Below are 72,089 nucleotides of genomic sequence, written 5' to 3'. Positions count from 1 at the left end.
AAATCATCTCCCAGAAGGTCTTAATCTTTGGGCATGTCCACCAAAGGTGAAAAAAGGTACCTTCACATTCTTTACATTTCCAACATTTATTATCGGGCAAGTGATAAATTTTTGCAAGCTTGACGGGAGTCATGTACCACCTGTAAATCATTTTCATAATATTCTCTCTTAGGGCATTACATGCCGTAAACTTAATACCTGTGGTCCATAACTGTTCCCAGTCAGCAAACATAATATTGTGTCCAACATCCTGTGCCCATTTAATCATAACAGATTTAACCGTTTCATCCTGTGTATTCCATTTCAACAGCAAGTTATACATTCTTGACAGGTTCTTAGTTTTAGGTTCTAACAATTCTGTTTCCAATTTTGATTTTTCCACCTGGAAACCATTTTTTTTGTCCAAATTATATATCTCCCTTATTTGGTAATAGTGAAGCCAGTCTCGTACTTTGTTTTTTAATTTATCAAAGCTCTGCAGTTTTAATCTATCTCCTTCTTGTTCCAGAATTTCCCAATACTTCGGCCAATTTGCCTCCATATTGAGTTTTTTCAGAGCCTTAGCTTCCATTGGTGACAACCACCTTGGGGTTTTGTTTTCAAGCAAATCTTTATATCTTATCCACACATTAAACAGTGCTTTCCTGACAATATGGTTTTTAAACGATTTATGCGCTTTGACCTTGTCATACCACAAGTATGCATGCCACCCAAAAACATTATTAAAACCTTCCAAATCCAAAATGTCCGTGTTCTCAAGAAGCAGCCATTCTCTCAGCCAGCAAAAAGCGGCTGATTCATAGGAAAGCTTCAGGTCTGGCAGGGCAAATCCACCTCTTTCTTTAGCATCAGTTAAAATCTTAAATTTTATTCGGGGTTTCTTGCCCTGCCAGACAAATCTAGAAATATCTCTCTGCCACTTCTTGAAACAGTCCATCTTGTCCAAAATTTGCAATGTTTGAAACAAGTACAACATCCTTGGCAATACATTCATCTTTATCGCAGCAATTCGGCCTAGCAATGGTAACTTCAGATTTGACCATATTTCTAAATCCCTTTTCACTTCCATCCAACATTTTTCATAATTATCTTTGAATAAATTCACATTCTTGGCAGTCATATTAACCCCCAGGTACTTCACTTTCTTAACCAATATTAAACCTGTCTCCTTCTGGAACCTCTCTTTCTCAATCACTGTTAGATTTTTCTCTAGCACCTTAGTTTTCAGCTTGTTCAACTTAAAACCTGCAACCTGACCAAATTCTTGAATTAATTGTAATACTCTTTTAGTACTGGATTCTGGCTCCTGTAATGTTAAGACCAAGTCATCAGCGAATGCTTTCAATTTATACTGTTTGGCTCCGACTTGTATACCCTTTACCAATTGATCCCTTCTAATCATATTGAGCAAAACCTCCAGTACCGATATAAAAAGCAATGGGGAAATTGGGCAGCCCTGTCGTGTTCCTTTCTCAATCTTAAATTCTTCTGAAATTACATTGTTCACAATTAATTTTGCTTTTTGTTCTGAATAAATTGCACCTATACCGTTTTCAAAACCTTGGCCTACCCCCATTCCCTGTAAATTTTTCTTCATAAAGCTCCAAGAAATATTATCAAAGGCTTTCTCCGCGTCCACAAATATCAAAACTACTTTAGTATTAATGTTCACTTGTAATTTTTCTAAAATATTAATTATATTCCTTGTATTGTCTGACAAGTGCCTCCCCGGGAGGAAGCCCTCTTGGTCTTTATGAATTTCTTCTACCAATACCTTTTTTAATCTTTTAGCCATAATTTCAGCAAAAATTTTGTAATCCACGTTAAGTAGAGATATGGGACGATAGTTCTTAAGCTGTGTCTTTTCAGACTCTGTTTTCGGTATAAGTGTAATATAAGCTTCTTTCCACGACTCTGGGGCCTTTTTCCCCTCCAACATTTCATTACAAACTTCCTTCAAAGGCTGTACTAACAAATCTTTCAAGGATCTATAATATCTTCAGGTCAAACCATCCGGCCCTGGGAATTTGCCCAATTTCATATTCTGAATGGCTCCTTCCACCTCTTGGTCTGTTATTTTATAGTTCAGCATTAACTTATTCTCTTGAGAGGACATTAGACTGATGATCAGGCAGTATAGACTAAGGGTATGAGTCTTATGCCTACTGATTGATTTCATGTAATACATAATTTATTTATTTTGATCCCATTATGGCTTTAGATACCTATTAGGTCCATAAATTACCATATATTCAACACACACAAAACAGTGACAATTTGTTGTTGACAAGGACAGCTGGACATATAAAGGGCCCCATTACCTTCAGTAGCTTAGGGCCTCATCAAACCTAAATCCAGCCCTGGTAATGCCCCTAATACTCTGTATTATGCTGGCCATAACTGTAACTATGGCTGCTAAACTCCTTCCACTTAGCTGGCTTGTAAATTATATTATGCAGAATGCACTTGCTACACGTATTTATGAAACTGCAGCAGAGGTTTGCAGACACTTTTTGTTTGTTTTCGTTCAAGGGAGGAAATATCCGACCAAAGCTGGTGACTTCAAAGACACTTTAATCACAGCTCACAGGAAGGGATATTCTGCAATACGAAACGCATCACATTTCAAAGCGCCGAAAGGTCAAGCACAGCCTCTGGCAATGCAAAACGAAGCTGATAAGGATGAGATCCTTCTGAAATAAGCCTTTCCAACACTCTGTCTCCAAAGAACTATCTGGAGAGGTCCGTGATTGATCAATGATTCCATCACGGATTCTAGTAATGGCCCCAAGGCTTAAGAGGGTTCCACTGTCCTCAGTCAACTGCACCACCACTTCTTGCCCTCCCTCCTGGAGCCCTGGGTGTACATTTCAGTGGGGAGCAGTCAGTGGTGCCACCTTAGAATGGGAGCAAAGCTGTGATGATACAATGGGCAAAAGATGTGGGACATTTTATACAAATAGTTACAGGTAGGTAGCCATGTTGGTCTGCTGTAGTTGAAGCAAAATTTTAAAAATAAAAAAATAATAATTTTGTATCTGAAGAAGTGTGCATGCACACAAAAGCTCATACCAATAACAAATCTAGTTGGTCTCTAAGGTGCTACTGGAAGGAATTTTTTTTATAATATACAAATGACAGACTGGGAGAGGCTATGGAAAATACTGAAATTTACGGCATGTTCTTTATTGAAAGAAAATTATATGAAAATGATGTACCAGTGGTATTTGACCCTGGTAAAACTAGCAAAAATGTATAGAATAAATACCAATATATGCTGGAAATGTAAGGGAAAAGATGGTACCTTTTATCATATGTGGTGGACCTGTAACGTAAGTTAAAAAATTATGGGAAATGATATATAATGAAATGAAAAAAATGTTCAAAATAACTTTTGTTAAAAAACCAGAAGCATTTTTATTAGGAATTATAGGTACCAAGATCCCAAAAGACCAGAGGAAATAGTTCATGTATGCTACATGATGTTACTAGTCCAACTGAACTGATTTAAATCCATGTATCTCAGGTTTGATGGACATGAACTGGGCTGGCATGTGACAATACTGTGAGAGAGAGAGAGAGAGAGAGAGAGAGAGAGAGAGAGGATGTGACTGTTCAGTCATGTGAGGTTATAGAAGTAGATTTTGCATAAGGCGCTCATGGCCATTGGAATACCTAATATGTGACGGTTTTCTGAGCAGTAAGTTACATACCACTCGGATGAACTGGTATGATGATGGCACCTTAGCAAACAATGCCTTTTAAATATTTTTCTCAGGAGGCGCCAAATCATTGCAAAGATGCATATTTTAACTCCAAATCCACAAGTGCAGCTTGACACCCATCAATCACATTGCCTCCATTAGTATCCTTTAAGGAAAGAAACAACCCCTAAATCCCATCAGCGTTTCAGTTTTACAGTACCTTACATCTGCATGTGGCAGGGCCATTATCCGTTTCCATACATAAAATAAAATAGGCAAAATATGCACAGCCAGTCATTTGGATCAATGGGAAATGGAGACAGCACTTCTCCTGCCCAAGCTCGTGGCATGGCCTTCACTACAAACAATATCAGAGCCATCACAGTCTCTTGCCACCACAGGGTGCCTTACAGATAGATGAGTAAGAAGCAGTGCTTTATAGCTACCACCTGCAAATTTCACAGCGCTGGCAAGTGTGCTGTACTGCTGTACTAGAACAGGATAATTGCTGGAGACAGAGTTGGCAAGAACAGTAGATGGGAGATATGTTCAATTGCACATGAGTATAGTAGGTGAACTGTTAAAATAAAGACCTGCCATTAAATGCTGAGCAGCTGGCAAATCTAGATAATATGTTTTGGTTGCTGCAGATAGGGTAAAAAGTCATCAACTAATACGTTTTTAAAATATGTTTCATTTGTATGATAATAGGCTCTCATTCTAACTCGTTCAAATACCCATAACAGAGGGGCTTGGACAGAGACCATAACAAAGTTATGCAGAAGCTTTTGCTGAGCAGTACACCAAACTTTTTGAAATCTTTTTTTTAAAAAAAAACCACCCTGAAATCGAGGCTTCTTATGAATGCATATACGGACAGTGACAATGTCCACCAAGAATGCAATGTTTCTACACTATAGCACCAGGGACAGCTCAGTACATGCAATAGGAAATTTGCTCTTAAATATGCAGGAGCTCTGTGCTGTTTTACTTTTAGAAACTGTATTTAAAACAGTGGTGCAATTGTCCAACGCTGCAATGCAGCCATAGGTGTAGAAAGCCTGATTCTGGTACCACCTAGGGCCAAGTCTACCATTAAGCAGAGTGAGGCGGCCACCTAAGCTGGCTGTTGCTGTAGAGCAGAGTTAGACCAAGTTATATGCCAGGCAGCCTACCCTTCGCTCCTTCTGCTAACCTGCTGCCTTCAGGTGTGCTGGAGAATTCTGTCCCTTTGCTGGTGGTGAAGTGAGGTTCAACCATTCAGCAGCTGTACATGGAAGGAAGGGAAACATAATCTTCTCCTTTGCCTCAAGCAACAAAATGTCCTGGGCCGGCCCTGATAACATCCCATTTAGATGTCTGCAGTGTCTGGTACTGCACATAGGGCTCTCTCTGGTGATTCCTGAGAAATGTCAGTTGGTCCCTTCTTTGTTTTCAAAGCAAGGTCTTGCTTTATTTCAGTACATATTTCTTTAGCAGGAGCCATCATATCACTATGTATCTTATGCTTGCTGGGCTTATATGGTATCTCAGGACTCGGCTAGATTAGAAAAAGGAAAATATAATAATAATAGTAGTAATAATAATAATAATAATAATAATAATAATAATAATAATAATTTTTTATTTATACCCCGCCCTTCCCGGTTCAAAAACCAGGCTCAGGGCGGCTAACAACAAATTTAAAACACTTAATTGTAAAAGCAGCATAAAATACAGTATAAAAACATGAATAACAATAAAATTCAAAAATTCAGAAATCAGTTTAGGGGAAATAAGCATTAGATAATCCCCAGGGCTAGCTGGCTGAATTGGTCCTACTTGGGCCAGCAAGGAGGCCAGGGGAGAATTAGCTGTGGGGTCTCAGAGCGGGTAATCTTCATAAAAGGGGAGGGGGAGGGAAGAGAAGGGAAATAAAGATCAGGCTGAATTCAAATTAAAGGCCAGGTAGAACAGCTCTGACTTACAGGCCCAACAGAAGGAGGTTAATCCTGAAGGGCCCTAGTCTCATGGGACAGAGCATTCCACCAGGTCGGAGCCATCACTGAAAAGGCCCTGGCCCTGGTGGAAGATAGTCTGACTTCCTTAGGGCCCGGGATCTCTAAACTATGGTTATTCATGGACCTTAAGGTCCTTTGTAGGGCATACCAGGAAAGGCGGTCCCGTAAATACGATAAAAGTGTTTTATATGTGTTGTGTATGCATTATAACACAGATGGCGCTGTGGAGTTCTGTTTTTCTCAACATTCACTAGAATTTGGACGTTCACTATAATGAACGAATTGTTGAGACGCCTGCCTCAAATCACTGCAATACCATTGCCCTAAGATTTTAATGAAGTACCTAGCTGAAGCAAAAATGGCCATGCTGAGAGGGTGATGCTAAAACAACACTGGCAGCTAGGAGTTCTGTTTTTCTCATACAAAGTTTACAACGTGTTTTCCTGAAACGTTTCTTTGACGCATCTAGATCCAGCCTCAGAGCTGTCATTCCTGCTACTGTTAACATGCTAAAATTGTTTTTTTAATTATTATCATTCTGCATGCCACCTTGAATATGCGTCACTGTAAAAAGATGGGATACAAATAAGATTGCAGCAGCTAACTGAACAATGTTCTTTTACTTGGTTATATATATATATATATATATATATATATATATATATATATATATAGTGTTGCTTTAAAAGCCTTACTACAAGCCAGTTCACAAGTCCCTGGGGGAAAGGAAGGTCTGATTACTGAGACTACAGTCCTATAACTACTTAGCTGGGAGTGAGCCCCATAACCTGTGCTGTATCAAGAGTAGATCCATTGCAAATAATGTTCATTCATTTCAGTGAGTTGGCTCTGAGCGGAGCTGATACTGGGTATAAACCCATTGGGTCTTACTTCTGAATTGACATGTAAAGGATTGCACTGTATATATCCTAAAGAAGAAACATCATTATACCTGTTGGGGGTGGAGTGGAGAACTGTGGATAGAGAGAAACACATCTGCACCATGCATTTAATGTACATTGTACTACTTTAATAGTTCTGGCTTGCCTCCTAAAGAATTCTGGGAACTGTAGTTCATTAAGGGTGCTGGGGGGTTTTAGCTCTTGGGGAGAACTGCACAGGATTATTTGAGGGGAAGCCATTGCTGTTAAAGTGGTATAAATATGCATTAAATGTATGGTGTTGATGAACAAGGGGGAAAGCAGAACAAAGAATAAGCCAAATAGTAGGTCACTGAAAAGAAAAAAAGTGGAAACAAATCCATTAGCACCAAGTAACTGTTTTAAATGCAAGCCCTTTTTTATTTTAAGGCTCTGCAAAAGCCCTTACAGCAAGATATATATTTTTTAAAAGGAAAGAAAAACAAGGGGGAAAGCACCCCTGCCTAACACACATGTACCCCCAGCCCACCCCGCAAAAATGTCATGTATAAAAGTCCCTGTCGTTGGCAGCTGCCACATTTTCATTTTGGCAGACGTCTGAAAATTGCTGGCAAGGCCATGGAGTAAGGGTAAAAGACAAATGGTTTGTCATGAAACCTTTAACTAAGCTGATATTTCAGCAGCAAGGATGCCAGCATTTTTCTTTTGTTCCTGCTTTGCAGAATGGACATGACAGTCTCATCAGCATTGTTAATACATTGGCATTACCTGGCAGATTATTCATCCCTGCATCAGTCACTCAAGTGAGTTTCAGAAAGAAATAAAAAATGACATGCCAAAATCTTCCTCGTGTCTAAGATGCCCTAAAAGAGGGAGGAATTAAGTTTTATTATTATGTAAACGCAAAAACAGATATTAGAGGCCTAATCTGATCTGTTTAACAGGACATTTGCAGTTGTGGTGAAACGCTTTTATAAGCCAATAGTCCATAAAGATCAACAGTTATCTCTGCAGAAACCTATTCAGCAGCAGAGATATTCCCCAGTTCTTTCTTACATAGGCTTTCAAGGTATCTGACAAAGTGCAGCAGTGAATGGGGAAGCAACTTGCGCATGTTTACAGATATTTCACCTTGACAGTATCAGAGTCACAATTTATAAAGGTGACTGGAACACCATGGGAGGAAAGCCATTTTTATTTCCTTGCCCCCTCCCCCTCCCCCGAAAAAAAAATCATGGAAAGTTTATTATTTATTTCCTCTGCAGGGGAAGAGGCATAAAGGTGTGATTTTACATTTTCCTGAAATCTGAAAAGACTTGCTTATCATGATGATCAAATATGATTGAGCCTGGATAGCTCAGCTGGCTAGAGCATGGCGCTGATAATGCCAAGGCTGCAGGTTCAGTTCATGAATTTGACAGCTGCATATTCCTGCATTGTAGGCGGTTGGACTAAAATAATCAGGAACGGCCAAACTTGGCACTCTGGCTGTTTTGGGACTACAAAGCCACTCCCGAATTTAGGAGGGGGGGGGGTGTTGCGGGCTCATGACCCCGCCCACACGCACTCTCGCGGGGCTGGTGCCAGCCCCGCGGGAACCAGGGATTCCCTTTTATTATTCATCTCCTGCAGCCTCAGCCAATCGGCTGGCAGCAGGGGCGGGCCGACCTAGGGGCACTTAAGGTCGGGGCAGCCCTTGGCTCGCCCCTTTTCCTCCTTCGCAGCAGCCAAACTTGGCACTCTGGCTGTTTTGGGACTACAACTCCCATCATCCTTAGCTAACAGGACCAGTGGTCATGGATGATGGGAATTGTAGTCTCAAAACAGCTGGAGGGCCAAGTTTGGCCATGCCTGGACTAGATGATCCCCTCAGGCTCCCTTCCAACTCTACAATTCTATAACAGCATAAAGCCTATTAGGCTGCAGTCTAAAGTCCACTCCAGCCCCTGACAAGTCTCCAACCCTCAGCTATGTAAGCCCTGGACTTTGTGCTGTGAAAAGATGCCTAATAATAATAATAATAGTAGTAGTAGTAGTAGTAGTAGTAGTAGTAGTAGTAGTAGAAACCCACCCCTGTCACTTCCAGTCCTGGCCTGAGCAAGCCAGCTGCAGGGTCTAGGATGTGGTGGAGGCTCTAGCATAGGATCTCACGACTGCAGGATGGTCTGTGAAATGCTGCCTGAATTTAAGATTCTCTTTGAATCTGAGAGAATGGCATTCAAATCTTAATTCCGCCATGGCAGAGTACTCTCTCTCCCAGCCTCAGTTCCACAGCTGTGAAATGAGAATACTAATAACCTCTTTTAAAATGATGATGAATATGCTAAGGGTGATAATCTGTAATTTAAAATGGAAAATTCAGCAATAACAAATAACCAGGTGGCTTTTCATCAGGACTGAACCCTTTAACTGATTCATTGGTTAGATTAATTGATTTTTTTAACTGTTGTTTGACCAAAAAAAGGTGATTAATAAGGCAACGGGCTTACTTTTCTTTCTTTTTTAAAAACTATTATTTTCAACACAAGCACTTATAAACATTGCAGATGAGAAGCACCAAATGGAATTCATCCTATTCTTTCTCACCAAAGGAAATATCTCTTCTGGTGATGTGCTGAAATATTCTTTGTCATTTATCTCCTTGGCCATCCTATGCCAAGAAAAGAAAATAAATTGCATTTGAAAATGCTCAAAGTACAAGTAAAATTATGGAGAAATTCTCATGGGTGGGATGTGGGTGGTTTTGCTTTTGATGTGTTTTTACTTAGGGTGTTTGTTTGTCCTTTTTGTGTTCTATCAAGAATCTCTCCAGTGGTCTGTACTCTTCAGGTTTCCCAGAGCGCAATATTTTTAATTTTAAAATAAATAGTGTTGAATTTTTTAAAATAAAAAAGTAGAAGAACCTATTTGAAACAAAACCAGCAAGTGTACTGATGATCTCACCATAGTTGTCAACGTTTCCCTTTTTTAAAGGGAAATTCCCTTATTCCAAATAGGATTCCTCGCAAGAAAAGGGAAAAGTGGACAGCTATGAATCTCACACATTGGGTAGCCAGTTTTCCATGCTTAAGTTATAACCCTGGGGGAAGACATGGGTAATTCCTCACATGGGACTTTTTCAGATGCGTAATCCTGGACAGCCAGGCAGAGCACCTCAGAGCACCGGAGAAAGGTTTAATGGAAAGAAAACCACGCATGCCACCCTCAGCCACCTTCCAATGATAAGTAAGTTCATTTCTGCACCCACCAAAATTCTAAAGAAAGTCTAAAGCACCCTGCGAATGAGGCAGAAAAACACCTGCATTTTTCACAGTGGGGAAAAAAAACTTTCAAAAAATTGTAGGACAAGCTCACAGCATTAGAGATGAGGGCTTCAATACCACATTCAAGAACCATTGAGCTCTATGCTGGGTTGTTTCCATTAATATCATAAATTTTAAGTTTGGTGCTTAATGAACATCAGTAACGTTAACATATTAATGAGAACATAACCACCATTTCCCAGCTCTAAGCAATAGATTTCCATAGAGAATTATCAGGCCAATTCAGCACTTCCAGGTTCCTTGAACGCTCTCATTGTTAACTGTTTCTCAGTTATTCTGTGTAATGAAAACCTCAAGTATTTGTACACTCACCCTGCTTCAGAGATGTTGTGAATTTTGTAAATTAGAAAAATCAGTGTCAAGTTGCCCTTGAAAGTTTGCATATATCAAAAGTTGTCTCCCTTTGTTTGTCTGATGCTGTCTTTTCTTTCCAGATCTGAATAAATACATAAAACGGCTCAATCTTAAAAGGAAAAACTATTCTTTGCTGTAGCACCTCCGTCAAAACATCCTATGAATATTATAGAGTCTGAATTTTTCACATGATCACAACTAAATTTCAAGTAGCAATTTCTTTATTATAATGACGACGATGTGATATACTTTGAGACCCAAGCGATCCTGTTATGTGACAAGGTTATTCAAATGGAGCATAGCCAGGAAGTTATTGCTCAGCTCTTGCAAAGGCATCAGCCGAGGGAGCAGCAATAAAATAAATAAATAAATAAATGAACAACAAACATTGCCACAGCAGTGTTTGGTGGAGTTTGCCATCTGGGTACTTCAACAATCAATCAGCCCTCTTATGAGACTCCAGCTGTTTACTCCATCCCTTCATGAAGGGGAAAGAGAAAAGAGATAGAAAAACACACACACGCACTGAAACATGGGGAGAAACTAGAACATCACTTCTGACATTCAATTAGATTGCTGTGACTTTGAGATGATTTTTAGGTACTGGGAGATGAATCCATTGGAACTGATGTAGAATTTGACTGAGGTGGAATTCTGTGTTGATCTGGGGGTTATATAGCCTCATCAAATTTATGATGAATTTTTCAGAAGACTTACTGGCATTTATGGTTCTGGGGCATAAATGAGGATGTTCAAATGATAAACAGGGCAAAGTTTCTGAAACTTTAATAGCTGTGTAGTAGAGGGAGTTTCAACAGGCGTAACTTGTGATCAAGTGGAACTGATCACAAGTTGTTACACCTGTTGGAACTGCTGGAACAGTGGAAGCTATGCAGGCAACACCACCAGCAACGTTCCAATGCTTTGACCCCCAAAGGAACACCCCTCCATTGTCTCCCGAGACAGACTAAGGCCAACAGATGTTATGTATTTTTGTGTTTTCATATTGTTTACCACTCTGTGATCCTCAGATGAAGAGCAGTATAGAAATTTAATAACTTATTACAGTTTTTGAGTGTCTCGGAAGCCAAACATTTCAGTTCTTGAAAGTTGAAAACCTGGAAGTAAATGCTTCCATTTTTTAACTTCCAAGGCAGCTTCCTGTTTGAGTTTTCCATATGGTTTGAGGCTTCCATATTGAATTTTCAGTTTTGAATGTTTTGGAAGTTCAACGGTCTTCCGGAACTTATTACATTTGAAAACCGATTATTATTATTATTATTATTATTATTATTATTATTATTATTAACAACAAGAAGAACAATATGATAGACGAGTCATGTTATGATAGTATCTTCTTCTTTTTTTTTATCGGCTCCAGCAGCCCTAGAAGCAGTCAGTCATTCAAGTTACTCAGAACTATTCTTGAAGATGGATGGCTGGTATTTTTGTCACTGTAAGTAAATTTTGACCTAATCCTAACAGTATAGCATTTCAGACCGATGTAACACTAGACAATGGGTGGCAGGTACTTACAGACTGTTGCAATTATCAAAAAATAAACCTTGCTGTTTTAATTATAGTTAACAATAGGAGTGTCAACATCTTTACACAACAGTGGAGTTGTACACTTGTTCAGTTATTCACATGCGATGCTCAACGAATCAACAGTCTGTGTACACAATAAATGCACACAATAAATTTGTAGAGACAGCTCATATTGTACCTGTATTCAGTATAATGCATGAACAAGCCTAGTATCTCTGGTGCCAGGAGAAAGCAGAGCAAGAACTGTAGTATATACTTCATCACTGGTGGAATCTTTTAAATATTAACTTCCAGGTGTAATTTAATAAATACAAACTGGCAACACCTAATAAAAATAATTAAAACAAGGCAGATTTCCATTTGCTAGTGAATCTTAGAAATGCTTTAATTGAGTGAGAGGAAAATGTAATTAACATGCTAATTGCCAGCACACTAAAGGCTGCTGAAAGTGGCTATAAAAGTCCTTGAGAACAGTTTGTTTGCCTTCACTCTTAAGCAGGCTAGACAGCACCCCCCAGTCCTGTTTATGTTATTAATTTGCTTAGCAAACTTCTCCGCTTTCATTCTGGCTAGTTAGTGCACACACAAGGAGTGAGAGCTCTTGTCAAGGGTGTTATTTGCTCTGGCTCTAGCAGATGAGCAAATCCAATCAGACTGAAATGTGAGGGGTTTCTCTCCCCCCCACCCTCCAGTCACATAATAGACCCTTGGCTTATCAAAGGCTCTTATCTGATTTGGGGGGGGGATTCAAAGGTAAACTTCAGAGCTCATGGAATTAAAAGACAAATGAGATGTCATAATTATCAAAGTGGCTAATTTAGAAAATTAAGCCATTCACATAGGTGACATAATTGCTTGTCACAATCACTCTTTTTCTCGTTAGCCTTCTTCCCGTCAGCACCAACAAGCACGGAAACATTCTTTAGCACCGAGAAGCAAGCTACAGGCTGCCGTCAAATGAATGAATGTGCTGGATTTCATGGATTTAATAAAATATTCTACTTTTGCATAGGACTGGGGTTGTTTTCTGATCACTATTATTTTTTAATAATGACCTTAAACCAGCAGCATTCAGCATATTGCTTTTGGACAAAATATTGTTAGGTTAAATGTGTGGTTCCAACAAACTGAAGCCTTGCAGCTTATTCAGAAGCCCTCTCAGTCTATGTCCAGGAGGATCTACTGGCCAAGCTGGATGGGTGAGGTTAGTCCAGGGCCTAAGGATACTAAACTGTGCCCAGTCAAAAGCCAGAACATGAAATTCAGCAACTCACCATACGAGGCAAATGCACACAAGCCCAGAAGCTCCCACATCAAGTCCCAGCATTTCCTTCTGCCTCTTTTTTTCTGTTTGTCATTACTTTATATTTATAGTCTTATGTTTCTGTGGATCAAACACTCAGCCTGCAATCCTCCATACTCTTCTTCAGAAAAATCCCTTTGAGGCCACCAGGACTTATATCTGCTTAGTATATGCTTGAAAGAATATTGCCACAGCCTCTATAATGATCAGATCTAGAGAGATTAAATTCTGAGTTACAGATAGTGTTTTCAGTACAAACAGATTTTTTTAAAACAACAACAACTACTTGTGGTTCTATTTTGGTGAATTTAAATAGTATTGTATGCGAGAAAGCTGTTAGTATGTGCTGTATCTAGACTATAACATTCTTTATGAGTCAGCAAGTACAAAAATTATTAAGGTCAATTTCCAAGAAAGGAAATGAGTCTGTATTGCTATGCGAGTTTCAAGGCATGACATTGTAAATGGGCAAGGTTAAACATTTTGGATTAAAAACATGACTGTGAGATTGATTAAGGTCTTACAGTCCTGTAAAGTTGGTGGAACCCAGCTGACATGACTTATAGTTTGCTGAATCCAGAGAGATTACATTGATGTCATTCATTTGAAGAGATAGTTCATCCTGAATGCATACACTGAAGCTGTCATCTGTATGTTTCACAAATATTCATGTGACTAACATGTTTTGATTAGAGTAACACCAGGCCACAGCATTCAGTAGGTCATATGTCTAAAGAGTTATTATGCGAAGTCAAAACCTGCCAGGGGTGGGGAATCCACCAACAATATTGAATCTAATAACACCATCGAAAACAGGAGTTCCAGAACATTTATGTTGGTATTTTATTCCACACCTCATAATGTCTGTGATTAGGTTAACCTTTAATAATATAAAACACCCAGCTAACATTCAACACTAATATTACACACTATCCTGCCTTAGTATGAGTTTTTCATTCCCTGATTGACAAAAAAAGGTGGAGGGCAAGAGCTCAAGGTGCATTGGCATTTCAGAATAAATATGATTTCTATAGCATAACTGGATTATCTTCTTTGTTTGGCACTGAACTGGTGATTCTCACTTGTTTTTGTGTTTTGTTGTTGTTGTTTAGTCATTTAGACGTGTCCGACTCTTCATGACCCCATGGACCAGAGCACGCCAGGCACTTCTGTCTTCCACTGCCTCCCGCAGTTTGGTCAAACTCATGTTAGTAGCTTCGAGAACACTGTCCAACCATCTTGTCCTCTGTTGTCCACTTCTCCTTGTGCCCCCAATCTTTCCCAGCATCAGGGTCTTATCCAGGGAGTCTTCTCTTCTCATGAGGTGGCCAAAGTATTGGAGCCTCAGCTTCAGGATCTGTCCTTCCAGTGAGCACTCAGGGCTGATTTCCTTCAGAATGGATAGGTTTGATCTTCTTGCAGTCCATTGGACTCTCAAGAGTCTCCTCCGGCACCATAATTCAAAGCATCAATTCTTCGGCGATCAGCCTTCTTTAGGGTCCAGTTCTCACTTCCATACATCACTACTGGGAAAACCATAGCTTTAACTATATGGACCTTGTCGGCAAGGTGCTTTTTAAGATGCTGTCTAGGTTTGTCATCGCTTTTCTCCCAAGAAGCAGGCATCTTTTAATTTCATGATTGCTGTCACCATTTGCAGTGATCATGGAGCCTAAGAAAGTAAAATCTCTCACTGCCTCCATTTCTTCCCCTTCTATTTGCCATGGACTAGTAGATACAGAAGGTTGAGGCAATGCTTCTGCACCAGGGATAAAGTATTAGGATTGGGTCATGCGACTGTATGTATCTTTCTCCCAGCCACTGACCTTTCAAGTACAAATTACCGTATCGTCTTTTCCGATTGCCTTGTCCATTGCTGCTTGGTATGACTGCAGACCAAGGTTAATGCCAACAAGGGTTTCCCCTAACCAGGATCTGAAGCAAGGATGGAGCTTGTTACAAATTTAGTATGAGCAGTTTTATGCTGTCTCAGTCATTAGAGCTTGCTTTGTCACTTCTTAGTATTTTGTTAGCATAAATATATTTAGAAGCCATCCTAGGTCTCTCATGTTTTCCTCTTATCATCAAGGTTTCCACTTAATCCATCAAGTTCCACTGGTTTCAAAAGGACTTAAATGTAACTTTCTCTGATTAACGTCCTATGTGTACAGTGGTGGCATTTTTTAAAGTCATGAATTGACCAAATGAACTCATTACTTGAAACAGAAGCGCCACAATCCACAAACTGTTTATTTCATCATCTGTTTACGATATCATTCCTGTGCTTCCTGAATAATTATTGCATCAGCAGAACTTGTTCTGCCCAAAACAAATAAATATGTGATATGCCTTACTTCGATTGCTTTCTTCAGAACATAGGGTCTCGGCACCTTTGTCAAGCAGGTCCAGATAAGGATCATCCACAGGAATTCTTGCAGGGATTCCTTCCTCCTGTTTAATTGGCTGTTTTATAACAATTTGATCTGATTCTGGATGAACACTGTCGCAAAGGGAGGCTTTCCAGTCGCCCTATTTGGAAACCCCCAGAAGTGTGATCAAATATATTTATGATGCCCTTTGGCTACGTGTTTGATTTTCATGACCAAAAAAACCCAAACAAACAGAAAGAAGAAAAGCTTCTGACTCTTTAAAGGTTTCTCTTTAGCTATTATTGCTGGCCTGCAGCCACACATTCTCTTATGTAGAGGATCAAAGACGCCATTAGTGTGAGAGTTGGTCGATGCAATGTAAGCTCTACTTAAGCACATTGCTCACAACATTCCTGCTTTTAAAAGGGTCGCATACAAGGGATGGATGTCTTATTCCTGAACAAAATGTATAACAATTTTACATTCCGCAGCATTCTTGAGTTGTGTGATTTGTGCCTATTTAGAGTTTTGGTTTAATTTGTTTTCTAATGTCTTAGACGGCTCAAGCCAGTTTAAAACCCAACACAAAGAACTGATGCAATATGAAATACAGAGATTTGTTTATTATATTTCAATCCAATTTTTCAGACAATTGCCTCCCAAAGTGGGTCATAGCAGTCTCTCTCTCTTTTTTTAATGACAGACAAGCCCCACCATTGGGCTTGTGAACTTTAAAAGACCAGACACATGTGGGAAGGAGAACAGAAGAGAAAGGGAGGGGAGGTCTCACAGGCCAAGGCTAATTGGTAAGTATATGGGGGCATTTACATCTTGTTCAGAGGCGGCTGGTGTTCTAACTTGAATAGGGGCTGGTGGCACCTGCTCCTGTGGCAGATGGAGGGGGGGAGGGGGGGAGAGCATCCTTTCCCCTTATTTCTACAGGCAACTGGCACCTGGAGCTGAATGTTCTTTCTAGCAGGGAGGGAGAAGCAACACTGAAAGACATGAATATATCAATTGAACTACCTAGTTCAATAATGTCTACATCAACTGGCAGTAGGTCTCCAGAGCTTGCTATCTATCATCTATCTATCTATCTATCTATCTATCTATCTATCATCTATTTATCTATCTATCATCTATCAACGGCTTACTTACAACCGTCCCTAAGCACAATTTTAATTGTGATATAGCACAATTAAAATAAAGATGGGCAAAAAATTCAAAGGCAGGAAAAATAAAACCTTCAGTAGATACTGGAAGTTCAACAAATTGGGGCCTGTCTGGCCTCAGCTAGATGGGGGAGTTCGATAAAATTGGGCCAACAGCTCCCAGTGGCTACGGGCTGTGCATCTGAGTCATGGGCAACTATCAATAGTGACTCTGCCGAAGATCTCAGTGACTGGGCAGGGAGGTAAGGGTTCTTGAGATATACTGTAGATATGTAGACAAGTTGTTAAGGGCTTTAGGCAAGAGTCTTTCACAGCAACATCTGGAGATGCTGCACTTTCTCTGGCCGATGGATGGGGCCAGGCCAATCTCCCACTTGCTATTATGTCCTTCCTGGGAGGAAGTGGGGGAAAGCCTCCAAATTGCCCTTGGCCCTGACCAACAGCAGAAACTACACCGTTCTGCCCTTCAGCTCAGTAATTCCATGGCAACTGGAAGTTGGAGACAAGTGCACTTTCTGGCAGCGCAGGAGGAAAGTAAATGACCTGCAGCTCCTGATGGAGCAGAGCAGCTTGGTCTTCCTCTTGCCTTGATGTTCTTCCTGGGAGGCAGCAGCTGCAACCTCTCAGTGGCCCTTGGTCCCCTGGCCAGTGACAGAAGCTAAAGCTGGCTTCTCTTCTGCTCTCCAGGCCTAGAGTAACTGTAATAAATCACTGAAGAAGAAAAAATGGTATGAAAAGGAGGGTTCAAGCATAAGATAATTTGAATATTACCAGACTTGGGGAGTGACTGTACCTCAGCTGTGGAGTGAATGCTTTGCATGCAGAATGTCCCAGGTTCCATCTCTCAAATTTCTAGCTCAAAGGATCAGGAGCTGGTGGTATGGAAGACCTCTGCCTAGGACCCCAGAGTAGGTGCCAGTTATAGTGGAAAAGAGAGAGCTAGATGGACTAATAGTCTGACTTTGACCCAGCAGGAAGGCAGATTTTTGTGTTGCCCAAGTAAAGGTGTTTTGTTACTAGGGATGTTGGAAAATTCAGATGAAAACAGAAGTTGCTGGTGCTTACTTATTTTTTCCGTATCCGAAACAGAAATCAATTTAGCAGATATGGTCGGCATTTGCTACTGTTGCACACAATACATATGACTATTGATAGGTAAACAAGGATATCCACATCTTTACCAGCTGGGGTCACACCATGCTGTTGAAAGCACCATGCAGGTTCATGGCTACTGACTGACCTCCTCACCTTCATTCCATTCTGGTATGCAGCACCGGTGCAAGTGACTGAAGCTCAGAGGAGTGCTGCTGCCCCACCTCACCAACCGCTCCTGTTCTCTGTTCTAACTTCTTAAGAATTGTAGCAGTCAAGCTAATTGACTCTGCAATTTCCAGGATCATCCTTGTCAGTTTAAAAAAAATAAAAAAAAATAGAGAGAGACACTATTCAACAATCTTTTGAACTGACACAAGTACAATAGCTAATGTTTTGACGTACACTGAGCAAACTCCTGCAGGGTCCTTGTGTGAATGACATTAGGCTTCATTAATGTGAATTCGCTAAGATTGTCTATGTATTGTCTAGCATCCCCAGTTGCTATCCTGATTTTCCCCCCATTAGAGCAGGGGTGCCCAAACTTTTTTCAAAGAGGGCCAGATTTGATGAAGTAAACATGCGTGAGGGCTGACCAAAATTGTTGACCGTTTTTTAGGATTGGAGTTGTTAAGCCTTTTTTAGGGTCCCTGAAACGGACTTTGGACATGCCTGCATTAGAGTCACCAAATGTACTGTAGCCTCCATTCTTTAAAAGAGTTGAAGCAAAGTAGTTCAGTCTTCTTTCCCCTCTCTTGAAGCTGTTGGATAACTCACACTGGTTCCAAAGCCAATGACAACACAAAGCAATGAACAAATGTCCAGGTAAAACAGATTTGCCAGAAGCACATGTAACAAATACTTCTTGCCACCTGCTCTGTGAAACCTGATCTTAAGTTAATGTCATTGCCACCCCTGCCAGCTAGCCAGATGGCACTTGTGCTTGTAGTCAATGGCAGTCTTCCACTACAAGACGGATTGTTATCTTTATTGTTTAGCCTGGCCTAGCTAGATCCTTGAAGTCGTCTCAGCCTTTGCTTCTGCATCTTCAGGACCAAAACTGAATGCTCAGTTAGAATGCTGGAAGCAGAGTTATCTAAATTCCACTTGGAGAGTTAAACTGGATGCCAGTCTTCTAATTCCTGGACCCAGCTTCCTGTGTTCAGGAGATTGCCTGGGAGATGAGCCATTAAGAAAACAAAGGGAAGGTAATGAGTTATTAAGAAAGACAAGGAGAAGGGGCTCTGTGCCAGACAGCAACTGAGTGGAACCCCTCCTCCAGCTCTGAGATAGTTAGAAAAACAAAATCCAGAGTTGAGAGTTGGCTGAGACATGACTTAGAGGAAAGAAGGTTGCTAGTTGGTAAAAGCAGCAAGCTGGAGAGAGGGTCAGAGCATGATGTTAGATTTCTGTTTGAATCCTAGGCTACAGTTATGGGAGAAACAGGACCCTTTTGGGGTGTTAATGCTGTGAACCCCACCATCACAAACTCAGGTCGTATATATGTGTAAATAATACACGTATCATAGAGATACCACCGTCTCCATTGCACTTCAGTTCCAAAATATTAGTAAGTTAGTGCCGGAAACCCCTGGAATCTTGCCTCACTTGGAGACGGGGGTGGTGTGCAACAATATATAAACAGCATGAACAGTAAGAACGGCTTTAGCATGAATAAATAATATAACATGTTGCCATTATCATTTTCTTTTATAAATTTAACTCAGCTAATTTATATGTATCAACTTGATGCAATTATATCTTCAATCAAAACCACTCTGTGCAATCCCATGCATGTCTACTCAAAAGTAGGTCCCATTTAGTTCAATGGGACCCTAACTCTGAATATTAGTTTTAATTTATAATCCCACATTTCTTGATATTCTTTCACACAGCTGCTCCTTTAGATCTACAGAAGTATTTTAAACAAGCATCAGACTTCTGCTGGCATTAGAATAGAGATGTGCCATAAAAGCAAAAAGGAAGTAGAATGAATAAAACAAGGTCTAAAATTCTGGTCTCTCTCTCTCTTTTTGTCCTTGCTGAATTCATAAAAGTGAATTGCTTTCTCATTTTCCAGCTTTTTATTTAATATCAAGAAATCCTTGGGGGTGGGGGATTACTATAGGTTTCATATAAATAAACCTGGCAGCTGAGGAAAAGAATATCACATGGTAATCCCCAGTTCTGCTATTAACACTTTGCCAAAATATGTGGCTGATGGCTGTTCTGGTATTAAAGAGATTACACTTTGGCCTCAGCTATACAATAACAATCTTTCGATACATCCTGGGGGATAATTGGATGGGATTTTGTTGTTCACTTTCAAAACTGGAGTGTGCATCTTTAATACCTACTGAAAACCTTGATGACAAATATTGACACTTGGCTGTGCTTTAATGCTGTCAGATTTTTTAATTTCAGAAAGTGTAAACATGGCCAGGTTCTGAAGGTCTTGAACCAAGGATACGGAATAATTTTCAAAGGCATGGATAATATCACGGCGCCTTCTCACTCCACATAAAACCTGGGGACTTGACGTGAACAAACCTCTCCATAGTCTATTTCATGCATACCAATTCCACCAAACATCTCTCCCAATTGTTTGGGAATGTATATGCTTGCTACGCCACGTTTTGCATACAAGTTAAAAAATAAATAAATCATTTTATGGCTGCTAACCATTTCACCTGTATTTAGTTCCACTGACATGGAAAACACTGCAGCCAATTGTCCCTATTACAGCCCCTGTGTATCTCTCCCCAGTGCACTTGCATAAGGGGGGGAGAGAGATGTGAGCATGGAGTGTACTTAACTGCCAGCCTCAATGGCTCTGTAATGTAGCTTCAGCATGGCATAAATTAAGCTGTCATTTTTTTGGCAGCGAGTGCAGAGAGGCGATTTTCCTGTACTGTAACATTTGAAACAACAATTTTCTGGCTCCAGAACCAACTGACAGATCTGTGTGATACATGCTTGATGTGGGTACTTCCAAGTGGCTACAGCTGGAAACAGCCTTCAGGGGAAGCTATTGTCTTTATGAGGAAATCAGGCTGGCGGAAGCAGCGTTTCCTCGCTTCTCAAGCAGCCTGCCAGTCACATCACAGAAGAAGAAGAAGAAGAAGAAGAAGAAGAAGAAGAAGAAGAAGAAGAAGATCAACCCTGTGCTTCCACTGTATTAGGTTTTGCCAAGATACATGCAAAACCAGCTTTCCTATATGCAAAACGCTGTTTGCGATCATGGCTCCATATCCATTAGCAAGATTGCTCGTGGAGAGAGACGGCCACTAAGTTTTATTGGCGTGTGTAATGAGATGAGAGGCTGAGTGATGGCCAGGCTTTAGAAGTGGTCTTGGAAGTCTTGGCAGTCTTCAGTCTCATGAAGGGACAGCACAGGGGAGGGAAGGAAACCACCCTTTCAGGTGTGTCATTAATGAATTACTGAATGTACAATGGCAGGAGCTTTGGTGGAAAAACCGCACTCCTTCTAACAAGAAGGGAGAGAAACGCAGAAAGTCCATTCCCCACACACACCCCAAAGAAAAGCAGGGAGATAATTAATAAGGAATAAAGAAGCCAGTTCTTCCCTGTCAGTAATGTAGGCCAGGGGTAGCTAACATCATACCTTTCATGTCTTTTGGATTACAGCTTCTAAGAACATAGGAAGATCCTGCTGGACCAGGCCAAAGAGGGCCCATTCAGTCTAGCATCATGCTCCCATAGTGGGCAAGCAGATGTCCCAGTGGGAAATTGGCAAGCAGGACCCAAGCACAAGGGCCACTCTTCCCTTCTGTGGCCTCCAGCAATGGGCACTCAGAGGCACCGCCACCTCAGACTGTGAAGGCAGATGCACTCTGTAGTTCGACAGTGTTCCATAATGGCCAAATGACTCTGGAGTAAGAAACCTCCCTTTGCTACCTCTGTAAAGATATAGTGGTACCTCAGGATGCGAACAGGATCCGTTCCGGAGCCCTGTTTGCATACTGAATGGAACATAAGATGCGGATGACACGTCTGCATGTGTGCGGGTCGCGTTTTGCTGCTTCCGCGCATGCACGTGATGTCATTTTTGAGCATCTGCGCATGTGCGAGCGGCGAAACCCGGAAGTAATGCACTCTATTACTTCCGGGTTGCCACGGAGCGCAACCTGAAAGCACTCAACCTGAAGCACATTCAACTCGAGGTATGACTGTAACTTATTTTTAAAAGAAATGCCACCAACCCCAAGCTATTGTTGCTACAAAACCTCTCTCCATCGATTGTCCCCTCCACTCTTTCTTCTCCTTTCCCATGATGGTTCTGCAGCCAAGAGGGGCCAGGGTTGGGCTTGTAAAACATAGGAGCCAACTCTTAGGGGCCAGAGTTCCTCCAGCCCCCCAATAAAATATTTGAGGGGGCTGGGCCCTCCCAATGTTGATAGGCATTGCCATTCAAATGGTGTGCATTTCCCACATCATGCAAGCAGGGGGGGACTTACCTGGCACCCCAATATTTTATTCAAGTTGGCACCCCTGCACACAGCTGAAACAGCCAATGTTTTAAACATACAACCCTAAGATGCTGTGCAAATCTCTGCTTTTGGAATCGTGTGGCGTGGCGTGGCGTGGCGTGGCGTGTGTGTACACTGTCTTATGCTATATGCTGTTTATTATATCTGGGAGCTTCTGACACCTATCAACATGGATTTGATTAACTATTCTATTAGTTGAATGCCATATACAAGAGAGGAACAATTTGCTCTTATCCCACCTTTTCACAACTGAATAAAATGGTAAGATGTTTTCAAGAATAACTAATTTGTATGTATTAGTGTGATGGCCTGGGATTCAGACTCGGATGCTGAACCTGAGGGATCCCAGCCTGCACAGGATTCCTCACCTCCAGAACCAGCTGAGCCGGGGCTGGGGCATGAGCCTGAAGGGTCCTCACCTGTGCTGGATCCTCAGGTGCAGGCATCAGCTGACTCTGCTCTGGCTCCTGAGGTGATGGAGGACCCATTGCCTGCAGGTGCTCCACTCTCAGCCCCGTCAGAGGAGGCTGAGGTTGCCTCTGGGTCCAGTAGCCCTCCAGCCTCTCCTGAGCTGCAGAGGCCTAGGGCAGAGAGGCGGAGGGAACTAAGTTCCCGCAGGAGGAGTGCTTGCCTCCAGGCAAGGAAAGGCAAGTCACCTGAGGATCGGGGCCGCCCTATGCCTCAAGGGAGATAAAAGCCAGCCAGCCCCAGTCCCAAGTTGCGGGAATAACATTGTTGGTTGCCAGTTCCTGCCTGAACCCTGTCCTGCTTTCCCGCCTGAGCTCCTGACCGGCCCTGGCTCCCTGCTTGCAAGTCTGTTCCTGACTTCACCCAGCTCCCTGCCCTACACCCAGCTTCTGCTACTACCAACTGCCTCCCCATTGCACATTTGACCATGGACTGGACTTGGACCTCGCCTCTCGGGTAGCCCACGGGACCAGCACAATTAGCTTGCTTGGTGTTGCCCGCTACTCCACACTAACTTCAGGATCACATAGACAAATAGAAAATTCAGTTTTACACAATGATTATTGACAGAGAATATTACTCCAATTTGTTCAATGTTATAGTATCATTCTCTTGACTTTATATCTTAATATCTTTGCACTGTAATATAATTTTACTAAACTTAGGTGGAATTTCCACAGTTCCCCCGAATGGCTTCCCTGGGAATTTCTATTAGCAGACTCTGCTACATTCAGAGTATTGTAGTCTCATGTCCTTGCTTTGGTTCTAAGAGTTCAGGTCATAGTACTCTAATTTGAAGTTGCTCCATTGATGTCTAGTTCATGCTAGGATTGATTTTTAAGACCTTGCCATTAACTTTTAAGACCCATGTTGACTATGATTTGTAATCAATCTGGGAGTATCAGAATTGTTGGGGAAGATCTCTACCAGCTAGAATGCTGAAATTTAGGACAACTATAGTACTATCTATCATCTATCTATCATCTTCTGAAAAACCAAGCTGTCAAAACTCAGGACATGAGCTTTACCTCTTTCCACTATGGCAAAGGACAAGCCAATCCACATACAGTGGTACCTCGGGTTAAGTACTTAATTCGTTCCGGAGGTCTGTTCTTAACCTGAAACTGTTCTTAACCTGAAGCACCACGTTAGCTAATGGGGCCTCCCGCTGCTGCTGCACCGCCGGAGTACGATTTCTGTTCTCATCCTGAAGCAAAGTTCTTAACCTGAAGCACTATTTCTGGGTTAACGGAGTCTGTAACCTGAAGTGTATATAACCTGAAGCATATGTAACCCGAGGTACCACTGTACAGGACAGAATAGTGGGTCATAGGTGTTTTGTTGTGGTTGAGATTTGGGATAAGTTTAATCAATATGTTGATTCAGCACAGTCTCGGGACCAGTTGAGAGATGTGGAAATATTACAGGTAATCAAATTCCCTACGCATGAACATTCTTAAGCCTCATTTAAAGCACTATTATACCACTTTAACAGTCACAGCTTCCAAAGAATCCTGGGAGCTGTAGTTTGTGTTAAGGGTGCTGAGCGTTGTTTGGAGACCCCTATTTGCCTCAAAGAGTTACAAGTCCTAGAGTGGTTTAACAATTAACCCCTCATCCTAGGCAACTCAGAACAGCAGCTCTGCGAGGCGAATGTGGGCCTCCCAACAATTATCAGCCCCCTTAACAAACTACTGTTCCCAGGATGCCTTGGGGAATGCTATGCCTGTTAAAATGGTATGATACTGCTTTAAATGGGGGCCTCAAGTCTAACCCTTGCCCACAATCTCATCAAAGTAGTAAGGGAACCGGAAGTATACACGAATATGCTCAGGCTTGCCACACCTCTTTTTGAATCATTCATACTCAACTGTAAACTGATTTCATCGACTTTCAGTTCACATACTACTGCTTCCACATGAATGTAGATAAGTGCAAGCTCCGGGACATTTGTGGTAACAGGAAATGTGATCACAAATGTCTCTTTTTCCTTCCACTTTATTATTTTATTTTATTTATTTAGCATTTTTAGCCTTTCCTTTATCATGTGATCCCAGGGCTGGTTGCAATACATTTAAAACAAAGACAAATCCAGACAGTTAAAAGACAGTTTTATAAAACAATCCACCACCACCCCATGTTTCCCCAGGCTGTTATGAACCCATCATGACTTAATATATGCTGGTTCCTCTAGTTATTCAACCATTTAAAACTTAAGCCCTATTTGTGCTATATCTTCTACAGCACTGAAGACAACATTGTTGCTCATATCCCCTCTAAAAATAACAATTTGAGAGTATTAGGATTCCATCAGCACCATCCTATATACCCACAGATTTTTGGCTAGATAATTATCAATATTATAAAGATCAATGAAGTCTTAAGCAATCAACCTATGTTTGTAATGTCCAATTTTTAGAATGCATTATTTCAGTAGGAACAGAGTTAATTCAAGTGTTCTACCATTTTCCTAAACGGCTTCATACCTGATTGAAATGAGAGTGCTCACCAAGACTTGCCCTATTATTCAATGGAATTGATATTTCCATTGTTTTTCCTGGTCTCTCTAGATTGCCACAGACATGTCAAAAACCATGCTTGTAGCTCTTATGACTATCATTTTGCCATTGTCTGATCAACACTGCTGAGTTTTAGTATTACTCTGTTTTGTCAATGTTAATGCAGTGGCAAATGATAAAGATGCATTTTGGTGGGAACACTGGTAGCCTTTAATAACGAACAATTTGTGCACCTCAAATTGCTGGTATACATGAGCAGGTTTAGTCAACCCCTGAAGAGAACCTGCACCTTCTCATTAGAGGGCAATGGTAGCAAGAAAGCAATTCAAAAAAGCCATAGGGTTGGCAGTTGTGCATATTTTGTGCTATGAGTAAATAACTTCAATTGATTTAATCATAAGAGAATAACAGGAAAACTACATTGATTTCCAAATCCCTGGTGTGAACATCAGAATATATTGACCAAGCTCCATGCAATAAGTTTGTATGAATTGAAGAAATATCAATATTTGATCATTAGTCCAACAAAAAGATGACAATTTAAGCTCCTCTCAAAACTGAATAGTGTAATGTGGTACTATTTTATGAGTAGTACATGATCATACTTTATAGCCTTCATTAGGTTAAAAAGAATAAAAGCCATAAATTTGGTTGAATGGCTGTCTTGTTAATTGTGACATGCCTTTCACAAAACAATTTGACACCAATAATAATAGACCAGGTCAAGTTTTTTTATTTAATTTAGAAAACTCAGTTGTATTTCCAGGACAGGGTGTTACTGCCCCCGGTATTTAGTCCAGCTTGAGAAGTGGTAAATACAGAACAATGTATTTTAAAGTTAATTAATTGTTTTGTCCTAAGTCATGAAATACTTTCTATTCCAGGGGAAGCTAAATCACAGAATCCTTATAAAAAAAACCCCACAATTCCTAGTGTATGCCAACTTTAAAAGAACAGTCGTAAATAATTTCAAGGAACAGCCATAAGTAACCTCATTATTTCATCTGTTCTATTCTTACTGCAAAACTGATATTAAGACCATCATTATATTTGCTGCTGTTAAGTATGGTTTAAAAATGAGGATCAACAAACTTTTCCCATAATATGATCATACCTTAATAAGGCACTAATGAGCCACATTCCCTCCCATTCACTATCATATAACAATCTTGTGGCACCTACACCAATTGCTTACTTGTGTGCAAAGTAATAGCTGGAAAGTATTTAATGTATTTTTAGAGGGAATCTAATGCAATTTAGCAGCTGGAAACCCGGGGAAAAACCAGAATCATGTGACCAAATAGCTCTTTGCAGACCACAGTCTGAGAACTGATTATTCTAAAACCCAACTACACACAGAGAGATTTCGTCCTATGCTTCATGGGTATGCATCAAAATTATAGAGTTTGCTCTAGGTAGATTAAGCAGCAAGATATGCATATTATATTGCCTGGGGCAACTGCAGTACAAAGATCATCAGAACACTTTCATTGATTTCTATGACGTTTTCCAAGGGTGCACCAATATGAAGATTCAGGCAAACAAAGCAAGACCTGCATTTTGGAGGAGTATACTATGTCTTAGCTGTAGCAGTCCTATTGCAAATATCTGCTAGTTAAATAACAACTAGCTGTCAATCAAAAATAAAGCTATGGAAAAGCACATGGATAGATTTAGCTTTTTAAAGGTCAATATTTTGGCCACCTTCCATAAAACTGTAGACTGGTTCTGTGTGCCCAAAAGGACTTTGGACTTTTGCTTTTCAAAAAGAAACCTGCATAGCAGGTCTTTTTTGAAACTTGAGGATGGACATAATTCTAGGAGATCTGCAGTCTTCCAGTTAGTCTTCCTTGAACCTTACCCACTGTGACTTGTGAAATTTGCCACTGTTGAGCAGACTATTTTAACTGATTCGATGATGATGACCATAGCAGGAGGAATGCTTTCCAAAAAAAATCTAAAGGTACGTGAGATCCTTTCAAATCTTAAAAAAATACATCTGGATGAATGATCTGAACAATTACAGTCCAGTTTTGAATCTGCCATTTTGAGGGCAAGATAGTCTATCAATGACGGAATGGACAGCTCCTTTTACACTGGGTTTTCGGGACCCATATATGTCAATTTAAAGTAGAGATGGGGACTGAAAGTGTTTCGCTTGCCCTAGTCAACCATTTTCATCTAGAACTGGGCAGAATATAACTCTGCTCATTCTGCTGGGCTTCTCAGGCATACTAGGGAAGACCCATAACTCAGGAGAGATCCCAGGCTCAATCTCCCAGCATCCTCAGGTTGGGCAGCAGATGAGCCCAGCCTGAAAATCCGGAAAGCCAGTGCCAGATGGTGTTTTCTTTGTTCCTAAGTACTGGGTAGACCTTCAGCTGCTGGGCCAACACCAGTGGGAAGCAATGGACAACCACTGCCCTATCCTTTAGCATTTGATCTGTCAAGTTTTACAAACTTCCTGCTTGTATTTGCTGTTTTGTAATGCCTATGTGCAGCTAGAAGAAGAAGAAGAGTTTGGATTTGATATCCCGCTTTATCATTACCCTAAGGAGTCTCAAAGCGGCTAACAATCTCCTTTCCCTTCCTCCCCCACAACAAACACTCTGTGAGGTGAGTGAGGCTGAGAGACTTCAAAGAAGTGAAGGTCACCCAGCAGCTGCATGTGGAGGAGCAGGGAAGCGAACCCGGTTCACCAGATTACGAGACTACCGCTCTTAACCACTACACCACACTGAGGTAAACTGATAGTTTGGGCTACAGTGTGATCAATAACTGATGGCACTCTTTCCCCTCTTCTTTATCCCATCAAGGATCAGGGGTTCAGTATCAAAACTGGGCTTGAAATCTAATTATGGACAGATAAGGGCTAGGAAGGTGGTACAGTCGTACCTCTGGTTACGAACTTAATTCGTTCCGCAGGTCCGTTCTTAACCTGAAACTGTTCTTAATCTGAGGGACCACTTTAGCTAATGGGGCCTCCCGCTGCCACCACACCGCCGGCACGCAATTTCTATTCTCATCCTGAGAACAGTGTAAGTTCTTAACCCAAGGTACTACCGGTACTTCCGGGTTAGTGGAGTCTGTAACCCGAAGTGTTTGTAACCCAAGGTGTCTGTAACCTGAGGTACCACTGTTTTTAATTCAGATGTTAGAGAGGCTATGATTGTGGTGAGCCAACCTTGAACTGAAGCAATGTCAGCTTTACCGGCCTCAGGTGGAATTACATTCCCCCTAAATGGCAAGGTGTGTAACTTGGGGGGCAAGGTGTGTAACTTGCCAGACATGCTTTTCAGGGTTAGCCATTAAATATTTGATTTCGTCATAACCTCTTCCTCAGCAACTTGGGGACATTTGGCTGAAACTTTGCGGGTAAATGTCTCTGAAGATGGTACTGTAGTCCCGCAACATCTGGGGAGCCAAGACTGAGAAAGGTTGCTGTAGCTTGTGGTTTTGCTCTGGGTCTCTTTCCTCTCACCTTGCGAGGTTCGGATTCAAAGCAAATTTAAATCCTTCTCTTCAATCACAGAAGCTGGGCTGCATATAATTTTGGTCTCTCAGCAACTGAGATTTGTGGGCCAGCTTAGCTAAGCAGTATCACAAGCTTCACTACCACAAGCAAAATATAATATACATAAATGTGCCAAAATGCAGGTAGTGATGGAAGCAGGGGAGGTGATGGTGAGGCAGTGATGTGAGGTGAACGGCCATAGAGAGACAGGAGGAAGTCTGTATGTTGCTGTTGCTGTTGTTATGTAAGTTCATTAGATGCTTTTTCTAGCTACAGGCAACTCAAAATGCCTTTACAAAAACAAAGCAGCAAACAAACAAAAAACCCCTATATTCAATTAAAACCAGGGGTGGATGGGGGATACATTTTAAACACTCCCTGTTTTAAAAGGCTATAGATCATTAACAGCCAAAGGCCTGGTTGAAGAGGAATGTTTTTGCCTGGTGCCTAAATACACACACAAACACACCCCACACAACATTACTAAAGGATCACAGAAGCTTATATTACTAAAGAATTAGAGGTAGTGCCATATTTCACCAATACAGTTGAACAACTACGTTTCCCAACTCCTGATTCATTACTGGAGCTGGAACTTGGATGATAAAAAGACTGCTTCTTTTTACTCTCGCTGAAAACTTCCCCAGTGGTCATAGTGAGTATGTCAAAGATTAAAAGATAGCTGTACCTAAGCCATAGAAGTGATATAGAGACATACCATTATCTGCTCATAGGGAAGAGTGCCACCTACTGAATGACAAGGACAATTTTTAGGCAATTCATTTCCAAATGTAGAAGCCTTCCCTGAAACTGTATTATCAACATTCCACATGGCACTAATGTGTGCAGAATATCCTGAGATTTTATAGAGAACCATGCCCTTCAAATCAGCAGGCTGGTGGAGACTGATGTTCAACTGGTATCCGAAATTTAATCTGTGTTCTGATCCACATGCAGCCAAGTCCACTTATTGTTATTGTTTATTATGTAATGTAGATTTGATCTCCCAGAATGCTTTAAACTGCCTCTCTACAGAAACAGTTGTGGAAATGGAGATTGATTGAGCAGGGGGCAGACATGAATTTACGTTTTTTAAAACAAATCTGTATACTTGGAAGTGCCAAGCAGCTATCATATATTTAGCTAAATAACAGCCTATAAAGAATCTTTTTTTTATTAAAAAAAATCTGACACTAATTTCCAGATTTGTTACACAGTTTTAGGACCCTCGTAAACCTGTACTAGGTTTAACAGAAATATGATCTGCTTTGCTGCAGCATATTTTATTTTCCAGCGTTAAAGTAGAAAAGACCAAATAAGCAATATATGGTAAGATTCCGAACATTTTTGCCTTCATTCTAGATGAAATATTTGTTCAATAACAACATTTCACTAATACATTTCGTATCACTTTTACCCTCAGTTTGCCCATCACTCTGTAATCATTTGGATTATAGCTGCAGAATGCACTGACATTATTTCAGAGGCAATATATGTTTGTCCCCTTAGGGACAAAAAAAAGGAGCTTTCCTGGGCCAGACCAAAGTCCAACATAGTCCACCAATCTGTGCTCATAGTGGTCAGTGAGATGCCTCCTGGAAGCCCACAAAGCAGGACATGAGCACAACACACTCTACCACTTTTGATCCACAGCAACTGTCTTTCAGTTATTCATGGATGGAGAGAGCTATCAGTGGCTACTAGCCATGATGGCTGTGCTCTGCGCTCAGCTGGAGGTAGCACTGCTTCTGAATGCCAGTTTCTGGAAACCACAGGAGGGGAGAGTGCCCCTGTGCTCGAATCCTGCTTACTGTGAGAACTACTTTTGGCAGTCTTTCCAAAAGTAAAATGTTTTGGCAGTTTAAATACCTAAAAAACACAGTAATCCAAAGAAACAAGAAATGGAATACAGGCTCTCAGTTGCATTGCTATTCTTTTTCTAAAAAGTGGAAATAATAGTTTTTTTCATATACTGTATTTTTCCATCTATAAGAAGCCCCCATGTATAAGATGCCCACTATTTGGGGGGGACTCAGATTTAAGAAAATGGGGGGACACTATCCGTGTATAAGATGCCCCCCTAATTTTGGACATTATTTATTAGGGGGAAAACCTAGTCTTATACACAGAAAAATACAGTATTTATTTTATTACCTAGCGACTTTTTAGGGCACAATTGCCTTTTCAAAGTGGTTTACAAGATTTTTTTTTAATATAAAAAAAGCATAAAGTGTAAGAAAAACCATACAATAAAACTGCAATACACCTTATTTCTTATGTGCATATGTTTAACCTCTTTCATTTTTACTATCATGAGATGGAGAGAAAGACAAGGGCAGTCACTGAGAATGTCTGTCGATACTCTTTTGTTGCAGATGAAACAGACAACACCACACATTCTTCAGGTCACAGGATAGGATACAACTGGACTTGCTATGACTCCCACAGTTTAACTGTAAGTGGCTACCAATACTAATCCGTGACAACTATATAAAAAAAAGAAAATGTAGCATGGCTGCTGGAGTACTACGCTAGCTTCAAACTTATCAAATTATAAATGATTATGTCAGCCATCAGATCTAAAATCTGAAAAAAAAATCACATTATTCAGGTCCTATCTACCTCCAGACTGGATTAATATAATGTCACTCTACATGAAACTGCCCTTTAAGTCAATCTGGAAACTTTGGTTAGTCCAGAACCCAGACACTAAAGTTGGTAATAGATCCTATGCCAACTGCATGGGTTACTAGTAGTTTAGGGAACCACTGAGTCTCCTGGGCTTGCCAATTGGAAAGTCGGAGGTTCGAATCTCCGTGATGGAGTGAGCTTCCGTTGCTCTGTCCCAGCTCCTGCCAACCTAGCAGTTCAAAAGCACGCCAGTGCAAGTAGATAAATAGGAACCACTGTTGCGGGAAGGCAGCCCTGTTTAGGGAAGCTTTTAATATTTGATGAATTATTGTATTTTTATATTTTGCTGGAAGCTGCCCAGAGTGGCTGGGGAAACCCAGCCAGATGGGCAGGGTATACCGTATTTTTCGCCCTATAGGACACACTTTTTCCCCTCCAAAAATGAAGGGGAAATGTGTGTGTGTCCTATGGGGCGAATGCAGGCTTTCGCTGAAGCCTGGAGAGCGAGAGGGGTCGGTGCGCACCGACCCCTCTCGCTCTTCAGGCTTCAGGAGAGCCCCAGCGCCAGCCCCACAAGGCCGGGGGACAGCGGGGAGGCAGAACGCCGCCATCCCACTGTCTCCCGATGTGGTTTGGAGGCTGACGGCGGGGAGACGCGTGCTTCTCCCCGCCGCCAGCCCCGCAAGCTCCGGGGACAGTGGGGAGGTGCAGAAAGGTGCAGAAAGGTGGAATAGAAATTTCCGCAATAAATAAATTTATAAAGCACTGCTTGATGCTACATTAATCAGAGGTTTCAAGTACAGAAATGGATTCAGGAGCATTCAGGGTGATGAACCTCTGGCCAGAATTGGCTAGACTTAACCAATCCTGGTTGTCCCTATACTAGTCAATGAAAAAGATTTATGAATGCATCGGGCATAAAATGCATACATAATTATTATTTTTTTGTATGCCGCCTTTCCACAGTTCAAACCATTATCAAAATGGCTTACAAGATGAAAAAATACATAACTACCAAAAGTAGTCATAAACAATAAATAAAACACTACCAAAGGAACAATTTCCACACATATCTAAAACAAGATCTAAAACAAAGATACAAAAACCAACAGCAACAAAAAAAAACCCCAGACCACACTGCATGGAGAGAACTGGACCCTGCCATGACCCAAAAGTGGTCTACTCTTCAGTATCTGCATGCTAAGTGGAATATGTAAAATGACCGCCTTTCACATGTCCTGCTCAACACAGAGACATTGTGGAGCCTGCGGATGGGATGGTGACATCAGGAATGGGGCTGTTGAGCTGGTTATTTAAGCTATAGACCTGGTTATTTTACACGTGATGCCCGTATGATCAGGGTATCAGCTTTCTTGGCAAATGCGAACAAGCATTCTCTCAAATATTATAATCATATGCACATTATGTAGAAGAAACATTTAATATTATGTAGAGCTAACACCTGCATCAAAGAGTTCATAGAATTTCACAAAGCTCATGACCTCAACATGAGCTTCCGCATTAAGACAGAAACCCATTTTGATATTAAAAAGCCACATTTTACAACATGTCTAACTTTGACCTTTTATGCAGATGCCTGCACTTGCTGATAGGGGCTGACAGCTATTGTTAGAGCTATCAACCTTCACTTCTATGCTTGATCTTATTTACTTCCTGAGAATTGTATTTTGTCTAAGAAAATTAGACCTGTCACTCTTCTGATTTGATGTTTCTCTACAAGTCTTAACCACAGAAAGTGTGTCTGTCTGTGCTACACCTTCCACTCTCTTTCTTAAACAATAGATGGGAGAGATTTCTCTTTAACAAATACAGATGAAATCCTTAAAGCAAACTATTACTGGTAGAATAAGTAGAACATAGTAAGCTTTACAACTCTGGAATATTTTATTAATTATTCTAGTTCACAAACATTATATTGTTGGTTTTTGGCTGTACCTTAAAAGGGGTGGGGAAAGTAAGGCTTAAAACAGGTGGTGGTGGTGGAGAAATATGTGCAAAATTAACTTTGCAGATTCCATAAGCGAGCATCCAGTCTTCCAAGCACACCGTGTTATTGTAGATGGTAGCCAAACGAACAGTGTTTTTTCTTATTCAAGCCATTTTAACTGCACTTAAGTGAAAAACCAGAGGGAAAGGGGGTGGGTTGAGGAAGCTTACAAAGCTAAAAGGCTACATTTTCACTTCACCAGTTGCAATCATGAGTAACTGTAAATGTAAGATAATTCACACGGATAATCATCCTTTGAAAAAAGTGCTGGTTTGAGTAAACATGATTTGAACATGCTTTCTTTCACATTCCTTCTTCCCTTCTATCCACTCCTCTGTTATAGACAATATAATTTAGGTGCTACCGTACAACGCTCGCACAGAAGAGTTATTTATTTTAAAATAACTCCGACCGAGAAGAGATGCTTTAAAGTGTGAGGTGATTGTCTGCATCGTGTGTTATTTACTTGCTCCAGCTTCTCTCCCCTCTCCTGGCCATGTGCTGTCTTTCTAAGTTGTAAAAAATCATTCACAGCAGGAAACTTAATGACTTTACCTGTCTTTATTCAGCATTTTCAAATTGTGCCATCCGCGCGCAGGTGTACCTAGCTTTTGTGCGAGGCTCTTTTTGTTATTGTTCAGCTCCTACCTGCTCAAAATCTGTCAAGAGCCTATTTGTATGCACACAGTTAATGTGGTAGAAATAAAAGCCACAACCTGTCAAATAAACTCCCTGCACCTGTATGGAGCAGTTAAATTGTTCCATCTACCATTCTTCTCTCAGATCAAAGGGGTCCTTACTGTGAGGGGCTCCAGAGAAATAAAGAAAATGATAGACCTTCTTATCCTTAAAGGGGAGGGGTGGAGGGAGAGAGGGAGAGAGGGAGAGAGAGAGAGAGAGAGAGAGAGAGAGAGAGAGAGAGAGAGAGGGGACTTGTTCAACTACCTGAAGGAGCTTTTGTCTGGCATGGACACAACGTGAACACATTCTTTCACATTAAGAGCTGCAGAGGAAGAAATTCATTCACTCCCTTTTATGGTGACGTAGCCATGGCATTCATGTGTTTTTAACCTTGAATAATGTTTGTCTCTAAAGCTCCAAACAAGTTTTATCCTGTCCACAGGTCAGTTTTGTTACAAAGGCCAATTAGCAGTGCTACCTTAGCCTGAAGCAAAAAGCCAAGTAATGGTGGGGGCAAGCCCCATGGAGAGGTGATGAATAGCCCATAGAGCTATAATTTGAGAGAGGAGGAAAAGGGGGCTAGGGTGGGGAGGGGGCTTTGAAGCATTTACCTTACATGGAACTCCATTGTCACTGCAGGCTGTTTGATCTTAAAATAATTTACTTAATGATCTCACCATGGAAGCAACCGGCAGAGGCGAGATTAGGTTGTAAGGGCCTAATGGACATGGGAAAAACTTTAAATTATTCCACCAAGAAAAAAGTATGCACAGGATTGTGATTTTGCTCTTTGGATTCTTTTATTTGAATAGGCAAAGCTGCCTGTAACACTGACTTTGCATATGCTGTCAGAGGAAGTCAGGAGAATATCCAGCATTTGTTTAACGTTTCTTACCGTTTTAATACCTGTCATTTGACTTTTTACATAAATCACTGCGATTAGGGTTCTGTTCTTCAAATATTAAATAATTCCTTGTTCCAAACTTCCATTGCCAAAAATGCTCGTTTCACAGCATAATTATTCACAAAAGGACATTTCAGGATAAATGTAGGAAATTAGCTTTAGGGGGATTTGATGGAACTATGAGATGGCTGTGGCTGAGATCCAAAGGAAAGCTTCAGTGTGTGCAGTGCTTTTTATTTCTTTTTTTCTTTTTCCAAATAGCAAATCCATACACACTGCTGTTAAAAGTCTTCTTAATTTCAAATGTTTGTTGGGTAGCATGAAAGGATAAAATGTTTAGGAAATCTAAGACCAAAGCCCCTATACTAGTTTATACTATTCTTTGATCTCAACTCATAGTAAGGGTGCAACCTTGGTATTTGTTTTTTAATGTACATTTTAGCATCAAAAAGCTATATTTTACAGCACACAGTGTACAGCTGCTGTAGAGGCATTCACACTGTAAAAGTTTATCATGAAGAATCACTTTACAATACTGCTTATTGAGAAACTGCAAAGCCTTTCATAATATCCATAGGATAGTACCTGGCTACATTAAATGGAAATGAAGGGCTGCACTCAACAAACTTTTACTCAGAATAGGCGCATTGAAATGAAATGCCATGACTAACTCAAGTCCATTAATTTCAGTGGGTCTACTCTGATGAAAGGTTAGCTGAATGCAACTTAAGATGTACTGCCTATTCTGAGGATACCAGTCGCTAACCTTTTTAATTAGTTCCAAATATAATGAGTCTTAAATACAATAAGCTGTGTTATTTCCTGTACTTATATGTCTGTCTGTTGTGTTGTTGGAAAAATAAAAGATAATAAGACAAAAGTGCAGAAGTGAGATATTAGATTGTGCCTAAAATAAATTGTTTGTTCTGCTATATGCACTTATGGAAGGCAGAAGCATTTTAACGTTTGGATTTTATTAAAAGAGATACAGGCATTTTCATTAAAATAAACAATTACCAACACTGTTAGAGTGTTCAATGCACTATCATTTATTATTCAAAATGCTAGGAGAGTCCAGACAATTCTCTGCATGCACTCAAAAGACATCATGAGGGGAAACCAGACAGGCTAGCCTCGCCTCCTGCCACTGATACACCATGTGACACACACACACGCACTGACATACACTTTTCATGAGAAGAGGCTCTATGTGTGCAGTTCTCCTTTACACAAGGGGGTTGGCGCAATGATTGGGTCATTCACTCTTGCATGGAGGCACTGCACGTGTGAGTTTGTGGCAAATATGAATGGCAAGAGGCATGACTCCTGGGTGCAAGCAGGGGAGAGGAGGGTTAGCAAGCCCCTCTCACACATTCCTGGAATCTGTTGGAATCTGTCGTTTGAATCTTTCCCTCGCCCAACTGTGTTTAACTCAGCTTGCCATATCTGGTTCTCCCTCAAGCCTTGAATGTGCTGTTATGAGTCACGGGATATTCAAGAATATTCTAATTTCTGGTGATGAGGCATCTGTCCGTCACAGAATACTGTGGTACCTTGGGTTAAATACTTAATTCATTCTGGAGGTCTGTTTTTAACCTGAAACTTTTCTTAACCTGAAGCACCACTTTAGCTAATGGGGTCTCCTGCTGCTGCCAGGCCGCTGGAACATGATTTCTGTTCTCATCCTGAAGCAAAGTTCTTAACCTGAAGCACTATTTTTGGCTTAGCGGCGTCTGTAACCTGAAGCGTATGTAACCCAAGGTACCACTGTACTGAAAACCAAGTCACCTTCTTTGAGGGGAACAAAAGGGTTTTTGACTGGGACAAATGCTTACATGAGGGTCTACATACAAGAGGGTTGCTTAATGCCGGAGAGCTGCAAAAATGGAGAAGTTAAAAAGGCTGGAATAGCCAGAGGAAGAGATAAACTGCACACATATTTATATGGGATGTCAAGATTGAGAGGCAACTGCTATGTTTGGATGTCATAAAAAACCATGGTTTACTTTGATGGAAACGAACTACAACAGTTCTCAAATCCACGCACTCCCTCTCGTCCTTCAGAGCATCTATGAGATCAGAAGCTTTCACATGGTTTAGATTAACTGCATCTGAACCCAAAACTGCATTTAATCTTAACGATGGTTTGATCAAACAAGCCAGCTTTCCCTCCTGCGATTTGAAGCTGACTTGTTTCAAACAAACCATAGTTAATATTAACCGCAGTTTGTGTGTTCAGAAGAAATGACAAGCTCTGTTTGATATTAAAAAAATAAAAATGCAGAGGCTCCTTTGACATCTAAATGCAGCCACTTTATTTCATTTCACTTTCTAAATATCATGTCATATAAATTCTGAAGAGTGCAATTGTTCCATCATTTATGCCCATGCAACGATGCTTTCAGCATGATTAAGCAAAAGAAATGCATATCAGGACACTTTTGTCAGCATAATGCCACATCTATATTATACACCTTGGGCTGCATTTCAATTCTCCCACAGCAAGGATACAAATTTGGCTGGAACATGAAAGAGTGCTCACAAAGGGGCAGCAATTCTGTTATATTTTGCTCTTTTACAGTAATCCAATTTATTCACAGATGTCCCTATTATTCTCTGGCATCCTAAAGGCAGGGATGGTAATGTTATAACCTTATTAAGGGACTCTAAACATAGCACTGGGGGATGCAGGTGGAGCTGTGGTCTAAACCACTGAGCCTAGGGCCTGCTAATCGGAAGGTCGCGGTTCAAATCCCTGCAACGGGATGAGCTCCCGTTGCTCGGTCCCAGCTCCTGCCAACCTAGCAGTTCGAAAGCACGTCAAAGTGCAAGTAGATAAATAGGTACCACTCCGGCGGGAAGGTAAACAGTGTTTCCGTGCGCTGCTCTGGTTCGCCAGAAGCGGCTTAGTCATGCTGGCCACATGACCTGGAAGCTGTACGCCGGCTCCCTCGGCCAGTAAAGCGAGATGAGCACCGCAACCCCAGAGCCATCCGAGACTGGACTTAACTGTCAGGGGTCCTTTACTTTTACCTTTTTAAACACAGCACCAGATTTAGGTAGTGCAGGCAGTTCACCTGCAAAGGGCACTGAGCTGAGGGGGTGCAAAATTGAGAAGATCCATAACTGAGAAGATCTAATTGGCAGCACCAAATTTTGGGCTCGTTCAGGGCACCATATTACCAAACATTATTAAAATCCACCCCTGTTAGACACCTCAGGTGATGAGGCATTGCAGGGACAACCATGCTAGCTCTGATCTCCCGCATCACCTTAATGAGTTGGGAAACATAACTTTGGAAGCAAAGAGCCTGGTGTACTTTTGTAGGCTCTCTGTGCAGCGTATAGCTCTTATTTTGAATTCTCCACCATGATCTGCAGCTCAGTTCTTAGGAAACCTTTGAGATATGTGTTGAACCAGAAGGGAGAAAACTGCAATCTCAATTCATCAGAAACCAAAATATTTTTGAGGCCCATTGACTGCAGTGGGGGAGATGAGTATTGTATTGCATCTGATCTCATTGATCTACAAGGGACTTACTCCTAAATAAATTTGTTTTGGGTGACTTTAGGTCCCATGGAAATCATTGGGAAGTGCTAAACTGTCATCATAGATGGGAGTTATTAATGACACACATTTAAGGACAAACCGTTAATAAACAATGAAGAAGAAAAATACCTTGTATTTGAATCTAAGGCAAGTTCAACAATCCAAATTATACAACTGACATATGAGAATATCTACTCTGGATATTCATCCCTTTAGTGCTTAGGCACAAATCTAAGCAATCACTCATTTTTACTATTGTGTAGTTTGTATTTAATAAGCTATTTAATTAACTCAGGTCCTGCATTCTGCTAGAAGGATCTAGAGAGCTGTTCTAAGTGACCTTTTTGTTTGACATGCTAGAATTCTACCAGCTAATTTATTTCACTATTATCAATGTCAGGCCTTTTGTCTTACCTTGATGGCAAATGACCACTTTTTAGAACTTAGTGTTAAGATGTGTTTGAATACTTCTCAATCTGCTGAAGTGTTTTAAGACTACTAATATTACTCTGAGAATTGACTTGCTTGAGAAGGAGGGTTAGTGCTCTGCATAAAACCTGCTTTTTAAACTCCTTCAGAAAGGGTCAAAGACCAGGAAATGCTCTCTCTATAATTCTCATTTTCAAGTGAATTGGCCATGGCAACTGCATGAAGAATGTAAGTGTGAATTTCATTATGTTCCAGAAACCTTTAACTTAGCATCATAATGACTCACAGTACAACAGAATTCAACTGCAACCATTTTCAATGCAGCATACTTTAATTTATAATTTAATAAAGCAGCATTTTAACTGTAGTTACTTTCAAACACAGAGAAAGAAATGGTTGATTTGATAGCTACTAAATGCATCCTTTTGCATGTTACCTGAAAAAATATCCTGTGCTTGCTGACAGGTTAAATGTATACTCTACACAGAGAACCAGCCTTTGTCTTTGTAAGACCGCAGCAGCCTTCACAGCTTTCTTATTATTTTAAACCTCTCCATTGTCTTCTAAACACCATAATTAGAAGCTGAAACTCTTATGGCAAACCAAACTCAATAAATTCCCATAATAAACAAAATATTTTAGTGTTGCTCCACAAGTGACCTATGTAGTCCAACATGCTACAGCTTTCCTTTCTGTGTTTTAGGTCTACTGTTTTCCCTTTACCGACCCTTCCATGAATCAGTGCAATCAACTGCTACAATGTTATCTGCCAAAATATACAATCATATTCATGCTATCCCCCATAATTACTGAATCTCTTTCCTCCTCTTTCCCACATGCAGACCCAGCACCACCAGCACATAACATCCTTAGACAGCTGCCGGAGTTCTATCAGGGACCGCTACTATAGGACAAAGGACCCCAATGATGTCACTTAGGGGCACTTTGCACAGAACCTCCTCAAATCTGCAGCCAGTCCTGCCTAGTCCCTACAAGCTGGTTTTTCTGCTTAGCTGTTGGGTTTACACAACCTTCTTTTTCTAGCAGGGCTCTTGAAAGCTTCATGGCAGATGTAAGAGGCAGATTTCACAATCACTGCATCCCAAAGCTATGTATGGCAGTACCACATGTATAACTATGGGGCTTTCAGTGGTACAGGAGCCCTGACAGGACAAAAACGTAGCACACACACCTCTCAGAACAGCTCAATTCACTCTGGTCAGTCACTCCTGCTGCAGTTAAGTCTTGCCTGTGGTCTGCTGACAGAGATCCTCAACTTCATTATAATAACCTCCTCTTCATAGTGTTAAATGCTTGTTGCAACTTTGGTAATCACAGTCAGCCAGATAGATAACAGGACCTTATGCAGACGGGTGCCATGGGAAAAGTTACCATTAAAAATAATCCATCAGTGTGGCTCCATAGCCCAGATACAAGCTGTGGTAGCAACAGGGAAGATTTCTTATATGGCAGGAAGTGATCCCAATAGTTTACTCTTCTAGCAATTAAGGGGTATGAGTTAAGGAAAACTTGCAGAGTTAGGATCTGCAAGTCTCAGCAGGATTAGCCATGTGTATGCCTGTCTTTATGTATATAATATATACTCCTGTCTGCTATTAGTGATAGAAGTTGGTCCACCCTCTTCTATAAACACAGTTATAGAATTTAATGGGGAAATATCTGATTTCAGGAAGCCAGTGCTGCTGTGCATTCTATTTTACCCCAACATATACCTCATTTCCAGATCTTTAAATGGTGAGGAAAGTTAGCCAAAGGGGAAATGAGAGTTGCATGAACAACATTTAAGAGCTTGATGATGTTGTAACTGTATCAAGCTTGTAACTGCCTTGGTCCTCAATCATCGTATGTGCAGTACTAGTTATCTCATTTGCAATCTACCTGTTCGCATAACATCCAAGCTCTTCCTATGCATTCAAAGGTAAAGTTAATTACACAGTATTGTTTTCTTCACCCCTAGCCCAAAGGGAAACACCCTGTTTGTTTGTTTGTTTGTTTGGTGGTGGGTTTTGGTTTTGATCATTTATTTTATGCCAATGGGTACAGGAACATAAGCCAATAAGTTACTGAAACAACTGAGCACTGCATTTAGAATTAAGTATGGTGGAGCTTCCTAGTCTCTTAGCTTGGGACTTTAATGTCTGTACCCAAGAAACTGTTGGCGGCTTTATGGCTTCACCTTTCTAATGGAATGTTGTTAGCAGGTCTAGGGTAGTTGTAAAGGTAAAGGTAAAGGGACCCCTGACCATTAGGTCCAGTCGTGACCGACTCTGGGGTTGCGGCGCTCATCTCGCTTTATTGGCCGAGGGAGCCGGCATACAGCTTCCAGGTCATGTGACCAGCATGACTAAGCTGCTTCTGGCGAACCAGAGCAGCACACGGAAACGCCGTTTACCTTCCCGCTGGAGCGGTACCTATTTATCTACTTGCACTTTGACATGCTTTCGAACTGCTAGGTTGGCAGGTAGTTGTAGATACACCCAAATAATATGGCAGCATCTCCTATATAAACTTTAATCTTGGGGAAAACAGGAGAATGTTCCATATTCAAAGTTTATTAGCATGGCCATACTTTGATCCTGTGAACACTTACTAAGTAGACTTACTATGCACAGTTGAACACAGTAAGAAATGATTACAAGGAGGCATACAATGGATCAGGCTGCCCATCATTGTGGACCTGGAATCAGAGACTCTGGGGTTCACATTTTTTTGATCAAGTTATGAACTTTCCAGGTAGACCTAGACAGAGAAGACAGGCACTGATTCTCCCTTTATAAAATGTTCACAAAATGACATCACATTGTTATGGACTGTGTTCTACCAAATGTAGCTCATAAACTCAACTGAACTAACAGTGAACTCCCCTTTGCAGTAACTGAGAGACAATAACTACAACATTTTGCATACATTAAGAGCAGAACTTAATGTTATATGCTTATTTTTATTACAGAAAAGCTACTTTGGGAGGGACAATTTTGGAGGAGATAAATTATGGGAGCAGCGCTTAAGCTTTTTCTGTTGCAGCATCTCCCAATCTGCTCTCTCTTGCACACACACACAGATGCATGTCAGGTTAAGCAAGCATGTGTACTGGTAAACCTGTGGAGAAAGGAAGTGGTAGAAAAGTGGCAAAAGAAAGGATTCACATCTCCCCCCTCCCTGTATTTCTTTGCTCCAAATTGCCAATCCAAAAGTCAAAAGTGGTTTTCTCTAGGAAACATGGCCATCCCTATTTTTGTAGACATGTTTGCATGTAATATTCCATAAAGCACTCAGAATACAATATAAAAAGCTAGATGTGGCGGCTTTCTGTTATCTGAGAGAAAGGGCCGAGCCTTCGGGTCTTACAAAAATAGCACTGAGAATAAATGTGCAAAGATTTAGTGATGACAGAGCTGCAATATCAGGCCCTTAAACTTTACAAGTGATATTCAGTATAAATGTACAAAGGCAGAGGAAAAGCATACATTGACTTTCAGGACTCCCGGAGGTGGGAGAGAAGTACAAAACACGCTTTTCTTTAACCACAACAGCAATCTTCTAACAGCATACCCACTCACTCAAAAGCTCAGAACTCAAGGGCTGATAATCATCTTTCGGCTCAGGTTATTGCATGCAATTTTTTCACATTCATTCAGCTTTTCTTCATACAGCTCTTAGTAAAGTAACTCTCTTAACAATAAAAGCTTTTATTGTGGCCCATTACAGTGGAGAACTAACCACTCCTAGTTTTTTATTTTTTTATTGGCTTTTTGGAATATTTATAGCAGTCTTTGTTCTCTTTGCAAGCTTATGCAGTTGGGTGTGTATGGCCATTTGGGGGTGAGGGTGCCGGAGAGAGCTGCAATTCAGTATATTTTACATTTGTGAGGTTTAAAGTTTTATCCCTGTTTTTCTACCATATATTCTTTATGATTGCCACTCACACGAGCATTTCTCCCCCGTCTTCGCTGTTTAATGCTCAAATATATGCAGGTGGCCAATTTTCATTCCACGTTGCTTGGCATAAAACTTTATATGCCACAGTGCTTCTTCCTGACAAACTGGTTGTATTGTACACAGAGGTGGAGTTGCAGTCGGCTATTAGGAACAACGCAAAATCCCTTCGCTTCAAAAAAGCGGATTAAATTTCACATGTATGGACTTCACTTTTTTTAAACAAAACCCCAAAAGGGGGGGTGGGGGTGGGAATCCACATAGTACGGTGAATGGGCACTTTGGCATTGATTGGCTGACTAATCACAATAGCTCTCAGGAAAGTGAGTTATTCAAACACATATGTTCACATTACTTGTCATACCTGTAATTGTCTAAATACAAAAGAGGTGGTCTTATTGCAGAGAGCTGGACCTCCTGTCATGGTTTTATATTCCCTTTTAGCTTTCATTCTTTTGTTTCCTTATTCATATCATGCCATATTATTTTATTCTGGTGCGGCAGCCATGTTAGACAGTTGTAGAAAAACAACAAAGAGTTCTGTGCCACTTTAAACACCAATTTATTTTTGATGATAATTTATAAATAATAATTTATTATTTATACGCCGCCCATCTGGCTGGGTTTCCCCAGCCACTCTGGGCAGCTTCCAACAAGAGATTAAAAATACATTAAACATCAGTCATTAAAAACTTCCCTAAACAGGGCTGCCTTCAGATGTCTTCTAAACATCACATAGTTGTTTATTTCTTTGACATCAGGTGGGAGGGCATTCCACAAGGTGAGCGCCACTACCGAGAAGGCCTTCTGCCTGGTTCCCTGTAACCTCACATCTTGCAGTGAGGGAACCACCAAAAGGCCCTTGGAGCTGGGCCTCAGCGCTGGATCTAATAATTCCATTTATAGCCTGCTTTCCCTTCCAAATGAGGAATATGCCTCCATGTAAATATAGCAGTATTTAAGATGCCTAGGGAAACCTTGATAATATTGTTCTTAGTAACCTAGATACAAAAAAACTGGATTCAGACCCTGCAATTTAACCTCTATATTTCAGAACTAGGCTCACATAATATTTTCTAAGTACTCTAGAGTACCTTCTATCTTCTCCATATCCCAGTAGCACTGTTCAGGCATGCTGAGAATTATGGTGCAGTAACCCTTCCCTAACTGTGAAGTCAACGCACTGATGCCAGCCTGTGATAATAGATAACTATAATCACCAGAACAAACTGGGGAAGAGAGTAGGAGAAATGATTGCCTTCATGAAGTGCCACTATACATCAATGAAGCATCTTCACCTGATAAGCCACTCACTTGTCACTCACAGCAGCCGTCAAAAAATTAAGCTTGAATAGCTCTCAAACCAACTGGCCTCCCCATGCATCATTATAATCCAATTGTGCCAGCACATACATTGGGAATTGGGGGTATACCTGCATTGGCTAATGCCATTATATCGCTACTTGCAGTACATCTCACGCAGGGTTTCTGCAGACATGTATTCACTGGAGGGGCCCTGCAATGGACCTTGCTCACACACCCAGATTATGTCCCAGCAGGCTTGTTTGTTGCTAATCAGTCACTGATACCCTAAATTCCGGGCTTATTCAAGTACTGCCAGAGCGGTACGGGAACAACTTCTGGGTGGCTAGATCCCACATCCCCATGTAATGTATAGAGGGGGAAACATGGAACAAACAATATAACTTCAGTCCGATGCCTGCACTATCTCTCCTTAGCTTAGCACTATCTCCTTTAGCTTAGCATTCTCCATAGTTACACAAGGCCAAGTAGAATTTAGCATGGGTTTTCTTCCAAACAAGTGATTAATCTATACCACCTAAGGTGGCATGTAAATAAATAAAGAATGATAATGATAATTCTGGTGGTTGATAATGATAATTCTGGTGCGAGAAGTGAAGCTACAGGGAACCAGGCAGAGGGCCTTCTCAGTGGTGGCACCTGCCCTGTGGAATGCCCTCCCATCAGATGTCAAGGAAATAAACAACTACAGTGGTACCTCGGATTACAGATGCTTCAGGTTAAAGACGCTTCAGGTTACAGACTCCTCTAACCCAGAAATACTACCTCGGGTTAAGAACTTTGCTTCAGGATGAGAACAGAAATCGCGCAGCAGTGGCGCAGCAGCAGTGGGAGGCCCCATTAGCTAAAGTGGTACCTCAGGTTTAGAAAAGTTTCAGGTTAAGAATGGACCTCCGGAACGAATTAAGTTCTTAACCCGAGGTACCACTGTATCTGACTTTTAGAAGACATCTGAAGGCAGCCCTGTTTAGGGAAGTTTTTTATATTCTGTTGGGAGCCGCCCAGAGTGGCTGGGGAAACCCAGCCAGATGGGCAGGGTATAAATAATAAATTTAATATTTATTTATCTATCTATTCATTCATTCATTCTTAACACTACAATATTCTGGTATAAGGCAATCTCAGTTCACAAACTAAGATAGGGCCAGGTCCTACGGCCGGTTCAAAGAGACTGCATAGAATAGACTGGGAAATTGATTGGGAAACAGAGACACTGACAGAGAAGAGAGAAGGTTGCATCTAGAGAGCATGGTGATAAAATCATTGTCTTCTCCATTACATTTCAGATATAGCACCCTGCAGTTCTTTTTCCAGTTAAGCATCTTTACATCCTGTGGATTTAAACTGGAGAATGAAGCACAAGGCTGTATTTTCCTCTTAAAATGAATTGGGCTTAAAATGCTTAACTATGGCAAGATTGTGCTTCGGTTATTTTCTTAGTTTAGGGAACAAGAAAAGAGGTATCGTCAATTGAGATTATGGGTCATGAAAGTCTGAAGTGCTTTAATGTTTCATGATAACTATTATTTTTATATATTTGCAGGCTTTGCTTTATTCACCTGTAACAATAGTAATAAAATACGTGTTTTCAACTTTTCTTGCGTGGAAGTTTTAGGGGCTAAGCAAGAGCATGTCACTGTGATATATTAAAGGTCTACTTTGAATTTCTTTCACTGAGAAATAAATTTATTAAAAGTCAAGTTAGGAAGCTCTCCTACTTTTTGCTTATTTCTGGAGGCAGAAATCCTATGTATTGGGGGGGGGGGGAGGAACAATCAGTAAGAAAAATAAACAACATGGATTATTTAACTCGGGCGAATGTCAGTTACTTACAATTTGCAATCTTTATTCCAGTAGAAAGTTAAAACTATGCCCACTTACCTGGGAGTAGGACTCAGTAGGATTTACTTTTGGGAAGACATGTATAGAATATTGTGCCATTATAAGTTTTTTCAAACCCGCAAGAAGCTATTATGTCAATTATCTGCTCCAAGGACTGTCACTCAATTGCAGTGCCATAGGTCTTAGAGATATTAAAATCTCTGATGGTGGTGATTTTGCATAGTGTTGCATGGAAAGGCAGAGTGGCTGTGATCAGGAGTTTGTTTTGATGACATAAAATACTTTGGGTACCAAATGATGCCAGTAGCAGAAATATAAAAGCAAACAAAAAATAAAACATAGCTAACTAATAATTTGAGGTCAGCTGGCTCCCTCAGCCAATAAAGCGAGATGAGTGCCACAACCCCAGTCGGTCATGGCTGGGCCTAATGGTCAGGGGTCCCTTTACCTTTACTAGCTTCTTAGTCTCAAACTTTAGGGCTTACCTTTCTAACTGCCTTCAGGCTCAAGCGCCCATAGAATTTAGTTTAATGCCATCTTTGTCAGGTTTGCCATGCTTCTGCCAAACATGGATTTCCTAGTTTTTGGGAAGCACTGTGGGTTAAACCACAGAGTCTAGGACTTGCCAATCAGAAGGTCGGCGGTTCGAATCCCCGCGATGGGGTGAGCTCCCATTGCTCGGTCCCTGCTCCTGCCAACCTAGCAGTTCGAAAGCACGTCAAAGTGCAAGTAGATAAATAGGTACCGCTGTGGCAGGAAGGTAAACGGCATTTCCGTACGCTGCTCTGGTTCGCCAGAAGCGGCTTAGTCATGCTGGCCACATGACCCGGAAGCTGTACGCCGGCTCCCTCAGCCAATAAAGCGAGATGAGCGCCGCAACCTCAGAGTCGGCCATGACTGGACCTAATGGTCAGGGGTCCCTTTACCTTTACCTTTGTGGTTGTGGTTCCAGCAACAGAACTTCTCCCATCAACACCATCTACATAGGTATTCGTTCCCTGCAAAACTGATTAAAACATCTCATGTCCCCAACACGTATGCCCTTATACCAGGAACATCTTATTCACAGCCATGCCTGGTGGTGTCATTTATTCTCACATGGATGAACAACATATGATAGGTCTGGGCAAGTTGGGCTTCACAACCTGGATCTGCGGACTGGGGAGACAGCAAGCTTAACACAGCACAATTGGGAATAACCAGTCACCACCATGGTTCTCCGCCTGCTCCTCTGGCAGTGGTTGAGCCACTTCTTTCCCTGAAAGGCCAAGAGTCTTCCTTTGTACTTAGTTGAACTTTCTGTAGCTGTTCTCCGTCAGGATCCTCAAAGCCACCCTCATTAAGGCACAGTTCTGTTTCTGACCAACCACTCGCTTCCATGCAGTTTCTTCCCCCTTGTGGTTCTCAAGAACTCCTCTTCACTTTCCTTTCAAGAAGTCCTCATTTGATGAGGCCATGTGTGGAAACTTGCTTCTCGCTTGGCCTCATCAGAGAAAATACAAAGGATACAGGTTCACTTTGAAGTCATGGAGGTGGTTCCTGTATAGAATGTGCATGACACTGCAGGCTTTCTTGCCCCAGATATCACATAGGCAGAAGCATGGAAGTTCCCCTAGGGATACATGGAACTACCTGTCTGTATGGCCTTGGCCATTTATTTAAATGGAGGAAGCAAATCATCAAGCGCATTCCTTCATGCATAAAGATGTTCCATTGAATGGAATGGAAACAGTACTCCTGCATATCCTTTCTGTATGTACTGGAGTGCAGATGAGGCTCTGAAAGAGGTGTGTGGCTAACAATTTTAATTTATTTTATTAAATGTAATTTTTAGGGTCAAGGGGAGTGAAAAGGATAAAATTCTCACTTTAATTGGGCAGGGATTCTAAATCATTTCCCCTGGTTTTCTGTTTTGTATAACTGAACAAAGATTTTACTCAACATTTTACTATATTAAACACGTCCATGATGTTAGCAAGTATTGTGGTAATCAACTGAGGAAGGGGGGGTGCTGTATAAGAGTAATTATGCTTTTACTCTCCCGTGAAAGCTCACAAAGCATCGTTCTGTACAAGATCATTAGCAGAAAGGATGGGAAATAAAATAGTCTTCCTGTTACATGATGCAGTTTATGAAAATATCCCTAGACAATTCATTAGTTTTAAGCTGACATGAAAATCAATTAATTTTAATAGGGAATAACAGATTATGTGTTTAATAATTCATCTAATTTCATGAGGCAAAGCAAATTAGACAATGCAGTGTAAATCTAATAACAGTTCTCACCACATAATTCGACTGTTTGTCAAGAGTAAAGCTTAGTAACTCATCAAGAATTAAGCACGTAGCCATGCAAAAAATTAATTGTGTGTAAACTGAATGACAATCTTTTATAAACTCCAAAGGCTGCAGGTACAGAGTAGCCATTTATTTTAAACTCTTTGAAATTTGTTGTTTTAAACACAAAAAGATGTATTTTAATTTTTAAAAAAACAAATTAATAAACAGGGTGGGGAAACATTTATTACATTTTCAGCTTATAAGTAAAGACTTCCTGCTAAGCAAACAGCTGTATGAAAATTAGGCTGAAATCCTACTAAAGCGCTACTAAATTCAACAGGATTCACTTCTGAGTAAATTTAGGATCATACTAATAGTCTATGTTCTATAAACAGGTGTGCAGGGAACCTTTAGTCCTCCAGATGCTGCTGAAGTACAACTCCCATCAGCCCCAGCAAGCACAGCCAATGGCCAGGGATGATGCAAGCCACATCTGGAGGGCCAAAACTTCTCCACACTTGTTCTATAGTCATGAAACAATAGTACCTGGATGTCAGGGACTGGCTGGACACTAAGGAGTGAATGGTGGCCGGATACTGATGAGAGGGCACTGTGAGAAGGCGGGTTGGAGACTGTCTTGTATACAACACCACCACACTTAAACTAATTAGTATTGTTTAGGCACCTACTTAGGAGAAACATCAGTTGTGTCAAAGGTGCCACTGACCCCACTGCCACATAGCAGCGCACCTCAATACAATACATAACATAATATTCTGATGTAAGAGTTAATTTTGCGTGCACAGGGCCATGGAGAATGACAAGCACCGCCGCTGGCGTGGCACGTCTTTGGTAAATGAGCACACGAAGTCGAAAGTCCTTTAGTGAAACAGTAGGTATACATTTCGGTAATACCTGGGTATATATGTATTTTGTTTTTATAGCTTGATCAAAATTATTTATTATTTCATAACAGGTAGATAGTTAAGAGCTTAGGCGGCTTCAGCGGTGGGCACCTCGCACCCCCCAGAATTTGGCGCCCGGGCGCCCTGGACCCCTTGCACCCCCGGGTAAAGATGGCCCTGGTCCCAGGACCAGGCGAGGACTGAAGCGGAAGAAACAGAAACAGGTTACATGCAAATGTAGTCTTTGCCTGTTTGTGCGCAGCTCAGGTGGGGGAGATACATAAGAAGAGTTGGGGGGGGAGCTCTCTGTTGCGGCAACTGTCTCATCAGGTGCACACCTAGAAGTAGCTGAGAGACTTAGGACCAATGGACCTGCCTTTTTATAATTTGTAAGTGTGCTTTTGATAATAAAGAGTTAATTCCTCACTCTGGACATTCCTTGCCCGCCACCATGCAATTTGGAGCAGAGCAAAGTGCCGTTTACCATATTAAAATATTTTATTTGTAGGGGGAAGTTCAACTTACTGAATTACCATTTATTCTTGTTTTGGAGAATGCCTGAATGGACAGAAGCCAAAATCATAGTGGACTGGTCACTATCTACACACATCAGAAAAGAATAGATGAAGTGTTTGGTTGCATGTATGTTATGCACCAATTCTGAAACCCGGACAAACCTGACTATATCTGGGAAATGCAAGTGTCACTAAATAAAGATGAGAATGTTGCTGCCATGTCTGAAATATTAGATGGCTGGGCACTGCTCGTTGCCCCAGCCCCATACAGATATTATGTCCAGCCATGCACTAGAGTGTGGGCATTTCTAGATTCTCATTTTTACGCATCAAGAATTGTACATATTTCTGAGTTTCTTACCCCCAAATATCCATGTATACATGCTTTTATTTTTTTGTTTAAATTTTATACTCCTAAATATAATAAAAATGTCTCTAAGCAGTCAACACAAAGACAATAAAAATACAACACTCAATAAAATGTCCTAAAAACTAGATTAAAACCAAAATGCAACGGTACGTAACAAATAAAACTGAGGACTGTACAAATAAAATAAAAATAAAGAGTTGGGAGTCCAAGAACGCTTGGGTAAACAGTTTTAAGAGGCATTTAGCGGTCATTAACTGTCTCCACCTCACAAATTACCCAAGGGAAGGTGTTTTGGAAGATGGGGCTAGCACTGAGAAGGTCCACTTCTGCGTTATCATCAAGTGACAATCCACTCACTGGTTGTGGAACTCCTCAGAAAATCTTAAAGGTTGGCCTAGTTATGTACCTGGGGAATGTAGTCTGCTAGGTAAGAAAGAAGAAGAAGAAGAAGAAGAAGAAGAAGGAGGAGGAGGAGGAGGAGGAGGAGGAGGAGGAGGAGGAGAAGTGCTTGTGGAAGGTGGGTTATTGCTTTATTTTTGTTTTATTATGTATTCTGTATTCTCACTTTTTGTTGTTGTTGTGAACTGCCTTCGGATCTTTGGATGAAGGGCAGGTTACAGACAGATATTGGCAGGAGGGGGGGGGCATTTGATAGGGAAGCTGAGGTTTCAGCCCAGTCCTGGCAGAAAATGATAATTACCATTTGTCGGGGGGGGGGATTGAATATTTTAGGGGAAGTGGCTGTTGGGAAGAGTAGGAAGGCATTATAATTTCCCTTTTTGGGCCCCAGCTTTTCCACAGACATGGCAGCAACCCTCTCTCTGGTCACATCTAACTGGGGTAATAAGAATTAAAGCAGAAGGAGGGAAAGGGGGAAACAGGAGAAAGCAGGCTGCTTGGCACTTACATTTAATGTGTCCTGTTAATCAGGAAGCAATAAGGGATGCTTGTGTGGTTGCCTGGCAACTGTATACAAGGTCTCTCCGCCTCCCACAATTCCTCCACCCTTCCCTTTCCAGTTTAACTTTTGTGAGTCCAGCCAGCATGAACATTACCTCACTTTAATTAAAAATGTCAATTGGGGAGAGAAAGGAACAATACCCCTCCCCCAATCCTTCCATGCACAGTATCAGGGTCACCCCAAGTTATTTTGTTGCCTGAGGTAGAAAATGGTGATCCTCCCCAAGTTAAGCGACACAGTATCAAAAGTAAGTCAGGAAATCCCACAAGCATCTCTTCTTGGGAGTAAAATAACACACACAAAACAGAATAAGCAAGTATCAATTTGCTGTCATTTCATTACACTCTAAATCAGCTGCCTAGAGCAGTCACCTTATTTTGCCTTATGACAGAGCCCAGCCTGCTCAGTGTTGCCCTGAGAGCTAACTCTGCAGCCTTTCCTGGGCCATATTCTGCCTGTGAGCTGATAGTTGCTATAATATAGCCTATGAATTAAAGTATAGCAACTGGAAATGCAAAACAGAAAATTTAATTCTAATATATTCAGTTGCTTACACTCATTTGTGAAAAAACACTGGCAAAGAGAAAGACACTTGATGGAAGTAGATATTAGGTTCATTATTCTTTTTGATCAAACTTTTGTTTGGTACAGAATATTGTTAGTTGGTTGGTTGTTAAAGGATAAAAGGAGAATTCCATGGATGCCTAGATCCAGGTTTGGGGCAAGTACTCTTTGGTGAGAGAGATTTAAAATCACAAAGCATGCAGCAAAGTAAAGAGTGGAAATATAGACTGCTAGATCTTTAAAATATCCTCTTCTTAATCGCTTCAAAAGCTACTCATTTCGCTTAGCATGTTGGATAAGTTAAAAATGGTTTACTTACAAACTCTTCAAAGGTCAGATTCATGTGCTTTTCCATACAGCAGCAAGAAAAGACAGGCACTACAACTTAGTTTCAAAAATGGCAAAGGTTTCTAAACTATTTGTATAGAAACACAAATATTGCTTGCTTAAGTCATGGAGCAACCAGCCCAGACATCCTTATAGGTCAGTTCACATGGTGGAAAAGAGAGAGAATGAAGAATTTGGTAACCCTTCCTCCCCATATGAGAGGGTGTGACCTAGCTAAGCCTGACAGGACAGCTTACTCTATGGTCTTAACCTCTTCATGCACGAATTAGAGTTAAGCGTGTTGGTTATAAGAAGCTGATTTACCCCACAAATGTCACTGTTGAGTGTGAAATATGAAAGAGGGGGCTGGAACCAAGGAGAGCGGCTTCTTAACATTTCTTCTCAGCAAATAATGTTGGAAATTGAGGTTTGTTAAGGGTGATGGGACATGTAGTTCTGTGAGGGGCAAACTACAGTTCCTAGGATTCTTTGGTGGAAGCCATGTGCTTTAAACGTACCATGTATACACATCCTAAACATCACAAACACACACACAGTGCTTTTACATCCATTGGGGGGAATATATGAATCCCCATACCATCTCCTGAGCTGAGGTAAAAGCAGTTAGTGTGTATTTTTGGCAGGAAAATAGCCCAAGGGGAAAAGGTTAATAAGCCCTTATCCCCATCCCCCACAGTTTCTCCCTTCAAATTGCAGCCTCAGTGGCTGCATTCCATTAAAAACAAACCTGTCCCTAAAAACAATAATGGCACTACATGCAGTGTGTCATTCTGCCATCAGTAAAATATCAAGTAATTCTTAGGTAACATAGCATGCGTTGCTTTTAATTCCACCATTTAAACAAATCTATTATTACAGGCTTGAGAGAAATGAGAAGATGTACGTGGAGCTTTCTGTTCAATTAAATTTTAAAAGAATTATAGATCAGTTTGAACAGAATTCTATTGATCCTCCTAGTTAATAAAGAGTTAAAAAATAAGCTGAGGGTGTTTTTTTTTTTAAGTAAGTGCTCTAAAGGTGCTGGAAAGTGAAAGCAGAGTCTTAAGTGGTCATGTGGCTACTGCCATTCATCTTGGTAGTGACTATCTGTCAGAAGTGGCAAGAGCCCCTTGTTAACAGCCCTGACCTGTACAGTAATGAAGGGAGAGTGCACCGCAAAGTGTCCATTATCATGCAGTTGGGAGCAGTAAATTGGTGCCGTTTGCCTCAATCTTGCAGCAAGTTGAGATGTAAGATAGTGGGGATCAGCAAGAGGCAATTTTTTCCTATGATCATTTATGTCAGATCACATCATAGCAGGAACTTAGTCACATTTGTGATTTCAATTAAACAGGTCTCCATGCTAAATAACCACTTCTGGAGAAGTGTGTTCTGGTTATCTATGAATGAGCAAGCAAGCTCACCTGTTAATATTTAGACAAGAAGCAATGATGGGAGAAATAGGAAGCGCTAAGATGACAATCACATAGACAAGTGCCACATTCCTTGGCCATATTCTTAGTTATCTCAGACCCTCTAAGTGTCCCTATTTTCCAGGAGCAGTCTTGGATTTAGAGAAGCCATCCCAGGTTCTGATTTGATCCTGGATTGTCCCACTTTCCCTTAAAGGTAAAGGGACCCCTGACCATTAGGTCCAGTTGTGGCCGACTCTGGGGTTTTGGCGCTCATCTCACTTTACTGGCCGAGGGAGCCGGCGTACAGCTTCCGGGTCATGTGGCCAGCATGACTAAGCCGCTTCTGGCGAAACCAGAGCAGCACATGGAAACGCTGTTTACCTTCCCGCCAGAGCGGTACCTATTTATCTACTTGCACTTTGATGTGCTTTCAAACTGCTAGATTGGCAGGAGCAGGGACCAAGCAACGGGAGCTCACCCCGTCGTGGGGATTCGAACCACCGACCTTCTGATCAGCAAGCCCTAGGCTCTGGATGCCCCTATTTTCATCAGAGAAATGTTGGAGGGTATGGAGTTATGTAACCCCCAAGCCAAGGAGATAAGTAACAATACAACCTTGAGAAGACATCTGAAGGCAGCCCTGTATGGGGAAGTGGTTTTTTTGTTAATGTTTAATGTTGTATTATGTTTTTATATATGTTGGAAGCTGCCCAGAGTGGCTGGGGCTACCCAGTCAGTTGGGTGGGGTATTATTATTATTATTATTATTATTATTATTATTATTGAAATATTTTCATCAGATAAATGTTGGAGGTTATGTTATCTCTGTGTTTTACCCAACCTCTCCATGTTTTCCTACAAAGCATGGCACAATGTCCATTGTATTACATGGGAACATAGGAAGTGGTCTTATACCGTCAGACTGCTATTCCATCTAACTCAATGTTATTGACCTTAACTGGCAGCGGCATGCCAGTGTTTCAGATACAATTTTTTTCCCTAAACCAACCAGGAGATCCTGGGAGATGCAAAGCAGATGTTCTACCACTGAGCTGCGGCCCTAGGTTTGCCAGTGACTGCAGCCTTAAAGTATCTTTCTCTTTAAATGGGACAACTCAGGAATATCTATGGGGTGCTAAGTTTTGAGCAAAGGGGTATAATGATTTGAACTTAATAAAAAAAAGGGCATCAAACCTGCAACCTTGGCATTATCAGCACATTGCTTTAACCATCTGAACTATGTCCAAGTCAGACAGTCAGGCTAGGATATAATGGCTCCCAGTATCAAAGGACATTTAGGGGAATTTTATTCAAGAGACTTCCTAAATTGCTTGGATTTGCACACTTTCTGGGAAACGGTTTCAAGCCTTGATAAACAGGGAAAACCCGTAGCATTGGCTGGGACAAGAAGAGCAATCCCAGGCCTTAAAATAGACCTTCCCTACCTATTGTGTTTATTGTGGGTCCCCTTAGTCTCAACAGTCTGTTGATGGTGTAAATTGAGTGTTTTAAACCAATGCAAAATGGCCAGGAATTTAGGAGAGGTTAAAAATAATTGTTGGTGTTATACACATGGTGATTTTCTCTTGCATATTAGCCTGGCTGTTTTAAAAGCCCATCATTATTTGGCGGGGGGGCAGGTTAGAACTTTGCAGCAGTACTCCCAAATAGAGTTTGTCACTACATAGGTAAATCTATCCATCCATCGCATGTCTGAATTTACATACACAAACTGACACGCACACCCCACCTGCATTGCTCATTTCTTACCCCTCAAACCATCCATATTTCACAGAATGAATATTAATTAAAGAAGGAGAGAAGCAAATCTATTTTGGCACTGCACCACCAGTGCTTCATTATGTATACAAAAATTTGTTTTCAACGCATAATTTCCCCACTTGCCAGCGGAGGTGTCTTCTGAACAGATCCACCCCACCTTTCCCCTTGTCTGCTAGTTTCTCTTTAGCTTCTTAAATTTTGCACATTGACAGAGTCAAAAACCATTATGTTAATAGAACACAAGCAAAATTGGGATTCCAGTATACCTGCTAGCAAAGGTCTCAAGGTCTGTTTTAGTAAGGAGCATATTTCTTCAGAAAACAGGTTTCATTTGATAACCTATTATTTGGCTTTATAAAGCCTTTCCATCATATTAGCAATTATTGATGAGGTTAAGTACACATTTCTTGAGAATTAAAGCTAAAATATCACACGCTATTAAATGCCCTCAATTTATGCTGCCAACAAAATTCTTATTAGACAAGGGTGGATACCATCTGTCAATCTCAGCCTAACTGTATAGCTCCACAGGTGAGATATTAAAGACATTGCTGAAGATGAGCCTCTCTCTTTTTTTTGCACAAAGTCTCTTCAGATATAAACAAAACGGAATTGTTATTTGTGCTCACTTGGCTGATAAGTACAACTTTAATTGTGGGGGGTTCTTCAGTTTGTTTCGCCACATTCAGATCCATTCCAGACTGAATTAAACAGGTGGCATACCACCTGTACATAATGATTAACTTTGCTTATGCAATAATTTATGCAAAAATGCTTATCGAACCCTGATAGCTCCACATCTGCTACTATAGTAGGATCTACTCTGGTGTGATACTTTCTTTTTTTTAAAAAAAAACAGGATAGAATTGGGAGATGTTTATAGTGTTGCCAAGAGAAACGTTTAAAAACTGAAGAATCTGAAGTATCTGAAGAAGTGAGCATGCACACGAAAGCTCAAACTTATTTGGTCTCTAAGGTGCTACTGGAAGGATTTTTTTTTATTTTGTTTAAAAACAAAGTTCCTCTTCATGACAAGTCAATAGGACTTCCTATAAGGCACGCATTTCACACCAAACTTCTCAGTGGCGTCACCCTGACTGTGGAAAGATCTTGCGAGGGAGGTTTGCCTGTGAGTGAGAACTCTGAGCTCTTTTCATCACGTAGAAATTTTTTAAAAAGGCGTTTAAAATGTTTAATATTATTTTCTGTTACTCTTATATACTGTTCTTTCGCTTTCACAATTATTTGTATTTCATTACAGTTGTACCTTGGAAGTCGAACGGAATCCGTTCCGGAAATCCGTTCGACTTACAAAACCAAATCGCGGCTTCTGATTGGCTGCAGGAAGCTCTTGCAGCCAACTGGAAGCCCCGTCAGACATTCGGCTTCCAAAAATAGTTTGAAAACGAGAATAGTCACTTCCAGGTTTGTGACGTTCGGGAGCTAAAACGTTCAGGAACTAAGCTGTTTGACTTCCAAGGTACGACTGTATTATAATTTGCAAACTGCCCTAGCAATATTGAAGGGCAACCCAATTATTTAAAATACAATAATGGCAAACGATTAAGAGCAGAATTCATTAGTAAGTTCTACTGGCTGGGGCAATGCAGCCAGATGGGCAAGCTATAAATAACAAACTTATTATTTATTCCTACTACTACTACTACTACTACTACTACTACTACTACTATTGCTACTACTACTACTCATCCTCCTCTCTTGTTCTTGTATATCATGGGTAGGCAAACTAAGGACCGCGGGCCGGATTAGGCCCAATTATCTTTTAGATCCAGCCCACGGACAGTCCAGGAATCGCCGCATGGATTGCCAGCGGGCACGTTCTTTCCCTCCCCCTCCCTCTCCCTCCCTCGGCGGCGCCGGCGCCTCCTCCCTCCCTCCTTCTGCCATTTTAAGCAGCCCCTCTCTGGAGCCCTTTTGTACGCCGCTCATCGTCCCTCCGCCGCCACGGCCAGCCCCTGCCGCTCGCAAGGCACAGGTAAGCAGCCACCATGGCTCATGGTGCATTTGCATCATTCCTCCCCCCCCCAAAAAAAATATAGTCCAGCCCCCTACAAGGTCTGAGGGAAGTGGACCAGCCCCCTGTTGAAAAAGTTTGCTGACCCCTGTTGTATATAGTACTCATTCATTTCAATAAGACTTCCTCTGGCTTACAAATTATTTAAAAATTATTGTAATAACCTGCAGTTTTATAAGAGTATATATTTAAAGTAGATGAATAAATGAGTAAATTAAGTTAATTTGGAATATGCAGAAAATATAAAAATAAATTTGAGGAACCGCAGAAAGCGGGGGAAGGAAGTTGAGTTCTGAAATATTAAAATGATGGTAAAATTATTGAAATGTATAAAATTGATAATAATAATAATAATAATAATAATAATAATAATAATAATAATAGACACAACAGGTCTTGCTGTGGATAATTTCCCAATGTGCCCTATAACGTTAACTTCCCTAAGCGGGGTTGAAATGCTAAGTCCCATTGGTTTAAAGACAATTCAACTACCTGGATGTGTTGAGTAGTAACCTATAGTCAAATAAATCTCTTTGCCCACACTTGATTGAATGAAAATTTAAATATCACCATCTGGCTTTCCAGAGTTTTTCAACTTGGGTTAGCAGTTCTATTTGCTGCCAAGTAGATGAAGAGAATTTTCCTAGAACAAATGAACAGTTAGATTCTGTTGAGGTCATATTCAGAATTTATAATGGACAAGCTCTCTTCATATGTGGGTTGCTTTGCCTGAGCTTCCTCAGAGAATACTCACTCCACAAATGCCTCCACTTCTTTTTGGGGAAAATCAAACTTGCCCCTCCCAGCAATCTTCACCAATCCCCCTCATTATTCTTTTGTGGAAGGCTTTAGCATCTTTTAGGCTCAGGGCTTTTTTTCCAACTGGAACTTACAAAAACTGCTCTTGCACCCCTCAGGTGGGTGCCATTGCCATTATAAGAGAACAAGTTCATGGTGAGTTCCATCATCTTTTTTTCTAGGGGGGGAAAAAAGCCCCGCTTACACTCCTAGATTCTTCAGAGCATGCTCAGAAGTTTTAATTGCCACTGGAGAGAATGAAAAATGCTCAGGCCTTTTAGCAGAATGGAACTGGGATCCACATTTTCCCAGGATCCCTGATGTAAATAGACAAGGAGACTTTCTAGAAAATTCCAGGCCTTGAAAGTCACTTCTACCACATCTAAAACGTTCAACTCCAGTCTTCTCGGCCATTGGTTCCCCAGGTTACTACAGGAAGGGGTATCACTGCAAGCTAGGCCCAATTTTCTGCAAGGTCTGAGCTTGGCTCAGTTCATATTGCCTCATGGCTTTCTGCACTTAAAAAGGTAAAGGTACCCCTGCCCGTACGGGCCAGTCGTGTCCGACTCTAGGGTTGTGCGCCCATCTCACTTAAGAGGCCGGGGGCCAGCGCTGTCCGGAGACACTTCCGGGTCATGTGGCCAGCGTGACGAAGCTGCTCTGGTGAGCCAGCACCAGCGCAGCACACTGAAACGCCGTTTACCTTCCCGCTAGTAAGCGGTACCTATTTATCTACTTGCACTTAGGGGTGCTTTCTAACTGCTAGGTGGACAGGAGCTGGGACCGAAAGATGGGAGCTCACCCCGCCGCGGGGATTCGAACCGCCGACCATGCGATCGGTAAGCCCTAGGCACTGAGGTTTTACCCACAGCGCCACCCGCATCCCATTCTCTGCACTTAGGAAGCTCTAAATAAAATCTTGCATTTTGGCACCATTATTTTTTGTATATTAGCTTTACTGAATTGTAAAGTAGTTTTACAATGTGGAAGAGAATGAAAAATGAAACCCAAAAGCCTTTAAATAAAATAGCAAAAAATACAACAGTGCTCTAGGGGGAAAAACTTGCTTGAAATTCTTGTTGGAGTTGGATATTTCCAGTCTTCAAGTGCAAATGGTCATAGATGCACTAAAGTATGTTAGGTACAATGCAGTGAATCTGAAGCAAATATGTATGTAGCTGATATCTTACTTGATATTTTTTAATTAAATGTAAAGTGAAGGATGGAAAGAAAAATTAATTCACATTTGACTAAACCCCTAACACAAATGTAAAAATGCAAAATACCAGATATTTTGCATGCAGACCTATTATTGAATGCTAACATTTCAGATGAAACACAAAGCTTTTTCTTTGGATATGGCGAGAGTTAAAATGCTTTCTACTAGATGGCTAAAAACATGCCACCTACAATTCACGATGGGTTTTTTTAATGTCTTTGGGTAAAACTGATAGCTGGAGGTCAAATTACAGACAGCACTGGGAATCTACCTCATACAGAGGTACAGAGTGTTTTTGTGCTGCAGTCCATAAGGAATCCTCCTGGTTAACCGTGGAGCCATAAGTAATTGTCTTAATTTGTGAACTACACATTAAGCATATCGTCAGCTGTTGTAAATGCGTAACCAACAACAAACCATTATGTATCTTTCATCTAATTATACATGCTTATTATCCACCTGCACAAGTGTACCCAGCTAGTATCTGTAACAGTTGTGGTTTGTAACATCAAAACAGCTTTAGGATTGTAAAGTTGCTTTAGAGTTCATAGTCTGCCCAGCTTGTGGAATAATTTTGGTTCCGTGCAGCACACAAAATAGTCGCAGCTATTCATTTTCGTATTATATTAGCTTGCACGCATATTTTGCTGCAACGTCCCTTTTCTCTAATCGTGAATTGGCCACAGATGTAACTACTGAAATGCGAAGGACAGTTTAAGGAGGGTTAAGAGCAGGGGTCAGCAACCTTTTTCAGTCGTGGGCCGGTCCACCATATCTCAGACCATGTGGTGGGCTGGCCTATATTTTGGAGAGAGAGAAAAGAACGAATTCCTGTGTCCTACAAATAACCCAGAGATGCATTTTAAATAAAAGCACACATTCTACTCATGTGAAAACACCAGGCAGGCCCCACAAATAACCCACAGATGCATTTTAAATAAAAGGACACATTCTACTCATGTAAAAACACGCTGATTCCCGGACCGTCCGTGGGCCGGATTTAGAAGGCGATTGAGCCGGATCCAATCCCTGGGCCTTAGGTTGCCTACCCCTGGTTAAAAGCAACATTAAATTTGGAGTGAATGGGCTTCAGCCCCAAAGAAATGCAATTCATACAGAGTGCACCAGCAAGAAAGACATATTCATCACATAATGCTACTTGCCACTGCAAATATCCTTCGGGATAGTGAGTGACAACAGGCCATAACTGTAGATGGTTCCACACTGAATGGCTTTTTGCTATGCCCTTCATCTCTTCCCACACTTACACATTATCCCCCCATTTCTGAGCTATGTACAAACCATTCAATCACACACACTGCTATGTTCCAAAGCAACACACAAGTCACTCCAGCTGTACCATAAAGTGCAAGTTCTGCTTGTGGCACCAGAGCCACATGGAAAATCGCTCTCTATCTTGATTGAATGATTCTTAGATAAACACACACATAAATGACACTGTTTTTCTATTAAGGTGTTGGGCAGGCAGGTGGGGCAGGGGAAGATCTAGGAGATCTTTCATTACTTACCTAATGGATTTCCTGCATAGCCCAAAGTCCAGTTAATATTGAAATTCTCACAGTTTAGCCAATGAAACCTATAGCTGTAATAACTAATCTTAAGATCTGCACTAAGAAAACATGTCGAGATATACCAGCTGCTGCATCAGTTCAGTTTCAGAAAATGATGCTATATCAGAATCACAGTGTTTTCCTCTGAGAGGTACTGTCCACAATATTATGATTTAAATGGCGCTGTACGTAGCAGAACAGCTTCAATGTAATGCAATTAATTCATTGTACTTAGTTGGAGCAAAATATTAACTGAATGAGTGGCTTTTTCTTAAATCATATATTGCATGTATTCAAATGCAGTTTACAACATTTTTAATTACCATTATATACTGTTTAAATACCATATACCAACTTGCATGAAACATGCATTAAAACTTTATGACCACAGGACTGTATTTCACTCGAAACCTTTTCACATTCTCTCTTTTCCTGGGGGAAAAGGTGAGGTTACGCTATGGAAGACAACACATGTTATGATGAACATAATCCTATTATCATAATGGAAATAATACTATTACAAAGGAATAAACAACAAATGGTGCATGAAGCCCTTGGAAAATTCAAATTCATTTGGGACTCCCTAAGGGAATAACACCAGTCTCAGAGCTGAATTTGATAGTTTCTTAGGAAGTCAAAAGCATATTGAAATAAGCAGCACGTTCTACAGAAATATCTGCAAATTAAGTCACCACAGAATAACCTCGGTGTTACAGCTGACAGAAAAAATGTGCAAATGATTATTTTGATGGGGAATATGGAATTACGGGGTGCTGTTCCTACACAAAAAATTAAATGAGATGCTCTCTGTTGGTCGTAAAGATATTATAAAATGTTTTAAATCTTTTTAAACATAAAAAAAATCATCAGATCAAATAAAACATAGAAATAGATATGACTATTCTATTATAGTAAGTAATCTAAAGCAGGTAAATGCTCTTGGTCCAGTGATTACTAAACTTATACTGTGTTTTGTTTAGTTTTTAGTCAACATAGGCTTCATATGTCTTGTAAATGCATATCTTGGGAAATTTCTTAGGTAATTTCCAAACAAGAACAGAAAAGCAAGAAAGAATACATGATAAGAATGGTTAAAGAAAACCATTTACCTTTCTAGTATTCTAGCATGCTCTGTAAATTATTCTTTCTTCCTTAGTCATTTTTTCCTTTCATCTAATATTACCTTCAGCCCCACTGTTAACAACCATGCCCAGTGGGATTTTTGAATGTTTTTCTTTGAGCAGCACATCCCTATGCCTTATCACAATCTATTTCTGAAATCCCCTTCTCCACTTTTCAAAAGCAGCTCGGCACAGGGCACTGCTGGTTAAGAAAATAATGCTCAAAGCTCCATTAGGCACATAATATATGCTTTATGGTCCCATCCTAAGTATATATGTAGCATTTTCCTTACATTTTCATCTATGTATCTCAGCAATCTTTATGATATCTGCATAAGGTAGCCCTGTATTGCCACTGGGGTGAGAAACTACAAAAGAGGAGCTTTCCAAAGAACAACCTATAGTTCATGACTGGCTTGAAATTTTAACTTGGGGTTTTCAGTTCAGAGTTTTGTGTACAACCACTATTCTGTACTAGCTTCACAATCACAGGTATCTCATTCGGATGTAACTGAGGCTGAGCCTTGAAGGAAACTCGGGCTCGTTCCTTCCTTCCCACACACGCTTAAGATAATTAGTTACTTTCTAATTTCCAGTAAACCCTGGTTTGCAATCCTGGTTTGTAGGGGAAGCACAAGCCATGGTTTGCTGGTTTAGAAGTAATAGTAACTTGTGGTTTGCTGAAAAACAGGAAGTTACTATTATTCTGGGGATATGAGGAACGCCCTCCCATCAGATGTCAAGGAAATAAACAACTATCTGACTTTTAGAAGACATCTGAAGGCAGCCATATTTAGGGAAGTTTTTAATGTTTGATGTTTTATCATGTTTTTAATATTCTGTTGGGAGCCACCCAGAGTGGCTGGGGAAACCCAGCCAGATGGCAGGAGATAGACAGATAGATATAGATATAGATATAGATATAGATATAGATATAGATATAGATACAGATACAGATACAGATACAGATACAGATACAGATACAGATATTATTATTATTGGAGCTGGGGAAGAAAGAGATGGAGTACAGAAGTCCAAGGCTCCTTCCATGATTATTCATGTAGAGACAAGTCACAATTTGGCATTATATGTGAAATGTCACACTATGTATTTTCACCTATGGCTGCTGTAATAACTGATGTGGGTGAGCATATTTCAAAAAGCCATTGAATAAGAGGCTGCAAAATTAAGCCAATCTGGAGTTCAGTTCTAAGTGAAAGCATAAGAATCTATGCTTACAAAGGTGTATATCAGAATTAGTCCCCGAACCTAAACATATTACATGGAAAAAGGTTCCAACAATTTAAATTCACCTTAATACCCAATAGTATATTAAAACTGGGTGCCAGTCAAAGGAAATGTTACCATTCCAGCAAACTATTTTGTGGATTGAGATGTTATGCCTTTCTATAAACAGCTGAACACCTTCTCTGACTGCAAGTTAGGATTTTTAAATGGTTCAGTTGCTGCAGCTGGATCAACTCTGATGCACTTAGAAAATATTCCGTTCCCCTTCACAGGAAAAATGAAAGAAGAAACCATATAGAAAGAATGTGTTGCCTGTTTTCTGCCCCCAGGCTAAGTCTATGCCTTAAGTTCGACTCGTGTGTTATTTAATTGGACTTTATAACTATTCTGTTACTGTCCAAGCTATAGAAGTGAAGATCAAGTAAAGCGTTACTTACCATTCTCCATCGGTTCTACTTGCTTCCATAGTATAAGGGCTCCAGGATGCCATTTCTCTGCATATGTAGAATACCTTCGGTGACATACCTTTTTATTATGGGTCACGGTCTTTTAAGATTAAATTCTCTCAAAGCAGAATTTGTCACCTGCAGGGGAAAAAACAACTAAGTGGGGATTGTTGTTTGCTTATTTGTTGGTGTGCATTTTATGCAGAGAGCAGGTAATATTACCTTTTCACTTGCTAGCAAGTCTAGACTACCTTTTCAAAAAACAAAAAACCTTTCATTACAATCTTCAATAGATGACTCATTTTGTTTGTTTTTAAACAAAACAAGCACAGCCACAGCTACTTTTACTTTAGCATCCTCATTTCCAAACTATATTGATCCTTTTTTTCTGTTTTGTGGTTATGTTCTTGTGGCTGGAATAGATGCCAATATGCATCATAGCTGATGCTGCTTTTATGCAAAACCGAGTGTTTGCACTTCCAATTTCCTGTAGGATCTCCAAGGTCAGAGAATAGCAGGGTTGTCTTTAAAATATCTGTTGCAACAAGTGGCATTAGATTGCAACACAGTGCCCCAGGCTATGCACATCTGAAACGGGGAAAACAGACTTTACACTTGGCCTTCCCGATGTCTTGTACTGTGAGCACAAATTCACATGATTGTTGGTAAAGGGTGACAGGCAAGTTGGAAATTTTAATACCTTACCCCAGCCCATATTGTAAAACAGGTTTGGGATTTCTAGTGCTCTATGAATATTCTAAAACACATCAAGGATTTTACGCTCTTTACATATTTCTCAAATCTCCTTCTTATGGATCTGTTGAAAGGTAAAGGTGTAAAGGACCCCTGGATGGATAAGTCCAGTTAAATTCGACTATGGGGTGCGGCGCTCATCTCACTTTTCAGGCCGAGGGAGCCGGTGTTTGTCCACAGACAGCTTCCAGGTCATGTGGCTAGCATGACTAAAATGCTTCTGGTGCAATAGGACACTGTGATGAGTGCCAGAGTGCATGGAAATGCCATTTACCTTCCCGCTGCAGCAATACCTATTTATCTACTTGCACTGGTGTGCTTTCGACACACCACTTAAGGAACATGGGTGGCACTGTGGTCTAAACTACTGAGGCTCTTGGGCTTGCTGATCGTAAGGTCAGCGGTTCGAATCCATGTGACGGTGATGAGCTCCCATTGCTCTGTACCCAGCTCTTGCCAACCTGTTGATATTCTGACCATGGCTAGAAGAGAAGTTTGAATTAGTGAATCCATCACTAATTAAGATAATTTGGCAAGTTACTTGCTGTCAGCTTAACCTACTTTACTAGTCTGTGTGACGTTTAAATCCTGCTGGAATCTGGTTGGAGGAAAGAACAGCAAGCACATGCTTCCTATCTGGGGTGGGAACACTTGCAACACTTCAGGTGTCACTGGACCACATTGCCAATCAGCTCTGATCGTTGGCCATGCTGGTTGGGGCTGATGAAGTCCAACAATATTTGGCAGGCCTCAGGTTCCTGACACCTAATTTAAATTGTGTTTGACTTTACACCACCCATCATCTTGACATCTTTCCGCAGGGCCTGTAAGACGGAGCTGTTCTGCCAGGCCTTTGGTCAGGGCCCAGTCTGACCCCTCTCCTCCTACAAGACCCTATATATAAGAGGCCTCTCTAACTCCTCTCACTGGCTCATATAAACAGCTGAGCCTGGTGAGTACCTAAGGTTCCCAACCCCTGTAGTCATAATTTGCCGGTTGCCTTCTGAACTTTTAATCCGATGTTAAACTGTATTTCAGTCGATTGCTGGATTTTATGTTTTAATGTATTTATATTTTGATGTTAGCCACCCTGAGCCCGGTTATGGCTGGGGAGGGCGGGATATAAATAAAATCATTATCATCATCATCATCATCATCATCATACGAGCCAACTCCTAGGAGGCCAAGGTCCCTTCAGCCCCGCCAATAAAATATTTAAGGGGGCTGCCCCCACAAAGTTAATGGGCACTGCCATTCAGATGGTGTGCCTGTGCTGCATCTTGTGATTGATTATGTAGGTTCGGGCTTACCTGGGCCCTCCCAATATTTTATTCAAGTTGGCACCCCTGCCATCCATATAAAGAAGGCTATTATTAACCACGTTTTAGCAATGGACAGTTGCACAATACCGGCAGATAAGCTATTTTGGATTGAGATTCAAGGCAGATAAATGTATACTTTTCACTGGTGGTGCTCTATTATTTGTTTTACATTTTATTTTAGTTTTTTTAAAAAACTTAGTATGGCTCTACATGGAGTGCTACAGCTTTAAGCAGCTGCTCTTTGATATGTCCTGTGATATTGCCTGCAATTAGCAAACCATTAAGCAGGTTTTAAAATATTCTTTAGAGTTTTGCCCCAGTCTGATCCCTTTCTCTCCAAGGCTACATCAAACACTAAGGCTTTGGGCCACCATATTGCGTCTCACTTGTAATAAACAGCATTTCTGGTTATCAAACACCTTGGATTCACGGCTCTGTGGCCTTCAGTCACCCACAAAAGGTATTTATTGCCTCATATACGCCTCCACTATGAACACTAGCTTCTAATTAATACCACTTAAATCTACAAGTATTGCCACAAAGAGACACTTAGGAGCATGCTTGATGCTCAGTATTACTCACAACTGGAAACATGCTTGAAAACCTTCCAGCTGTCTGACATAGAAATTTGAGAGGACACTCAGTAAAGGACCAATTTCACTGGATCATCAGCTAATGTGCTGTATTATATACAGGCAGCACTGGATAGACGGTAGCCTAACTTCTAGCAGAATAGAGCCAGGGGTTGCAGTGGAAAATGGTTCGCACCCCACCCCAAAGTCATTTGTGTTCCAGAAGGGCTTAATCCCTGAACACAAATACATAGTTTGTAGGTGTGTGTAGAGACACATGTTCCAAGCAAGTGGGATAACAAGTGCATACATTGATTAGTATGATAAGAGGATAGTATATTTTTCAAAAAACCCATTTTTTTACAATGTCAGAATTAGGCCTTTTCTGGAAAATTAGTACATGGTGTAACAAGTGTGTATTTATTGCTTAGGTTCCAGACATCTTCCTTTAATTAAAAGCTTCTGTTTTGGGGCAGGGAGGGAGCAGGGTCTACAATTAAAACTGCAAAAAGCATTCTTGAGCATCCTGCACGTTGGCTGATATTGATGTCAAGTGATTGGCAAGTGGATGGGGAACCGGTCAAAGTTGGCCTGCCGGGGTGGCGGAGATAAAAGGTATGGCCTTGGAGCAAAAAGGTTTCCCACCCCAGAGATAGAAGCTGACAAGGAAGGCCTTCTGCTTAAGACTCTGGAAAGCAACGGCCAATCAGATTAGAGAATACTGGTGAACAAATAGTCTGATCTGGTATAGGGCAGCTTCTGAGCAAATAAGTAAAAATTCAATTAGCTTCATAAATTAGCTGAATTTAAGATCCACAGTTACTTTAAATGAGGAAATATATCTAACCCCCCTACAATTTAGCTTGTTCTCCCCACCCGCACCCCATATTTTGCTTTCCAAAAATTCATACTTCTAACAAAATACCATTCCTATGTAATAATAAAGTTTAAGATATGCTATCGTGTCTCAGGATACTAAGAGTTAATCTGGTGTAATTTTCTTAATAAAACTCAGAGCTATATATTATTTTTGTAATCTATGTCACACGGTTTGACACCATGTAATTTTTGAGGTATTTTATAATTTGCAAGGCAAACAACAACAATGCCTACTGTCTTCTTAAAACTCTTTTGCTGCCAAAGAAACAGCCATTTGCTTTGTCACGATTACCACAGTAAATCTTAGAGTGAATGTATTTAATGATGGCTACAAAGCTTCCCTTTATTTTGCCATGGAAAGGAAAGCCTCAGAACCACACTGACCAATTCTGCTCTCTATCTCAAGGAAATGAAAGATCACTCACTGGAGCCTACTTACCCAAATTTACCTGCTTAGAGAAATAAGGGCTAATAAAAGACCAGGAGTTTGAAGCAAACTTCTCTTGTGCACTAGCAGATTAAATTGACTTTGGACCATTCTTTGAAATAATTATGGACTGAACTATGTTGGCATATACATATAGGACTCATTTTAGCCTTTAAACTGAGCATACCAAGGAGAGTGGATGCATGGAGACCTTGTGTACAATCCACTAAGAACTATTCCACCGCACGTGCACCCCTTAAAAACATATGGAGTTTGAACAAGAGCACAACGTGCACATCTTGCTATAATTCAATGGGCCTGCACAGTTACTGTATTGCCTCTGGTTTGTGACCCTCAACCCTCTTCTCCCACGGACAAACGAAGAATTGTTTCTTTCCCAACCCTGCTCAAATGTCCAATTCTGATGAGGTGACTTGCTTATTACACCAACAACCATGACAAATACCTCAAAAGATAAGTCACCTGGTTGCAGGTTACTCTTTCAAACTCCATTATGCTCCAAATCACATATCAGATCTAACAATTCATTTCATTCATCATGTTTGAGTTTTCACCATGCAGATATAGGAAATCAATTAAACCTATACTTCCCTTTGAATATTCATCTCTTTTACATTTATGGCAACCAGTCTATCTTTGTGGGAACTCTTCAGAGAAGGTTTTTGTTTGCTGAGCCAGCCCTGGTGCAGAGGGATTTAGGGTTGTGGGTCTGGCTGACCACATTGTCCTTGTCCACACTGATGCAATCACTCCCTTACACACTTTCAGCAGAGAACAAAACAAATATATGTCTAGCACACAGAGAGAAGTAAGTTTCTAGTTTATTTCACAACCTTACATACATCACCAAAATCAGTCAGCAACCTGTGGTTTGAGGGACACATGCCCCTCAGCCTAATTTCATGTGTCTCTTGGCCTAATTTCATGCACATGGGGGTTGCCTGGAGGGAGAGGCGTAGTGATGCTGAAACCTAAGCTTCATATAAAGAATTGAAATCTCTAAAATGGGCAGCCCTTCTCTCCTGTTTTTCTTCAAGACCTGTGCATCTTGAGGTCTACTCACAACCAATTGGCTGTCTGAATTCTAGAACCGAAGCTGTGATTTCCCCTCGCCTTCAGCTGAAAACTGAAACCATGACTCCAGAGAGGATATAAAACGCATAGTACCATGCAACTCGTTTATTGTGCTCACCTGTTGATGAAAGCACTTTTAAAGGTTAAAGCAAATTGTTTTATCTTGTTACACACACACACACACACTCCTTACGGTAATTCTGTACCATATCATATATTCCAACATTGATTTGGCATTACCATAAAAGAATAATGTCCAATATATGAATTAGGTATCTCAATCTCATCATTATTACCACTATAAAATGTTAAAAGAGTGTATTTCATGAGCAGAGCACAATTTTTTCCTTTGTAGGGGAAATTAGGTAGTATATCAATTAATACTAAATTGCAGTATCACTCGGAATACTTACAACATTCAGATGAATACCAAATGAATTCATTATGATAAGTGCTAACACAATGAATACCAAATGAATTAATAGTAGTCAAACCATTACCAAGCATTGCAGTGATATTTGCCTGATTCAATATTAGGGATAGATTTGAACACATCATTAAATGGTATGGGTCAGATTCTGCTTCTGCTGAAGGAAGCAGGATCACTTCAAGGGAACCAGGATTGTACTGTGCTGTGATTTAGAATAACATTGATGTAGGGACAAGGAAAATATACAATGGATGCCTTCATACCATAAAAAGTCCGTTACTCACTGAAGTGCGCTAGGTGTCTTCTCTTTGTTAATATATGTGCTGCTTTGTGAGAGAATAACTTAACTTTTTGATAAGGAATGGTCTTCCTCAGTGATTGACCTGGAGCATCACACTATCATGAGGGCAAATACTGAGGCTCCAGTTTGAAAGAAATGGTGTGAATATAACAATTTCCATTCATTGTTTGTGCTTCAGACCATAGTAAAGATAAACTAGGCTGCACCCATAATATTTATGTGTTCCGATGCAATGCATTTCAACAATTTATATCTATTAGAGATTTAGTAAGACATGAAGGCATAAGTGGATTTAATCAGACATGTAATTATTTTTACGCCTGCAATACAAAAATATGCATAAATGAATTTATGGTTATTTGGCAATCAGGAGGAATAGTGTTTATAAATGTTGAAACAGCTGCTGGCAAATCTATGTGCAAAAGCAAGGAAAACAGCTTTTAGCATCTACTAGGCAGGTGAGCAATAAAGGGCTTAGTGAGGCTTGTTTAGTATCTTATGGGTGTTTGGGTAAATTTGGGGCAATTTCGCACAAGTCTGCTAAATGTTAGTGGTTGTGTGCATATCTGTTTTGACAGTGCAAGCCTGTCCTCAGTTAGCTGACTGGACAATGATAGGATTGTCATTGTAAGGGGAGAAAACAAAGATGGGCATGCTGGGGAAGTAAGGAAACAGCCAGGTTACTTGGTTACCAAGCCTTCAGCAGGGCTAGAGCGCATTTCGTAGAATCATAGAAATGCAGTTGGAAGGGACCACAAGGGTAATCTAGTCCAACCCCCTGCAATGCAGCTAAAGCAGGGGTCAGCAACCTTTTTCAGCCATGGGCAGGTCCACCATCCCTCAGACCATGTGGTGGGCCGGACTATATTTTAGGGAAAAAAATGAACGAATTCCTATGCCCCACAAATAACCCAGAAATGCATTTTAAATAAAAGGACACATTCTACTCATGTAAAAACACGCTGATTCCTGGACCATCCGCGGGCCGGACTGAGAAGGCGATTGGGCCTCATCCGGCCTACGGGCCTTAGGTTGCCTACTCCTGAGCTAAAGCATCCATCACAGATGGTCATCCAACCTCTGCTTCCTATGTCAGAAGAACACCAGCAAAATAGATGTTATAATTAATACACACCCACTGGAGTCAATAAGGAGTCCAAGATGAATGCTCCACCCACTCCAACCTTGTATGGATGCCAGTTAACTGTGTCTAATCCATGACTCAGCACCAAGACGACATAAACCTCAGCAAGGAAAGATAATTAGATTATCAAAGAGAGCAGCATGGGGCTACATCACTCTGTCACCATATCTTCTGACCATAGTTGGGGAACTTGCAGCGCATGGGCCAAATGAGGTTGCCCCCCCCCAGGCCTCTGCCTGGCCCATGGAACTCTCCCTAGGCAATGTCCATCACTGATCCTGTGTGGGAGGGCAATGAAAAGCGCATTCAAGCAGAAATGAGGCATGGCTCTGACCCTCTGCTTTCCCAGCCTACTGCCTTGCTTTCAGCTTCTTCCTTCCTGCTCACATGACTCAACTTTCAACTCTGGTCTTTGTCTTTCTAACTACCAGCAAGTAGTTTGTTGTCTGGCACAGAACCAGTTCCATTGTTTCATTAATGGCTCATAGGCTACCACCGGCACCAGGACGTTAGCCTGAATGTTCCAGGAATTTCAATCCTTGTTTTAGATTTTAACACTTGCTAGATCCAGCGTACTGCCTACTCCCCGCCACCCCCAAACTCATAATAATATAATTAATGAACAAAATTAAATCAAGCAAGTTTACATCCTTGCTTAACAACCTGGGTCACAGATACGGAATTCGTTCAAAATCCAATGGAATAAGATGTAACAAATGGTGAAGTAAAGAATTTTAATTAGCGGAAGCTACTGACATTCCAAATTTTTATTTAAATCTACCTAATTAAAAGTGGCACTTCCTAATGGCCTGGTAATGTCAAAAGTGGCCAGATCTATGACGAACAAAAGAACATTACTGTATTTACTGTCACAGATTCATGAGCAAATGCAATCAGTGACCCACCCCATGGTTGAATGGGCAGCTCTGACTCCAGCCTGCTCCTCAGCAAAAACCAAAAAGATAACCAGGATCTGCTCAACTCTCAGGTTTGAGAAGTAAATAATTGGAGCATAAATTAGGCACAATGTTGGTTAAGTTTATAGGTCTATAATTTGAAAGAAATGTCCTAGCCCACTTCTTAAGAGATTGGAACTGCATTGCTCATATTCCAGCCATGAATGTAATCAATGAAATGATTACATTGAAAGACTTGCTAATAACTTTGACCTACCACTCTTAAGTTGTATGTGTGTGTTTTCAAACTTGCTAGGAATGCCATTTCTTCTGAGGGCTTTGAAAGATACACTGTGAGTTCCTCTACTTCCTTACTGTAGAAGGCCAACAGAATAAGGAAGATAAACTGTCAATAATGCCCTGTGTTTCAGTGTTTTGAAATACTTTATTAAACACAGAAAAGATACTGTTCCTATGCATTATCATCAAACTAAACACTTGTTAAGTTTACGGTGTTAGCTAGCACCTTTCCCTAAAAAAAATAGAAGGGGGTGGGATCCATATCAGAACTGTGGAAGTGGTTAACCCTTTGACTCCTGCCATGTTCCCAATGAAAATTACAGTAAGTCA

At 40.9% G+C, this 72,089-nt stretch overlaps 1 long non-coding RNA gene across 1 annotated transcript; it reads right to left on the bottom strand.

The window, feature by feature from the left end:
* Positions 1-17,908: 17,908 nt before the first annotated feature.
* On the bottom strand, positions 17,909-71,802 carry LOC310745891. Its single transcript, XR_014540433.1, has 3 exons — positions 71,737-71,802; positions 63,632-63,778; positions 17,909-18,055 (listed from the first exon to the last, which is right to left on the bottom strand). It is a non-coding gene; the product is annotated as an uncharacterized lncRNA (long non-coding RNA).
* Between the last annotated feature and the right edge of the window lie 287 nt (positions 71,803-72,089).

The sequence above is a fragment of the Podarcis filfolensis genome (genome assembly GCF_964270895.1).
Source record: "Podarcis filfolensis genome assembly, chromosome: 12".
Taxonomy (NCBI): Eukaryota; Metazoa; Chordata; class Lepidosauria; order Squamata; family Lacertidae; genus Podarcis; species Podarcis filfolensis.
Note: the sequence above shows the minus strand (reverse complement) of the source record. Positions and strands in the feature narration are given on the sequence as shown.